Raw genomic sequence first — 68,760 nt, 5'->3', positions numbered from 1 at the left:
ACGATGGAGGCCCCTGCCATACGTCTAAACGGACTCTCAAACATGGTTGAAGGAGAAGATGCATTTTTGGTCGAAAGATTTATGCCCGCCAAGCGGTCCTGAATTAAGGGGGGACTTCGGTATTTTCGGGCCAAAAAAAGGCCCGTTTTTGACGATTTTTTGTGACGTTACCATTCAACTTCAATCTTTTAGGTAAATAGCATATTAATCTACATTTTTTGAAGAATATTTGGTATTGTTTTGAGCATCATTCATTGAGCAATGAATCCATGGCAGCACATTTTGGTAGGCGCGTCGTCGAAAAGGTACTTTTTACGGTGCCCATCGTAGCGACATGATGAGTCATTTGAAATATATAAAACGATATTCGTTAGAAAGATTATAAGTTTATCTAGGTAGTCCTGTTAAGTTTTTGTTGATATTCCTATTTTTCGATTTTTGGCAGATTATTGAAGTTGAAGAAGTGATGCTTTTTGCGATTCTGAACGAACTTTACAGATTTGTTTCAAAAAAAGTATCGACAATTTTTATGAAATCTCAACGGGGCTACCTGGCAAAAAGTGTACAGATGATGTGTTAAAAATTTTAAGTCAATCTGTCCAGTAGTTTTTACGGTACGATGGGCAACGACTTTGAAAACGTTGGTTCTGGAGAAACGCTCTTCAAAGTAGCACGCTGCATGGAGCCTTGAATGAAAATCGGATTTTCAAAAGTCTATAACTTTGTCAATTTTTCTTCGATTGACCCAAAACTTTTAAAAAATACTCTTGAAAAGGTCTGCATTCAGGGAAAAATGTTGAAAATATGTGACACAAAAAATAACTACCGAAGTCCCCCCTTAAACCAGTTGGGATATTCAATATGCGCGTTTGTTCGGCCTAAATCCTGTGAATAGTTACACCATACTGGCTGGCTCGCTTGCAATCGTTTATCAAATTAAGCTCCATAAATCGATACAATGGTACCTGATAGCATTACAAAGCGCTATGGCAGTGGACCAAAACAAACCGCAACATCGCCAGAAATGATTCGCAAAGTGAAGACCAGAATTCAACGTCCATAAAAAGGCCTCGCAAAAGATATGAAAATTTCGCTCGATCCTATGCAACGCATAATGAAAAATGAACTCAAGGATGAGCCTTACAACTTCCAAAAAGCACACCATGTTAAACCGCAGCATAACAAAGTTCGGTGCGAACGAGCAAAGGAGGAGTTGTTGCGCTTGCACGACACGTGGCGAATTTTCCAAACATTGTGTTCTCCGATGAGAAAATTATTCAAATTAATCAGTCCAATCAGTCTAATAACGATCGTGTTTACTTGACCGATGATTCATACTTGAATTTGAGCCTAAGTACGGCCAGTACTCGTAGCAATTTCCCATCGCAATTATTGGCTGTGACCGCTGATGGGCGCTCTTCAAACTGTTTTCACCGATCCTGCAGTCAAATTAAAAGCGACACGCTATCGATAATATGTCTCAGAAGGTGCTTTAGAGCCGTGGGCACGTAATCATTTCGGTCGCAGACCATGGACGTTCCTACAAGACTCGGAATCGTCTCATAAAGCTCGTGCGAAAGAAGAATGGTTAAAAAAAAATCATCAAACCTGACGCAAATCCGATGAACCATTCCGTCTGGTCCAAGTTAGAGAGCAAGGTGAGGACTAAAAAATAAGGCCCAGTATGGATGCGCTAATGTAATCGATTGTATGAGAACGAGCCAAAAAACCGAAAGATCACATTCGTGCAGCATCAATTTTTTTTGTCGGGGCCGTTAGAAGACTATAGTCGAGCCAAATGTGGCCACATCGTGCTAAAGCGAATAGTTGCTGCAAATTTAATTATTCTAAAACAATTTTGTCTTTGAAATCAATACGCAATCATTTCAAACTAAAAAGTTATTGTGTTTTGAATCGATAACACTTCATGTCAGTAATCCTGTAAGATGCCGAAGTTGTATGTTACCGAGGGCTGTTCACGAATTCGTAACCACTAGGAGAAATTAATTGACAAAGCAGGCCGACAACAATCCACCAATTTTTGTTTGTTTGTTGATGAACAATGAACCATAAGGGCCAATTTAGAATACTTTAAAACAGTAGTAAACCAACAAAAAAGTGACTTTAAAATTGCGTTAAAGGATTTTCTCACTGTTTTTTTTTTTGTGGTACACCCTATAGGGATCATCGGCCAGTTGTGGATAAATAAGGGATATTCATTTGCCTTACAAATGATACACACAAATGTAGACATGGACACACACATGGGCACACAGAAAATAAGTGACCTTCCAACCCAGCGCCCCCCCTCCGTGGCCTAGACGTACACGGTGGCGTTCGGTTCGTGGTCGGGCACGGTGTACCGCACCTGGTGCACCTCGAACTGCAGCACATCGTACCCGGGCGGTTGGGTACCGGGTGTCGGTTCCACCTCGACGATCTCCTCGTAGATGTTGGTGGTGTGGGCGGGTGCGTACGAGCAGCTCGGTTGGCACTCGATCGGTAGCTCGTACAGGAACGAGGTGCTCTTCTCCGTCATGGCCTCGTCCAGCTCATCGTCCCCGTCCCCATGGATACCCTGCGCCCCCAAACAGCACCAGTAGGCAACGCAGCAGGCTACGCAAGCCCCCCGGCAGCGACCACTTTGCAGCCGTGGTGCCTTATTACCCGCGGTGGCAGGAGCAGCGGTTGTCCGGTAGAAGGGAACATGCTGGGCACGCCGGTAACGATTGTACACCAGCAGGCAAACGTTCGACACGAGAAACCCGACAATCACCAGGACGATGATGGTGAGGGCGCGTACTGGCGGTTCGACCGGTACCGTGACCGTCACCTTGGGTCGCGCGTGCACCACAACGATCGCATCGTGGTCACCATGGTCGTCCTCGTCGACCGGCTCGGCGGCCGTCCCATTCTGCTCCGGATGGTCGTCGTCCGCAGGAGATGACAGCGTTGAGGCCGCTGGCGCCGGTTCGATCACCAGCAGCGTCGGTAGATTGCAGGGCAACCCGGACACACTCAGCAACCGATCGTCCCGGGCGTGCGTGTACTCGAACCGCTCGAACAGACCACTGTCCCGGAGCCACACGCAGTCCCACGGGTTCCGGTCGGCACGGATCGCAACCAGCCGCGGCCAATCACCGATATCGTAGTCCAGGCTCAGCAACCGGTTGTCCCGGATGTCGAGCCGCACGATCGACGAACCGACGTCACCGAACGCACCGGGGTGGATGTAGGTGATCCGGTTCGCGGACAGATCGACCGTCGCCAGGGTGGTGCTGCCGACCGCGAACAGCCCGGCCGGTATCTCGCCCAACGCGTTCTCGCTCAGCACCAGCAGCTGGAGCGAGGGCAAGTGGCTCAGCACGAGCGTCCGCTCGTCCAGTGCGTTCTGCGACAGGTTAAGGGTGATGAGGGCTGGCAGGTTCCGGACGGAGGCGTACCGTAGTGTGCAGTTGACTAGTGCAGCCTTCACGAGACCACTGGGGACGCCGGTGCCGGTGCCGGTGCCGGTGCCGGCGCTACTACCATCGATAACGATCGTCGACGCGGTCGGCGCACCACCGCCAGTGCGCACGTACACAAACTGGAGCCGCTGGAGCGCGGCCGGTAGGTGCTCGACGAGCGCCGTCAGGTTGGTGACCCGGCTGTCGACGAGTTTAAACGTTTCGAGCGCTTCGAGCGGGCCGATCGTAAAGTTAAGCGTACCGGACCCGTCGACGATGAGCTGTTCGAGCTGGGTGAGCTCACGCAACACACCGGCGTCCATCCGCTCGAACTGGCACCGGATGAACCGTAGCTCCTTGAGGGTGGCCAGCCCCTGGAAGCTGCCGGGGGTGAGAAGCCGGATCGACCCGTTGACCAGCTCGAGCCGGTCCAGACGGTGGAAGTGGGTGAAGGTGCTGGGCGGAACCGTGGCGAGACAGTAACCGTCGAGGGCGAGCAACCGGACGTTCTCGGGGTAGTGTAGGTAGCTGAGCCCCAGGCCGGCACCGTGCGCCGATCTGCCACCCATCCGGTACGACTGCACCTTGCGGAACATTTTGCGCGAGTACTCGGAGCTGGACGGTGGCTGGGTGCAGTTCAGCTCGACGCTAAACTCGGTGTCCAGCGAGCGGTAGTTCACGGTGATCGGTATCCGGCAGTCGGGCGGGGTGTTAGGCGGTTCCCAGGTCCGCTCCGCTGCTTCCGGCTCCACGGTGTCAGCCTGGTCGCAGTGCAGTAGCCAGCTGGCGTCGCTGCCACTGCCATCGTCACCGCCTCCCGTATCCTCCGGTGGTGATGGTTGATGGACGGCGCCTACCTTGTGCCGGATGCGTGGTGATAACAGCAGCAACAGCACGATCACTACCGCCACCGACGGTGTCGGTACGTAGCGCAACACTAGCCGGAGCACTAGCTTGAAAAGGGTCATCTTGACTGGGCGAAGGCACCGCACGGACTGAACTGGGTCCCCGATGACTGGACTGGCGATGCCGATTTCCAACGAAGGCCCAAATCGACCTCCCTCTCTCTCTCTCTCTCTCTCTCTCTCGATCGCTCTCTCTCTCTCGCTCTCTGCACTGCTGGAAGATGATCTTGTGTTTTATTTTTGCGCTCCCGCTTTGTTTACGTTTGCCAGTGCATGCGAGTACCCACTTCCAGGAGTCCCGGGTGACGGTGGACGGGGGGGGAGGGGGGGGGGGGGCGTCCGATCGATCGTGAATCGGACGAGCGCACGCACACGAGAGACACCCGATCGCATCTAGCACCTCGTATCCTATCCGCGATAATGGGGTCCTGGACTCACGCCAAGTTCCTGGTATTACGCTGCGGCCTAACCCCCCCCCCCCCCCCCCCTCCTTCTGGGCGCCAGCAGAGCATCCTGCCCTGGCCCTCGTGCCCGTATGGTTGCACTTTCGCGACAATAAAATGCGATCCCCCTGGCCAGCCCTCGCCGCAGCACCTCTCGCAAGCAAGTAAATGCGATCAAGGGGGGGGGGGGGGGAATGGCAAGCGCACTCGCAAAGGTATTTAATGGGCATTTTCATTTAAGTTGTTTAACTCCATTCGTTTTCATGGATGCTGGATGCTTTTGTAAAAAGTATTTAAGTAGCATTTTTCGGATCAATCTAAGAAAAACTGACAAAGATATTGATTCATGAATGCCCATGGTACCGTGAAAACTACTGGACTTGATCGATTTGAATTTTTTTTAACGCTTTATCCATCGAAAGAAGATCGATTTTTCTATTTCAAATAATCCAGTACGTGGCTACGATGGGCACCGGAAAAAGGGCCGGACCGTTTTTGAGCACACGCCTTTTTTTTACATTAGATTAGCATCTAGATGAAGTTTTTTAACAAATGTTTCCCAAAATACAATGACATTCAGGTATAGCGAAATAAAAATTGAATGGTTTCTTAAAAAAAAAAACAACCTCAAAAATGAGGCCTTTTTGGTCCGAATTAACCTTAGCCCCCCCTCTTAATAATTGTGACTCATTGCATTGTCAAACTCCTGTTGTTGTTATTGTTTGAAATAACTAAAATGCTTTATATATAGCGTAAAGAGGGGCAAGAGTGCGCACCAGTCATTTCTAGAAAACGGTAGCAGTGAAACCGTCAACACTGTACTTGTTTGAAAGGTTATGTAGTGGCTTGGTTCATACGTGTTTTTTTTCTTCTTTTGGATTGGATAAATAACAACGAAGAAATGCGGTATGTTGTAGTTTTTGCAAATTGCATATTATTGAAGGTTTTTTTCTGAAAACATTCTCTCATTTCGTCTGGATTTTCTTATGCCAAGTTACATATGCCACAAAGACTCCTTAATTCATGTAGAATCATATGGTGAAAATTTCATTCCGGAATACGGACTGATATTTTGGTATAGTACCATTTTTCTTAAGGGGGGACTTCGGTATTTTCGGACCAAAAAGAGGCCCGTTTTTGACGATTTTTTGACGAAGTAACCATTTAACTTTATTTTTTCAAATGAATGACATATCAATTAAGAACTTTTGAAGAACATTTGGTATTATTTTGAGCCACTTTCATGTACAAACTATTCCATGGCATCGAATTTTGGTAGGCGTGCCATCGCAAAGGTACTTTTTACGGTGCCCATCGTAGCGACATGACGGATCATTTGAACTATACAAATTGATACTCGTTAGAAAGATTATAAGTTTATCTAGGTAGCCCCGGAGAGTTTTTGTTGAATTTCCCAATTTTCGATTTTTGGCAGATTTTTAAAGTTGAAAAAGTGGTGCTTTTTGCGATTCTGCCACAAAAACGAGCTTTACATAATTGTTATAAAAAAAGTATCAACAATTCTAATGATATCTCAACGGGGCTACCTGGCAAAGACTGCACAGATTATGTATGAAAAATTTCGAATCGATCGGTTCAGTAGTTTTTACGGTACGATGGGCACCGACTTCGAAAACCTTGCTTTTTGGGAAACGCTCTTCAAAGTAGCGAGCTGTGCATGGAGCCTTGTATGAAACGCGGATTTTCAAAAATCTGTATCTTTGTCAGTTTTTCCTCGACTGATCCAAAACTTTTACACAATACTCTTGAAAGAATCAGCTTTCAGGAAAAAATGTTAAAAATATGTGTCCCAGAACAAAATTAAATACCAAAGTCCCCCCTTAAAACGGCACTATGGGGCAAGAGTGTTGTGGTTGTTCTTTTGTCGCAAAAACTGCCGAGAATGCTTTCAGAGTGTGTTGAATTGTGCCGATGAACTCGAAGATATTCAATGACAAGGATTTTGAACCAAGCGCAGTAACAGATATTCCCCAGAATCCTGTTTCGGTACCGAAACAAACTATCGAACCGAACCCCATCAGTTCCTGTGGGGGTTGGTTCACGAAAAACCGCTTGATTGATCCCACCGGATTGGACGACAACTGGTTGGTTAATCTTGACGAGCCTAGACGACTTTCTAAGCGCAAAAATCCTCAACAAAGAAGGAAGAAAGGCCTAAAGTCCGAGATAATAACAAGTAGTCAAAGGAAACAGAAATTGGAGAACAGAACAACTAACATCCAACAGAAGAAGGCGAAAACATCTGCAAAAGAAAGGAATTGAATTGAATTGTAATGGAGTATTGATTATTTTTGTTTATAAATAAATGAATGTCTTATGATATTAGTTTTTTTTATTAGAAAAAATGGATTTTTTTATGAAATAAATGAATGTGTTGTTCAATAACTGCTTATAGTTACTCTACTCTAATTTTGTTCCACAATTTTAAGCTACAGACCCATTCTTCCATTTGGTGCAGTTGTCGTTGGCATTGTTTGGCACCAAAATCCATGTGATTTGTTTGCCTTACCCTAGGCAAAATGGGCCCAGGCAAAATGAAAATTCCAAGCGGTTTGTGGCTAGGCGCCCACAACACCCCCACCCGCGGGGGGGGGGGGGGGGGGAGGGGCGACTTCTTTGCCAAGTAGAACCACAATGCATCCATTTGGCTGCATGCACGTTCGTGTAAGGAAAGCCCTGAAGTTTTCTGCCGAAACACGAGTTGGGCACAGTCCTTCCCCTTAACCTGAACCTAAAAACCGGACCGGGCCGGGCCGGGCCGGGCCGGCGCGCGATGCTGGTGGCTTTGTGGGAGCGACGCTACGACGCAGATCGACAGCTGGGTGTGACCTCATATGTTTGCAATTCGTGGGGACATAAAATTTTCTCCCACTGCACCCTTCACTCATAAACAAAATAGAGCATTGTGTACCTTAACCCCGGTCGGCCCTTTCGCCGGTCGCCATTGCCCATCGCCAGCCCCCCCGGGGGGGCGTACTGAGCGCGCGTGCACCTTCACGAGGGAGGGGTTGCCTCCTGCCCAGGGGCCTCCTGGCACTCCTCCTGGCCGCCCTGCTGCACACCTCGAATCGAACGTGACGTTTTACGCGAATTGTAGAATTTATAATTAGAAGATCTAGAATCTCCTAGAAGTAGAGCGTCGTGACGCAATGCAATGACACTCCACGCGTGGAATAGAGTGTGTACAATCCATGCACGCTGCAAGCAGCTCGCTACAGCTCGCTACGAAACTCGATTCGGTTCGATTTGATCTATCTCGAACTCATAGATTGCGTCTTTGCCTAGGATAAAGATCGAACCACTATCACTTACCTGCGTGGGCGTGCCGCCCAGTATCGCGGCATGTCCAAACCTGTCGTTCATGTGTTTACAGAAATACAAACACAAAGCACAGACACACATCCACATTGACTGACACCTGGTTGGTTAGTTTTGGGTTTCTTTTTTTTTTTTTTTTTTGTTTTTTTGTTTGTTTCTTTGTTTTGTTTGTTTTAGTGTTAACATTTATATGTTTTTCTTCCCCGCCACCCTCACCTCACCGCACTTTTCTGGTTTGTCTTTCTTGTTTTTTTTTTTGTTTTCGTTTGTTTTGTTCGTTCTTCTTCACGTCGGCCAGTTGGCGATCACGGATTCGGACTTGCGGGCAACTCGGTGCTCATGCCCAAAAAACGCACCCCAAACGCAATTTCGGCGGCCGGCAAAGTACAAGGAACCGCCACACAAACGGCTCACGGAAAATAACAAAAAAAAAAAAAAAAAAAAACGACCACAGAAACTTGCACCACCCTCATTTGGGGGAGGGGGGGGAACATGGGGATTGAAAGGTGTGGGTGGGCGTTTTAGGTTAGGGGGATGGCAATTGATGCTCCTGCAGGAAAAGGGTGCACCTTTTGAGGGAAGGAGGGGGGGGGGGGGTGGTATGTTTCTGAGCCGTCTCCTACATCTTTGTCTTTTTTTTGCCGATTTTCCGTGGCTAACTGTTTGCTTTCTTCAATTGCTACTCCTGCTGCCGCTGCTGTGCATATGTGTGCGTGCATGTACGCGCATGTGTGTGCAGCGTTTTTGCCGCAAAAAAAAGAAAGAAAAAAACTCCTCCACCTACATCAAGTAGCTTATTAGCGTTCAATTGCATAGTTTCCTTTTCTCTCTGTGCGCTATACTTATCCTAGAGGCGTCCTGTTCTTCCACTCTCTTCTCCCCCTCTTGGACTGCCCTAGAGTGTGCGTGTGTGTGTGTGTGAGTTTGTGTTGCTAATTTTGCATTTCTGCGTGCTAGCGTTTCGCCCATGCCTTGTTTCGCTTGTTCTGTGGCACTAGTAACGCCTACAGCAATATTTTGGATTTTTGTTTTTTTTTTATCATGGAATGTCTGTTGCACAGGTTTCAGTGTGTGTGTTCCGGGCTGTCTGGTCATCAGTGGTAGTGGTCTCTAATGTGTGTGATGCTGGATTTGGTTGATTTTTTTTCTGGAAGCACTCGCCTTGCCCCCCGGTTTTTTTTTTCAGTTTCATTCCCCATTGCGCGGCTTGCATTATTTGCCAGGACGTATTGCAACAGTAGTTGGGTGGTTGGTTGGTTGTGTTGTGGCTTTTTTTTCCCACTGGCTTCTCTTCTTTTTTCCTCGTTTCCGTTTACTGCACCTTTGCTTTAGGTTCAAAAACGGGTTTCCTTGTTCTTGTTTTGCTTTCGTGTTTCATTTTTTTGCGGCTTTTTGCTCGTCCCGCCCTTTCTGCTGCTTTTCAGTTAGTCCTACGGGACTTTTGAGACAGTAGAGCAACGGGAAGGGGCGCCTATTATCGCTCCATTGACCAATCTTTCGCGTGCTCCAAGCGTGCTGCTCCCTTTCCAGTGACTCCTGGGCTCTGGTGTCCCCTACGCACATTCCTGTTCCCCAGCCACCCCCTTTTCAACCTCTACTCCATTGTTAACATCGATAACAGAGTCTAGATGCCTATATGCAAACTATCAACAACCATAAAGCTAGAACGCGCCATAACCTAGAATATTGAGCAGCGGCGTTGTGGTGCGTGACATCAGCAGCAGCAGCAGCAGCAGCAGTTGTAGCAACAAGAAATCAATCGTCTCTCAGTAATCAATTGAGCAGTAAAACCGGTGTAAAGAGAAGGAAGGAAAAATGGGGAGGGGGAGGGGGCATCCAGTGATCGTGCTCAATCGTCTCGCTCGACCCGGGGACGCAACCTCATCGTTGTATCAGGTGCCTGCCGGCGACTGTGTTTTCATTCCGGGCGACAAATGGCCGCTCGATCGAGCCGGCGAGCCGACAAGCTGCCGCATGGGGGTGCATTCGATCTTGTTTGCGTGCCGCCATTGTACACAGGGCGCCTTCGATTGGCAATGATGATGACGATCACGATGATGATGATCATCATCATCCGTTGCACCGGTTAAGAGGGCGAAGACTATTTTCAGTTTTTACGAGCAAAACCGAGCGGACGGTGATGCATTCCGAACGCAGGAAGGGGGGAGGGGGTGCTGGGCACCGGCGCTGGCTGTGAATGACTCACTCCGGCAACCTTCCTCGGCTAAACGGCGAGCCGGAAACGCAATAGATCGGTCACGATCAGGAACAACAGATCACAAAGCGTCAACCACGGGGTAAAAAGGGGGAGCCTGAATAGGGTGGGTGTGCGTGTCTGTGTACAAACCTAACAACAACAACAACAACAACAACAGCAACAACAACAACATTTAGGATCGTTTGCTAACTTCCTGCTGCCCGCCGCCGTCTGCCGTCTGCCGCGTACCACAAACGCCGCGTGCCCCGCCATTTCTTGTAAAAGGATCTCCAAATATCGCCCTCCAAAAAACCCTGCACCCCACCCGTCTCTCCCCTGCGCTGCTACGATGCGATGTGCTACTACTACTGTTATGCCCCTTCTCCTCAACCCCCCCCCACAACTCAACTCACCGTAAGGAATGAGGGGAAACACGCGTCACGCCAAAAACCAACGCAAATTGACAATCCGTCAGCAGGAAGAGAAGGTGGTTAGGGAGCGGGGAAAAGGGCGGGTAATTGGGGCTGTTTGGGATCGCTGGGGAGGCGCTGACACCCTGCGAATCCAATAAAACTGAGCAACCATTTTAGTCCGCTATCCTTTTTTCCACGCTTTCTCTTCCGCTCTCTCTCTCTCTCTCTCTCTCTCTCTCTCTTTCGCGTAAAATTTGGCTGTTATCACCTGGTCTCTCCACATTCCGGACTAGCTTCCTGACCCTGCCCTTGTCCCTTGCTTGCTCCCTCTCCTCCTACTCTCCACCCTTTCTTCATTCCACCCCATCGCTCTCTCTCTCTCTCTCTTCTCAGGCATATGGCGGCGGGACTGAACACTGAATGAAACCGAAGTGGTACGAAAACGCGCGTACGTCGTTGTGAGCTGCTTACTCCTTCATGTCAGCCCTCTTGCTGCCTTCCTAAACAGTGCATTCCCGCACGCTCGTGTCAAGGTGTGCGTTTGTGTTTTGTGATTTGAGTGTTTTTTTTTTTTTTAGTTTTGTAGGGTGGTTTGCTTCTACTTTGGTTTCGTTCTCCGATACACACAATATGCCTGCCTTGCACACACAAAACATTTAACTTTTGTTAACCATTTTCATTTCATTTCACCGACCACCAAGCGCCTCCATTATGCTACTAATTTCACTAGATGCTTTACCATGCCTGCTTTATTAAAACAACTGTTAACGATTCCTCTTTGACCTTTTCCTTTTCCTGAAACATTTCTCCCTTTTTCCAACGCTCGGCTCGTTCCTCTTGACTTGGTGTAGTTTTAGTTAGTGGCTCTGTTGCTGCCGATGTTGCGCGTACCTTAAACAACCCTGCCGGGATGCTACGTGCTCTTAATTTGTGGGTGTGTTTGTATGTGTGTCCCCTGCATCGCCATCCTATGAATAAAATAATAATACTAAAAATAGTAATAATGTAATATAAAATCATCATCATCAGCATCACCATAAACAATAACATTGGCAATAAAGGTAATACTTTTTTATAGTAATAATGAATAGTAATAAACTTTTCAATCGTAACAACAATGACCATTGCCAACAAGGTGCACTAATACAACAGCTTTCCTTTCCTATTCTGCAAAACTTCCCCCCCCCCCCCCCAAACCGGATGGGCAACCCTGCCCTGGCCAACCAGCCTATGTCTCTCACTGTTAATAAATATAGAGCACTAAAATACAGAACCGCACATCTCACACACCACCACTTACTTCTTAGGAGTACACCTTTCACTCTCTCTCTCTCTCTCTCTCTCGCCTGCTTATGCTTGTGTTACTGTTTCTGTTGGATTTTTTTTTTGATTCTGGATTACAATTGTGTTTAAGTCCGATTCGTGTATGTCCTGTGCCTCACATTTATTCGCTACAGTTCATCGTGTTATAACTCGTAATAGTTCAATTGTTATTCCATTCCCATCGTTCTCGTTAGTAATAATATAGTTATTATTTTTGTTATTATTATTATTAATAATAATACGTTCATTACTATTATTAGTATTATTATTATTAGCATTAGTATTGTTATTATTATTAGTATTATTATTATTATTCCATTTTGTCTCTCAATGTTGCGTTAAATTGGGCTTCATCTGTCTGTCTGTCTGTCTATATGTCTGGTCTGGGCCTGTTTGGGCATTTATGATTCATCTTTTTTGTTTTAAAAAAACCTCTCGCGACACGTACACACACACACACAGGCACGCGCGCACACACACACACGCACGCACATATTTGACCAAGAGAGTGCTGCAAGCGTACGGGCACCGTTTACGGACACTCGCTTTCCCGCATCTATTATTCGCTCACTTTATAACTTTTTACTGTTTGCTGCGCACTGTTTGGCTACTTCTGTTTTCTCTTCTTCTGTTTCAGTTTTAGTTTGTTTTTTTTTTTTTTAAATTATTTATATTCTCCCTATATATTAACCCCATCATCACCCCCCATCATTCACTGTTACAATTAGGCCATTGTTTGTTTTTTTTTCCTTCTTTCTTCCTGCTCTGTCTATCTGTCACTTTTTCATTTGTTTAATCTTAAATACGTTCTATGCACAAGTGAAAAAGTGAGTATTCATGTGTTATTGGGTGTTGGATGTGTTTGTATCTGTGTTGTTTGTTTTTTTTCTTTCTTGCTCTTCGTTTTTCTACCATTATTTTAACCCAAATATCATCATCCCACCGAATCTCACTACGCTCTTTCCGCAATCCGCAAAAATCCTGTTTCTTGTTTACCATATTGGCTTCATCATCTTCGACTCGTGTATGGCTGGTTTGCGTTTACTTATTCGAAGGACTCTGCCTCCTACGTTTGTGTTTTCCGCTGTATCAATTGAAATCTTTCATTAATGCGCTCTCCTTCCGTCCGCCCCCCCTTTCCCTTCCCCCCGCTCTCTCACTCTCTCTCTCTTTCTCTCTCTCTCTCTCTCTCTCTCTCTCTCTCTCTCTCTCTCGCTCTCGCTCGCTTTCCCTCTCTTCTTTCCTCTGGTTTGCTTTATAATTCTTCTTTTTCTTATATTATTGTGTTTTATTATTCCCACACACAACACACACACACTCACATACACACTTCCAAAGACTGTTTAAGTTTACGTTTACAATTCTACCTTCTGTTTTGATGGTTTACTTGTTTTACTTGTTGGGTTGTTCGGTTGCTCGCCTAAACTGTATAACTGTGTGTATGTGCGTGTGTGGTTTTTTTTTTGTTTTGCAAACCAGTGTTTTTGGTTTCATCTTTGTTATTTTAATTTACGTTGCTTGAGAGTAAATGTTGCTTGTATTTTTTGTTTTTTTTTTTTGGTTTTTTTAGTAGACTGAGCTTCCATTACAGCCTGTCGCACGGCGCGCAGCGCGTTGCTTTCCCCGTTTATGTTTTATTTTAAATACTTGTTTCTACAAAGTTAACTGTTTTCGTTTTTTTTCACTGCGTTCATTAACATTTGCTCTTTCTCGCTCACGCTGTCTCTCTCTCAATATATCTCTCTCTCTTTTACCCACACACATAATCTTTCTCCTGCTAATGCTCTTATGCTGTGTTGCTTGGTGGCTGAACGGCCGTCCTTTGCCCCGGTCACTGGCCACACACACGTCCCCACAGAAAAAAATGTTGTTAACCAGTAAGATGCACATGGTATGTTTGTTAAAAAGAAAAAAGAATAACAACATCAAAGTATCCCATCCTCTGGCTTCTTCGCGCACGAGTATATGTATCTGTGTAGACGTTAGGGAGGCTTCGTACTTTGCTCGACCCCCGTGTATTACTTTGTATCCCCTGTCGTCGCTGCCTACGCGGATATACCAGGTGTATGCATATGAAACCGACCTTTTTGTTTTGTGTAAAAAAACGCTTTTTCTTGGAAAATGGCAAAAAAACCTATTCTCCAAAGTCAACGGCAATCGTTAGCTACACATTTCAACCTATATCTTTGGCCATTTTTGGATGCCTAACCTAAAAAACCGCCAATCGGTACCATTTTTTCAAAACCCATCCATTTTTGCAAATTTTCCCAGCGATGCAAATGAATGGTCATTTGATAGAGTGCATTCTGGTGAGTTAGCCGTGTCCTTGGCCGATATTCCGCGCGGAGACCGTGCGTTTTATCGAGCAAAATTGGTCGTTTTTATTATTTTTTTCGTCCACCGTAACCTTCAATACAAATTTGATGCAATTTGGTCGCCGATTTTTAAGATAGAGGCAAGAAACGAACGATGTCGGCGAATAGCACTTTTTTGAGAGCGTAACTTGCCTTTTTCATTACGATTGAAAATATTTGTTACAGTGTCAAGTTAGAAAAATTGCACACCGATTATGTTTAACGGATGCCTAATGAACAAAATAAAACGCTTAGACACTGACCTAAGGGCTCCATTTGGCGTAGATATAGCTTTACAACGAAAAAGTCGGTTTCATATGCACCTGGTAGACGGTTACAAATGGAGCGGAAAGCGAAAGCTAAGAATAATAAGGAGGAAAGAGAGTAGGAGAGAAAGACAGAGAGAGAGAGAGAGAGAGAGAGAGAGAGAGGGAGAGAGAGAGACAAAGAAATTGACGGAATATGCTCCTGTTGTGTTTTGGAACGGATTACAAAAAACAAAAAACTAAAAGAAGAAAACTAAGCCGGCGAGGCCTCATTGCGAACGAGTAGTCGTTAAGTTGCTTCTGTGCGATTGCTGTCCGTTTCACATATTGATCACAAAAGTAACCGGATATGATACTACGCTCTCTCTCTCTCTCTCTCTCTCTCTCTCTTGCTCTGTCCCCTCATGCTTGCAGAACTAGAATATTGGTGCCGATCGATGATATGCCCACACTGCCGTGCTGGATGGAAGATGGGTGGTGGGTTTTTTTAAAGAGGGTGTATAATGATGAGTCGCTCCCGTAGCTCCATGATTTCCCCATCCGCGAAGGCCTGGGGGGGGGGGGGGGGGGAGTGAGGCCCAATAGGACGACGACCTGGATCCACTTCATCTTCCGCTGATTTGTGCGTTGTGCAAACCGATGGCGAGTATATTATGTGGGAGTAGACGACGCACGCCGACGGTGCCCTAAAACTGGAAGAGCGGGAAGCGGTGGGGGGGATGTAGGGGAAAACAATGCTGTCATGGACGGGCGGCATGGACCGTACTGGCCGCGTACACCTTACACCTTTGACTTCGCTCTAACCACGGGAAACCAGCTCCTAAAACATCTACACACGTTCTCTATGTATTGCGTTAGTCACATTTCGGTGTGCGTGATTCACTGCTGCTGTTGTTTTTTTTTTTTTTTATGGGGAGGGGGGCGGTGGGGGGTTTTACGGGCGTGTACTGCGGGGCTAATGGCAGCAGGCAACAAGCAGAAGAAGAAGAAGGTGCAACAATGCAATGAACAACGGGGGTGTTTAGTAGAAGACTATCCCGTATACTATGGCGACAGGGCCTTTGGTCCTGTTCCTGGCCTGGTTTCGCTCGCTAGGTGGTATCCTTTGCATTGGACATTCGTCCCCCCCCGCTACTCCCTCATTCCCCCCCCCCCCCGGGGACGAACATCTCACGGTGGTTTGGGGGTGGTGGTGATGATTACTAGGAGGTCACATAAACTAGCCCTCCTAAAACCCGGAATAACGGGACGCAGGTTTTGTATCTGTGTGCGTTAACGTGGGTGAAAGGGGGGGGGGGGGGGGGGGCTGGGGGAAAAACGTCAACCGCCATTGACTCCCGGTGGGGCTGTCTTCGTCTTCCACTTCGACGCTTGGTTGTTCCCCGGGCGTCCCGGGCGTGTACTCCAAGGGTACAGCTCCCGCACGAGGTGGAATCCATGGGAGCGACAGCGAGGGCAGAGGCAGGGGCAGTGTGGTGGTGCTGGACGCGTGACGTGAAGGGGCCGTGCCGCAGTCGCGTCGCGTCACCTTACAGTACCGTTTCCATCTCGGCGATCTCCGTTTTGTAGGACCACCGGTACAGATCCTGGGCGCTCCCACCGAGGCTAAGGTTCCCGAGTAGCTGGGGATGGGACCGTGGTCCAACGAGTGCCCCGCCACCGCCCCGCCCCGTACCCGGCCCGACGGTACCGGTGAGACCGATGATATCCCCGGTCGACGCCATCTTGAGCTGGGGCGGTTTGATGCCGTGGGCGTGCATCGCCTTCTCGAGCTGGGTGTTGCGCAACCGGGACATGTCGAGCTCGTGCTTCACCTTCCACAGGTGCGTATCGCAGATCGGATCGGTGCACCGGTGCCGGCGCAGTATCTCCGTCGCTTCGTACACCGCACCGCGGAACGTTAGCGATTTGCCCATGCTGAGCGAGATGAGGGCACAGCAACCGCCCCGGTCCTTCTTCGCCAGCCGCTTCCGGAAGTACTTGAAGTAGAGGTGCTCGAGGAGCAGCAAGAGCGCGGCGAGCAGGATGCCCGCCATCAGCAGCAAAAACGCCGACAGGAACTGTTCGAGGGCGAGCGGATCGGACGATTTGTGTTCCTGCTTGCCGGGCCGGCACGTCCCGGTCATCCAGAAGCGGCGCAACCGCTCCAGATCCCCGTTCGCCCGGAACTCGAGCAACCGCTTGTTGAACATGCCGACGTACTTGGAGTTGCGGCTGAACGCGAGCCCGTAACCGGTCATCGCGTACCACTGGCCGACCGTCAGCAGCCGGCAGTCCTCGTCCTGCTGCACCAGATAGTCGAGCACCGTGCCGTCGTAGATGAACGCGTCGAGCTGGCCGCTGAGCACCGCCGTCACACCGTCCGCCACGCTCGACCGGTTGTACTGCTTCATGTAGTAGTGCATCTCCTTGAAGTACTTCGAGATGGTTGAATCGGTGTGGCTCCACGGGATCGTACCGAACTTGATCGTCGGTTTGTGCGAGAACGGGTGGGAAAGGCGGGAATCGTCCAGCCCGGTAAACTCGTGGAACTCCTCCCGTGTGATCATGAACGCGGCCAGGTTAGCGGTGTAGATGGCCAGGAACACGACCGCAAACATGGCCCACACGTTCGTCATGAAGCGGGACGTGAAGCCGCGCGGTGAATCGACGTGCACGGCCGCCTGGAAGAGGACGGCCCACACCAGCCAGTACGTGCGGAACAGCGAGAACCGGTACGGTGTCGACTGGCCGTTCTGCAGGACCGTTTTCATGTCGTACCCGCTCGGTGACAGCCACTCGAACAGGAAGATCATAAAGGTGGCCGCCTGGATCGCAAAGATGCCCACCAACATCCACGACGCGGTATCGAACGGTTCGAGGAAGGCCGTCGGTGAGATGATACCGGTCCGCTTCGCTACCACGATCGCAATGCCGGTTTCCATGAACGGTTCACTAAAGTCGACCACCGCTTCCCGTTCCGCGTTGATCATCAGCGACGTCAGCACCATGTCCGTCTTCCGGTTGACCAGCTCGTGGATCAGCCCGTTCCACTTGCCATTCTCCAGCGTGCCCCACTTGCCGTCCTCCACCCGGACCAGCTCGTACGTGAAGCCGAGCTCCTCGGCGAACTTCTCGAGCAGATCGATACAGAACCCACTGCAGCACTGGTAGAACGAACCGTTCTTGTGCGCCTGCCCCATATCGATGTCCGTCATCTCGTGGTCGGCCGCCACCCGGCACAGGACGCCCCGGTCCATCAGGCACTTGCCGCTGATCGGATCGGCCGGCGACAGGTTAATGTACGGTGCCTCCTCCAGGAACGTGATCTTCAGGTGAAACTTCTCCGGCACCCCCTGCGGCGGTGTGTGCGAGTTGCCCGGCCACGCAATGTCGCGGATGTCCAGCTTCTGCTGCTGCCACGACTTCCACACACCGATCTCCTCCCACACCAGCCCCTTGCTGTTGACGCTCGGCCGTAGGTTCATGATTTTCAGCTCGGCCGACTTCAGGTCACCGTCGGCGGTAAACTCGACGTTCGGTTTGTTCGACTCACTCTCCAGCGACACGTTGCGCAGATACTTGAAGAACACCTCGCCACTGTCCCACCGCCCCCTGCCCTGATCCTCGCACGACAGCTGGTGCGTATCGAGCCGGCGGCCCGTATTCCGCGCATCGTTCAGGTAGTACTCGACACCGTACGCGTACACCCGGATGGCGGTGGCGATTTCGTTCACCAGCGCGCCGGACGACGTGTCGAAGTGCACGCCGAGCATACCGACCGGGAACTGGGGGTGCGTCTGGGTGTTCTCGATCACACTCTGCGTCACCACCCACACGTAGTTTTCGCCCGTAATCTGGAGCTCTTCGGCCGCGTGCAGTATCTCGATCGCTTCGCTCTTGGTGCAGTACAGCAGCATTACGCGGGCTTCGCTGTTGACCAGCTCCAGCAGATCGCTCGGGCGCGTCACGATGATTGAGTTCAGGATGGTAAACTTGAAGTGATCCTGTCGGGATGTTTTTTGGGGGCGAGAGCGAGAGAGAGAGAGAGAGAGAGAGGGGAATATGTGAGTATTACAAGAATATTATCTGCAATTTTTTTGAAAATCAATCGAAGACAAAGAAGAATGACCTTTTTTAATTAACTATTGAAGTGTGTTCCCGAAAAACCAACGTTTGCAAATGTCGGCTACGTCGACTCGTCGATTTTCTACAGAAAATGTTGATAAATTTTTTAAAATAATTGTGTAACCATCGATTTCTTAAGTGAAATCGTGAAAAACAACACTTGTTCAACATTCAAATGGAAAATGCAACAAAAACTCGACGAGATAGTAAGTTTATCTGTTTACCTGTGTCACGAAAGTAAGATGACTGGGTACGATTCTCGTTTTTTTTTTTGTAGGCTGTCAGTACTGTGATTGACATCCGTGCCAAGTTTTACGTCGAAATAATGATTAGTATTTGAGAGATATGATTTTTTTTTTCTGTGAGGTACTAGAAGCGAATTCTTCGTTTTTTGGTATTTCAAAATTTATTGAGCAAAGAATTTGCAAAAAATTTGATTTGCGAATAGGGTAACGAATGATGCAGGAAAGCCTTTGATATCAATGCTAAGTCCAAAAAAAAAATGTTAACAAGTGGTCCAAAAACTTCCAGGAAGGTCAGGAACTTGTTGAAGACGAAGAAAGTCCATGCAGCTCACGTTAAAAAAACCAAAAACATTTGCTGTTGGAAAACCGTCGATTAACAACTAGAACCCTCGTTGATGATATTGCCATACTTAAATAATTCGTTTATTACATTTTGAAAAATGTTTTGGGCCTCAAACGCATCAGAACGCGACTGGTACCAGCGACTACCGTTGGTTTATCGTGACTGTTTCATCAAAAGCTCCAGTCATACCGCTCCAAAACCATCGCTTTTGCCTGATTTAGCATCGTGTGACATCTGGCTATTAAAAACGTAAAAAAAAACTCCTCCGGGGACACTGTTTTGACGCGATAAAGCCGATTCTAGCCGCTGCGAGGAAGGAGCTGAAGGCCATCTGTAAAGTCGAATTTTCCAAGTGTTTCCAAAACTGAAAAATCCGTTGGCGCATGTGCATTACATCGAGGAGGGATTACTTTGAAGGGGATGAAATTGATTTGGAGGAAAAAAAAACAGGAATTTTAAAAAAATCGAAATTCATTCATTTCGTTACACAGTAGTATAATCTATCAAAAAGAATCAATCGAGAATTGAAATCGATTTGTATGTTTCAAATAATCCACTACGTTTGTTATGATGGGTACCGGAAAAAATACCTTTTCGAGGACATGCCTGTCTAAATATGTTGCCAGGGATAAAGTTTTTAACAAATCTTCCCCAAAATACACCCAAATATTGTTGAAAAATTGTAGTTTGCTTTGACATTGAAGTAGAAAAATAATGTTGAATAGTTTTTTCACGAAGTCATAAAAAATTAGCCCAAATTAACCTTAGCCCCCCCCCGCCCCCCCTTCAACCTTCGGACCAAGGTGGACCGCAGCTAACCACAACAGTCCCTGTGTGCAACATCGGAACAAAAGAACACGTAGACAGCGGCCTTGGGCGTGGACCAGAGGTCCTTACCAGTGGCACCACCCACAACAACCATCCGCCACCCCCATGTACCAAGAAGGTTAACACAATCGACCATGAGTAATTCGATGACCGATGAGTCAAACCGCCAGGATAATAAATCAAAGCTACTCCTCCTGAACCTCCCCCCCCCCCCCCCCCCCTGCAGCCTCTTTTATGGTCTGGCGTGGTACTCGAGTGTGCTCGCGGCAACCACTCCAGAGAAGGGCCACCGCAGCGACAGCAGCAAATGGAACCACATTGCCCAGTCCCCCACCACCCCCCCCCCCTCCCCACCCCTCAGACGGTCAAAAAAATCACCAAACAATGCGTGCAGCCCTCGACCACCTTGGGCGAGTGCAAGTGGCCCTCGGAGCGGAGTGGCGCTGCTTGACCGACGGCGACGGCGACGGCGACGGTGGAGTACAAATATTTTCCCCGCCCGAAACTCGCTACTTGACGGAACCGCGCGCACCTATACGCCCTGGCGCTATTATCATTGATCGGCGACGGCGACGGCCGGCCTTCTTATCTCGTTCGCCATTTAGCCCGCCAAATGACCGACGACTGGGGGATGGGACCACCCCCCTTGGCTTGTTAACTTTGGCCTTGAGCAAAGTGTGCAAGTCATTTCCCTGTTTTCGGGGGGGGACCACGAGAGCATCCTCGTTATGGCAGATGAGGATCATAATATTAGTGATCGATGCTAATGAGTTTATGTAAAGTGGCGTGTGTTCGTGGTGTCTGCCTTATCGAGCCAGCTGCCATGCCAGCCGCAGCGCGCCGCACTCAATTTTACAGCAACCATAAAGCAGCAACCATATCAATATGGTGCCAGAGGGCGGCCAATCGAGTAGCTGCCTCTCCCCTGCAACAACTACAACTGCTACTAAAATTACTAATACTACTACTACTCACCATGGCGGCCACCTGCTCCCGAACTGCCTGCACGAAGTCATCGTGGCCGGCGATCTGTGAGGTCACGACCGAGAACTGGTGCCATTTGTAGCGCTCCAGTATACTGAGCATGGCGGCGCTCTGCAGGTAAACGAAAGGGAGAAAATCGAAGAAATAAAAAGGTAGAAGCAGAAGACGCAGAGGAAGATGGGCAGGTGGACAGGTGGATACGATTCACATGAGGGTATGTGGTGTGGTGCACAGTAGTATTTGTTACCTGGTGTTCGATGCTGGGCGCGAGCTGTAGCTGCAGCGCCGACTGGGACGCCCTCCGTTCGAGGCCCGAGTTGTCGGCATTCCACGAGATCACCGGGATGCCGAGGTAGCCGGCGAGCTGCAGAAAGTATTGGGCCGAGGCGGTACTCCGCCCGTACGACTCGTAGTTCATCATGTACAGGATGGCAGTTACGTTCACGTGCAGGAACTCCTTGCACAGCGTGTTCAGGATGGCTACACACAGCAGCGCGTGAGAGAGAGAGAGAGAGAGAGAGAGAAAGGGAGAGAGAGAGAGCGAGGTTTAAATAGCAATTATGAACTGGCTATGAGTAGACAATGATGCCTTCCTGGCTTGATGATGAAGAGTCCTTGGATCCCTAGCCCATGGGTTTGAGAAGATGGTTTCCCAGTGCGAGTCCCGGTGCAAATGGGCGAAACCCGGTGTATCGATCTGCAGCCCCCACATCCCCCCCCCCCTCTCCCCTAACGGGCTTCATCAGCAGAATAGTGCCCTGTTCATCATCTTTCGCGTCTACCCTTCCGGAGTGCCCGGATGCCGAGCAGCTAGTGTTAAGATACTCGAGCAGCAGCAGCAGCCTACTACACTGAGACAAGTTTCTTTAGCCGCACCCACAATTTTCAGCTATCTTCCAAAGCGTTTTATTTATTCAACTTCTGGTTTTGATCATTTGTCAATATGTAGCGAATTAAAAATAAAATCTGAGATTTTTTTTTAAGGCTAAATAGTTAGTTTGCTTTTCCGAACCGCCCAATGACTTGAAAAATCGTTGGAGTTTTTAATTTTGGTTAATTTTTTTTATAAATTTTGGGTACATATCTACCCTCGCTGCTAAAACTGCTACATTATGCTCATTTATGCTGCTGTATTGTTTTTAGCTGCCTTAAGGGGGGACTTCGGTATTTAATTTTTATTTGTGACACATGTGTTTAACATTTTTCCCTGAAAGCTGATCCTGTCAAGAGTATTGGGTAAAAGTTTTGGATCAATCGAGGAAAAACTGGCAAAGATACAGATTTTTGAAAATCCGCGTTTCATACAAGGCTCCATGCAGAGCTCGCTACTTTGAAGAGCGTTTCCTAAAAAGCAACGTTTTCAAAGTCGGTACCCATCGTACCGTAAAAACTACTGGGCCGATCGATTTGAAATTTTTTACACATAATCTGTACAGTCTTTGCCAGGTCACCTCGTCAAGATATCATTAAAATTGCTGATACTTTTTGTTAAACAAATCTGCAAAGTTCGTTTTCTATGGCAGAATCTCAAAAAGCATCACTTTTCATCAACTTCAAAAATCTGCCAAAAATCGAAAAATTGGAATATCAACAAAAACTCTCCGGGGCTACCTAGATAAACTTATAATCTTTCTAACGAATATCGATTTGTATTTTTCTGATGACCCGTCACGCAGCTACGATGGGCACCAGAAAAAGTATCTTTTCGAAGATACGACTGCCTTAATTTGATGGCATGGATTAATTTTGCAATGAATGTTGCTCAAAACAAATTAAAATATTCTTCAAAAGTTGTAGATTAATATGCCATTTACTTGAAAAAATACAGTTGAATGGTTACGTCACAAAACATCGTTAAAAGCGGGCCTTTTTTTGGCCCGAAAATACCGAAGTCCCCCCTTAATACATCTGTTTAAGATTCTTTTAAGGATTTCTAATGGATTTAGGGCTACACAACGTGCTGATCATTCTCAAAAAAATGATTTTGCAGGTATTCAACCATGGTTTGGTTAGAGATCTGAAGTTTTTTTGTTAATGAAAAACATTTTTGAGAGATCACTCAACTCGAAACCCTATCAGACACGATCATGGAACATGTATCTATTATTTGAGACCATCTTAGAAAGCATAGGTGTCAAATTGAGCTGCTCACTTAACAAAACACCAGTCAAACCATTGGAGATTCTCGTCGAAAATCTCGAGAGGAGAAATTACTCTGTCCTTGGCGTAAATTTCTTCAGTTGCCTGCGAAATCATCAGGACTGTCATTTTTTAACATTTCATATCATAAAAGATCACCTACAGAAGAAAGAATGAAGGGAAAAACAAGCCATCAAAATATCCAAGATTTCTTGCGTTGTAGAACTTAACAATGCACGATCGTGCTGAACCTCCTGACATGCCATGTTAAGATTTGCCAATTTCAGACGGTTCTGTGGGTGCATTGAAGTTAAATTTGAATGAATCATTTGAATACGAGACCATCCCTGGGTCGCAAACTGGGCGACCAAGAAGGAAAAAGGTCTCCGGTTGCGATTTAGTTGAAAATGACCAAAGTTTCACAATATTTTGTTTGTTCCGAATCGTAATAATTGTTTCTCGCAGCATTCATTGCACAGTTGCATCTTTTTGAAGGTCCTTTTGTTCGATTTATTTGATCTTGTTGTTCCACACCACAACGCACTACAAAACACCCCCAACAAACTATTTGTCAAAAATAACAAAATATTTGTCACTGTCTTCCAAAATTTGTCTCAAAGACTATTGTCAAAGATCTGATGCTTTTTGCTTCAACACATTGCAGAAAAACCATCTGAAGGAATAAAAAACTCTTTGTGCGGCTATAGAAACCTGTCTCAATGTACTAGTCGATAGGGTTAACTCCCTACATCGAGAGCACTGCAGGTAAGAGAGATGAAGGGGGATGGCGTGGTAACGCGCGGAGGGGAGAGGAGGAGGAAGAGGAGGGGAGGGGGGGGGGGGTACAACTGCAGCAGCAGAGCACCGAGCGAGTGGCAATGGAGTGCAGATAAACTCCCGGAAATGAGGCAATCATTGGCGGAAATAGGGAGGCTTGCTGCAAGGGAGGGCCGCTATTGCCGCTACCCTTACCCAATGGTCCCACTTGCAGGATGCAGGGTTTTGAGTGGTGAGTGGTGAGTGAGTCAATTACCTGTGGGGCTGGGCGTTAACGACATCATGTCGAAATGGATGTTGGACGTCTGGAACTCGTGGTCCTTCAGGAAGGTGAGCTTGGAGCCGCGCCCCTTCTGCAGCCCCTGCACCGCCGAGTTGATCGAGCGTAGGTACTCGCGCCGACCGAAGTTGGTGTGCGGCACCAGCAGCCCAATGTTAAGCTGGTGTTCGGCCGGTGAACCCCCGCGGCCCCCACCCAGCGTGTTCAGGTGTCCGGTGTGGCTGGTTCCGGTGCCACCACCACCGCTTCCACCACCACCACCACCACCACCGCTGGCACTACTACCGGGGCCGGAGAAGCGGCCACCACCGGTGGCTGTGTGGAGACCGCGACCGAGTCCACTGGATTGGCCCCCGTGGCCACTCCCGCTACTGTTCCCGCCCGTACCGGTGGTTCCTCCCGCGTTGCCTGCTGCCTGCTGGTTGACGACGGTCGCCTGCTGGTTCGCTGCCGCTGCTGCTGCCGCTGCAGCCGCCGCCGCAGCCGCCGCAGCCGCCGCCGCCGCCTCCTTCTCGGCGGCCCGGTTCCCCCCGAGGCTGATGCCGGAACCGGTGCGCCCCACCGACGAGCTTTTGTAGCTCTTCGACTCGACCAGCGGTGGCACCGGGTGGCAAAGCAGCACCGCCAGCAGGACGGCGAGCAGCGCACGGGACGGGGACGTTGCGTGCGGTCGAACCATTGCGCGCTACTGTGTGTGTGTGTTTTGGTTATTTTTTTCTTTTTTTTCTTCTTTTCTTCGTTTCTTTTTCTTTTCCTTTTCCTTTTCCGTTGTTATTGTTGCTGCTCGTGCTCGTCTCACTCTTTCACACTCTTTCACTTTCACTCGTTCACTGTCGCGCGCGCTCGATCCCCGTTTTGCTAAGTGAGTGCGCGTTGCGCGCCACGCACCCCCTTTCTCGCTGCTCCTTGCTGCTGCTGCTGCTGCTGCTGCTCGATCCTAGCGACACTAGCTCCTTCCGCTCATCGCTCGACCGTGCTCGGTTTGGCACACTTGTGCCTCGCTGGAAACAACGCTTGCTCCTCCTGGCTTGAGCCTGTTCTGTTGTTCTGTTGTTGGCTGGGTGTCCGCCAGTTTCTGTCACAGCGGTGGCCGCTGCCGACCATCAATCCTTGATTGTCAGCGTCGCGTCGAACAGCGACTGGTGTGTGGTGTGTCCGGCTGTTCTACTTCAGTGCTACACCTGTGGATGCGCCCTTCCGTTTACCGTACCGCTGGTGACGTTACGAGTCATGCCGCCATCTTGTGACCAGTAGGCCCAGGAGCAACCGTTTCTATTGACAGCCAGTCAGACGACGACGACGACGACGGAAGTATCAGCGGCAATGGGCGTATTTCCTGTTTGCCGGGTTCAGCCGGCACAGAATGGCGGAAGAAGTGGGCGGGTGGGGCGGAAGTGTCGCTCCCAAAAAAAAAAAAAAACCCCCCGCGCTGCCAACCTACCGCTGCCAACGATGCCAGGCGCCAAGGGCCATCGCCGCGCCGCTGTTGCGCGATTTACTAGATGCCGAGTGATGCCGAATTTTCCGCTTTTGGATTTTTGGTGGTGAGGTTACGGGCTTGGGCAACCGGTGGTGTGGATGTGGTTTAACCGGGTTGGTTATGCATATGCAGGTGGGCCACACACAGACACACTCACGCGCACGCGCACACACGCCTCAGCTCAGCATTTGGCACTACCAGAAATCCGCTCGCACTAGGAATACCACTTTGTACACACAATTGTTCGCGCGCTTATACACTGCTACTGTTTCGGTTCGTGTTCCTGCCGCTACTTAGGCCTCCGGGGTGTTCTTCCGGTTGTTCTGGGACACGCTCGCCCACTAGCGCCACTTCCTGTGAGCCGAATCGAGCTCGTTCGAGCTCGTCTGTCTATTGTAATAAGCTTGCAACCACTTGCAATGCACTCTATCTGCGGTCTGGCTATTGTTCCGTAAGTTTGCCCTGCTGCTGCTGCTGCTGCTGCTGCTGCTGCTCCTGCTGCCCCTGCTAACGAAACATGACATTGGGGGGTTTTTGGTCGGTTCCCAGGTTGGCTCAGGTGATTTCAGCTCCTTCCTCCTTCATGCTTTCTCTTCCCTATGCCTCCCACGGTTTCCGCTATGGCGGGGTGCATGGGGACAAATGGTGAAGCAATCTTCACCCGATTTCCTGGCCTATTTCCGGGCTGGAAATCAGCCAGCCAGCCAGGGGTAAGTCGTGCTCGTGCTCGTGCTGCTACACCCAGCGAAATTAAAATATCACCACCCAGTGTTTTTTCCTTATAAAACAACGAATAATTAAGTTTCAATCAAATGCGCTCTGCTACATGTGCTCAAAACTGTTACGGATTAAACTAGCATGAGTTTGTTTTGTTTGGTTTAGCCGGTTTTTGGAAAATCCTGGAAAACTAAAAAAAGGGTGCAAAATAAAAAAAAGCACCACTTATGATTTTCACCAAACATCCATCTGTGTTTCTCAAAATTCATCATGGTTTTGGCATTTGTTCATGAACTAACCGGTTTCAATTAAACAGCTGATTGCAATTAAATGCGATTGCAGCAATTAAACCAATGTTTCGAGACAACAAAAAAATCAAAGTTCCAAGCGTTAGATGACTGATTTGCTCTCAGTACTCCAGAACTCGACATTTCAGCAGGTTTTCACAACATAATACACTTTATGTAGCTTAGTTAGTTTGTGTCCTCCCAGTCTTTTGAGTAACTCCAAGTGCTCACTACCTGCCAGCATTTGTTGTACGTGCACGTGTAGTCACTGTCAGATCTAATGATTTCACTGCTAATTGCACGTACTTAGTCCTGAAAACCAAAACATAGTTCTTTAAAATGAGTGAAAAAAGTAAAATTAACCTGAGGTGGTGGCCTATTTTTATTTCGCACGGTTTTTTTTTAAATTAAAAATTGAGTTAAAATGTTCATACTTTAAAAAAAAATATCCCATATAGCAGTTCAAAACATCGATCGTGAGCTCACGGATAAAAATAACATAGAGACATGGCATTGTTTCTAAGATTGTTGGAAAAATAATGCCGAAAAACATGGTGGTGCTATTTTAGTTTCGCGCAGTGTACCTAGCTCGAGGCGTACGGCCGGCGGTCAGTCACCAGCCACCAAGGCACAAGGGGACCACCGCACCGAGCAACCAAACCGCAAAAAAAAAAAAGCGAACGAAACAATCCAACGGATGTGTGTTGTGAAGCTGTTGCTGTTGTTGCTGTTGTTGTCGGTAATTGGGAGGAAAGCAATAGGGCCGGACCCTTGTTGTCAGCGATGCCGATTGTTTTTCATTTGTCTAGTACGAATCTGATTCGCAGCATCTTGCAGCAAAAAGTGAACCCTGATGTGGTGGTGGGTGGTGCGAAGCATGGTTGACGTTACGCGCTTGCTAATCAGCGGGAATTGTAGAAGCAGCATCGCTCTAGGTTAGAAAGGAAGAAGCCCCCCCCCCCCCCTATCACGCCTGTTCTACGCACGGCACGGGGACCAGGGCCAGCGCCCGTGGCGATGCAAACAATATGAGCGTAATAAGCAGAGAGCAGTAGTAGCGCCCACCTCCCCAAACAAAAAGAAAAAAGAAAAAAAAGGAAAACAACATCCAAGCCGCACACACCAAGGTGGTGCTATGTAACTTGATTAACTAGCAGGAGGCAGCACGGGGTGGGAGGAGGCACGTATTAAGCGATGATAATCGATGACGGTTTAACCACCACCCAGCCCTGGCGCTGCTGCCTAGCCCAGCCTCTCTCTCTCTCTCTCTCTCTCTCTCTCTCTCTCTCTCTCTCTCTCTTCCGAGGTTCCCTTTGAGGTACCGCGGTACTACTGCTGGACCGAAACTCCTTTTGCGAGGATGTAGTTCGTTTGCACCAAAAGAATCTGGTGATGATGATGATGATGGCGATGATGGTGATGGTGGTTAATGGAGGCTGCTGCTGCTGCTGCAAGAAGTCCTTGTGCTACATCGTCCTCTGGCTGTTGTTGGGGTGTGGCGGAGAGGGCGCGACCTCGTCGACGGCCCGCTCGTGCGTTACGTCAGTACCGCCCCCCCCCCCCCCCCGGTGTTGGCCGGATGGCGACGCATGTCCACCCAGTGGCCCCCGGGGGCCCCGCCTCGATGGCCACTTGCTTTGACTTCACCTCTCACCTTCTCACTACCAGCCCTCCCTACCCTTCGTGGTAGCTCATTGCACACTTTTTTCGCGGCAAAGCTGAAAACGCACACACACACACACACAGGCACACACGCACACACGGAACACACCCAGTTCTGAGAAGCGAAGGAAGCACTCTCCCGCGCGGGGAACACGCGGACACCCTGGAGCAGGGATCAACCCCTTTTTTGCTTGAAGAGGAAGGAAGCAGCATCCAGGGAGGGAGAGAAGGGAATTTCCCCCTACATCCCCCCACCCCCTTTGGTATGCGCACTGGTTGCTGGATGCTGGAGCTGTAGAGTTTGATCGTTGCCTCCTGATCGGGCACGGGCACGGGTTTTTTTTTTGTTTTTTTTTTTTTGTTGGGGCGGCACCCTGCCCTGAGTTGTGATGGGGTGGGGTGTTCCATTATTTGTAAAAAAAAACGAAAGTCCCATTATTCCAATCCGTACGACACAATCACAAACACACACACACACATAAACACGTGAAATGGCGGAACAAGCGGACCCGTTCAGGGCGTCCACACCCTTCGCTAGGGGTTGCTAGGTCGCGTAACACTATTGGCGGGATTTACACACATATCCGCGGGCACACGGTCCGCGGTCTACGAGTGCGGACGATCCCGGGAGTGCGGGTCTCAACTAGTGTGATGGCACCTTGCAACCAACAACAACAACAACAACAACAACAACGGTAAAGACGACAACAAATAATAACAACAGGCAAGAAGGGCCCCCTTCTAGGGTCTCTGCGGGCTTCTGCGGGCTGGGCGGGGGAGGTGTGGGGAAGGGTGATTGACGAAGCCAATGGCGCTACTGGGGACTGGCTATGGAAAAAAAAACGGGTACGGGTACGGGTACGGGCTACTGCCTAGCGCTGGTGGTGGTGCTGCTGCTGCTGCTGCTGCTGCTACTACTTGATTGGTGGTGTGGCGCCCTCCCTCCCCCCCGCTCCCCGTAGAAGGCGCTGGCGCTTGCGGGCCTCTACCAACCGACACACACGCGTGTCCCCGTGTGCGAACCCACTGGCGGACTGACGCGGCACACTTGCTGCGAGCCCAACACGGCCAACACGGCCATCGCGCCTCGCTCGAGATCACTCGTGTTCTCGTGTACAGTCGTCGTCGTCGTCGTCGTCGTCGTATGCGCCTAGGCTTGACCGCTCCCTAACATTTCGCTCCCCTCCCCCCGCCCCCGGTCGCCCCACTGTACCACCCTTTGTATCCTTCGGCTTCGGCCGCCCAGCATCCCCACGATGCCAACCAACTAACTAACTTCTTCTGCTGCGCGCATAAGATGTCGTCGGTATTTTTTTTTTGTTGCATTTTTTTTTTTCTATCCCGGCATGAGGAACATCGGTGTGTGTGGCGTGTGCGCACGCGTTGCGCACCCTCGGAGCAGGATGCTGGATGCTGGATGCTGGATGGAAGATAAGACGGGAGAGCCCGAAAGGACGCATGCACTCGGTACCAGTACCACATTCCGATGTAGTTCGCGAACGAATGCTCCACACCCTTCGGAGCACGAGCACCCCGGGGAGAGCGGGGGGCAAGCGAGAGAATCGCCTCGGCTGGTGGCTGCGCACTGTTGGCCAACCGAAAGGCATCGGGGATCTGTGGTGGGGCACTGGCCTATACCACTGGCACTGTCGGCTGATAAGTGACCCGCTGGCGTGTAGTGCCACACAAGCTCTCTCCCTCGCTCCATTTTTCGTATCCCGGGACGAAATTCCAACCCGATTCCACGGTACCCAGAGGTCACGTACGGGAAGAGCAGCTGCAGCGGCGGCAGTAGGTCAAAGGAAGGACTACTTGGCGTTCTTGGCCGTGAATCGCGGCCTTCTCCGGCAGCGGCAAAATAGAGTCAGCCCCCCTCCCGTTCCCACCCCGGTTCCGAAAAACCGCGCAAACCGCAAAACATTTCAAACGTGGAGCTTCAACCGCCAGCATGCTACGTTTGCGACGGCGTACGAAAGCGGCCTTCGGGTGTCCACGGGCACCGCTAGAGAAGAAAGCGTCCAGCCATCCAGGAGGAGAACTGCACTGCTTCCTTCACTACAACTACTACGTCCGTGTTCATATTTGTTTAAAACGCAATGCTCATGGCGCGTGCAAGTGCCATCAACATTGAGTATGAACATTATGAGAGAGAAAAAAAAAACGGGAAAACGATTACTACACAGTACTGCCTGGCTGCTTGATAATTTCGAATAAGATATCACGCGCCATCAAAACACCGCTGATTTCTTCCCTTTTCGTTTTTTTTTTACCGTAGGAAACCGTGGGACACCGTGAGAGTGGTGTGAATTATCATTATTTATTCATTTGTGGGCTTTTTTCCTGGTGCCACTGTGTACCGTTCGTTTTGCGAGCTATATATCATATGCCGTACAGTCTACTCCTTAACCTTAATGTTGATCGAAACCGTTTCAATCGCTTTGGAGATGAAGGTAATAAAGTGTAGGATGTAAAACAAAAAATTAAAAAAAAAAAAAAGAAAACTGAAATCCCTTTTCCCCCCGGGTCGGCGGTCACGCTTTGAACAGGTCTTTGTAACCCTTGCCTCCTCCTGATCCTCCTACTAATCTCCTCCCACGGTCACGCTCCCCCCACCACGGGCTTCTATCGCGTCGGTTGACTATCGCTGCGCTGTTTGCTGTACTGTACCAGCAGATCGCCGATCTGCTTTTTCGAGGCGATCCGTATGCACCGTTGCCGGTTACCGTGCGGTTCGGGGCAGTTCAGCTTGGCAAAGCGATCCCCTTGCGGATCGGTAGCGAGGAAGTTGCGAATACCGCTACCGAGCCGCAGGTTCGGCTCGATCGCTCGCAGCACATGTAAATCCGTGCCGGCCTGGAGAAACAGCTGGACGATGTTGGTCAGTGAGCCGCCATCGCCTTGACCGGTACCGTTGGTGCCGAGCAGGCTCACAATGTCCCGATCGCTCCGCACGATCGGAAGCCGGCCCTCGAGCTCCTTGCGCACCGCCACGTAGTCGTTGCTGTAGAACGACACGACATCGTAGTTGTGGCGATCGAAGTACCCGATGCCCTGGCCGACGTCGCAGTTTTCGCACGGTTTGCACAGGCCGGTCCACTCGCACGGGTACATCGTGAAGCCGATCGGGCTGAACACCTGGAAGCCCTGGATCGTGTTCATGCGCACGCGGTTCAGGAAGTCCGGCCGGAAGGTGGCGGCGTTCGAGCACACCAGCACCAGGCTCTCGAGGCCGATCTTGCGCAGCGCCAGGTCGACGGCGGCGAACGCCAAACGCCCGTGGGCCCCGTACAGCGAGCTGTAGTAGCGATGGTTGTCGTCGAACGGGGCGCTCAGCTCCGGTGGTAACCGGATCGATACCCACGCAACCCGGGAGCCGTCCTGCTTGTGCTTCTCCGTCACCGCCAGCGCTATGTTCTTCAGTGGCAGAAACACGTCCTCGTCGCCCTTGCTCGGTGTGTCCAGCCGGTAGAAGAAGATCAGCATGAGGAACGTGTTGTCCTGGCTGTCCATGCACGTCCGCTCGTAGCTCTCGAGAAACTGCTCCGTTTCCTGCACCTGCTGCTCGAGGACGGGCAGCAGGATGGCGACCCGCGTGCTCTCGGTGACGTACGGCGAAGGGACAATCTCGATCAGGCTGATCGGTTTGATCACCTCGAAGCTGCGCGTCCGCATTCGCTTCCGTCGGCGATCGTAAAAGGTGAGCAGCAACCGGTACTCCATGCCGCGCACCGCATCGAACCGCTTGTACGCCGAGTGCAAACCACGGTACTCGTCGTCGGGCTGATTGCGCCCGGCCTCCGTGATCGTTTTGTTCAGCACGTTCCGGATGTCCTCCTCGTCGACCACCGACAGCCGGCGCACGTTCTCCTCCGTGTTGCGCATGAAGATGTGCGTCAGGTTGAGCGCCGTCCACTTGATGATATCGTGGCGTGACTCGGGCGGGCTCGTTCGTGGCACACCGAGCGGCCAGCGCACCTCGAGCACCTCGTTCGACAGCGCCCCGCCCGCTATCTGGAGTGCTTCCTCCTGCACCTGCCGCTTGCGCTCGTTGTTGGTCTCGAGGTGCACGCGCGAAAAGTACGCATGCAGCAGGTAGAAATCGTCGGCGGCGGTCACAGGAAAGACGGTCGACGCACCGTTGAACGAGGGTTCCTTCGCGATCAGGTGGAAATCGCGGTAGATTTTGAAGCTACTCAACCGGTAGCTGCTCACCGGAACGCCCTGCCACCGGTCATGGCAACCGTTGAGCTTGGCCGAGTACCGCACGCACTTGCCGATGTTGTTGCTGTGATCATCGCCCAGCGCGTTGCGCACGCACCAGTCCAGGTTGGCGCGCACCTTCCGGATCACGCCACTGCTCAGGATGATGCCGGCGTTCAGGTCACAGTACCGGCCGGTGCTGCCGGTGCCGGGCGATTCGTCGTCAGTGCCTTGCCCCTCGACCGGCCCGCCAACACCCTCGGCGGCGGTGTCGGCCAGGGGCCGTCCCATGTACACGTCCATCGTGACGCTCAGGTGCTCGAGCCGGTTACGCAGCATGCGCGCATTCACGTATGTCGTATCGGTCACGAGCAGAAAGTAGTCGTACTCATCCAGATAGTTGTCGGCGAGGAACTTGAGCATGTGGAAGGGTCGCAGGTTTTCGCGCGTGTCCGTGAAACCGACGATGTTTTTCAGCTGAAAGTTGGACTTCATGCTCTCGGCGTGGATGAAGAACTTAATCTTGTTGACCAGGTGGGCCGCGGTACGGTTGATTGCGGTCGCCAAGCTGTCGATGTTCTCCGTCGTCGTCAGCACGCCCAGGAACAGCTTCTCCCGGATGCCCAGCTCGGTGTAGTAGTACCGGGGACGCACAATGTTCTTCACCACCTTCTTGGCGATCATCGGTTTCTGCTCTAGGTTGAGCTGCGGTTCAAACTCGGCCCCATGGCCGTCCACCAGCCCGTTCAGCTTGTTGGTGTGCTCGGTCACTTCCGGGCACTCCGTCACCGACTCGGTATAGTCTTGGGGTGAGTAGTAGCTGAACAGGAACCCGCAGATGAAACCAAGCAGCAGGCAATGGTTGCGGCCTAGATTGAACTTTACACCCATGGTTACCCGGTCGACCCGTGCTCATACCGCTCTGTGACACCCGGGCCCACAAACCAATGTCGCGCCAACAGTGGAAGAGAAATGTTCCGGCAGTGTTCGAGCGATACCAAAACCGGGTTCAAAAAAGGGTGAACCGAATGCGAAAAGCGCCGACCCTGCGGCTGGCAAAACAATTAAAAAAAAACCCGCACACACACACATGCCACACGAAGCGTGACACTTGGCTTAAAGCAAAGTGTTTTAAAGGGCAACCAAAACAGTCGTTCAGAAGGCTTCAGTATCTGTCAAATTGTTGGCGACTGCACCGGTTTTCTTAACAAGCCGGCGACAAACGCGGCGTAAACACAGTGCTGTGATGCACAACAGTTTACGCTTCGTGGGGCAGGTACAAAACACGCGTACAAGTTTATACTGCAATGGCAAACGTTTCCCGGGTTTTTGGCAGCAGAAATCATAAATCGACGAGGTAAGGAGGATTTCTGAATATCGTTTTCCAACGTTTCAAATTGTTGTTGTATGTATTGTAGCGATTGTAGAACTTTCTTCTCTTCCTATTGCTGTGTTACATGTGGGTGCTTGGTTTTGGGTGGCTCCGCGGACCTATCAACTTTTAGGCATAAGCATGACAGAGTTTACGCTAAAGTTTACGTTTCGTCTGTCCGTCCGGCTGTACACTTTGGGCGCCACTGCGCTCGATGATGCGCCTTGTGCTAACAGGAAACCGTCCGGAGGCCATTCCGGAAGGGATTTCACACCGATCACACGCTGGTTGTGTCAGTGTCAATTGCTGCAATCTCTTCTTCTGTTTCTTCTGTTGTTGTTCTGTGTTTTGGGCGGAATCCAATGGTTTTTGTTTTTCTCACCAAAACCGGCACTTTCACCACTGGCTATAAGAATCTAAAGTAAAATCGGTAAATCTGCCCTGGCATCCCCTACCGGTCCGGGATGGGCGTATTTCGAAATACTTTTCGTGTACAACGGGTGAAACACTAGCCCTTCCCCCGATTGTCAAAGTGTTTCAACATGTTTTGTGCTCTTTTCTTCTATAGAAACATCAAGGTTTGTTATGATGATGCGATGATTTCAGCTGGTCTTTTACAGCAAAGTCACTTTGAGTGGAGGTGCACACGGCCGACGAGCGGGCACGGGCGAGATATCGGCCATCAGCACCAGCAACAATAACAAGACAGATTCCAACGGTATCGGTAGGGCGACACAGGGCACAGGGGACAAGACAGATAAGATAAGCGCGTGTGTGTAGCACCAACAATCGCGGGTAATCCATCACCGGTAAAGTGGAAGGTAAGTCCCCCTCCCCGACCACGCATTACACCCAAGTGGGCACTTGGCGGATGCTATCTAGATCGGGACTGTGCAACCGGCCGTACGTTCAGTCGTAGCTAGGGGCACCGTGCGAACCAACCGGACGACGACGGTATCCGTTTTCAACAACCTCCAAGCACCTGCGCTCTCTTCTTTTCCATTCCAGTAACGCACCGCACCGAGCATGAAGCCTACCGGCGAGGTGCTGCCCGGGTTGCGGCAACTGATGGCGAACCTGCCGAACAATCTGGGTGCGATTGCTGCCTACATCATCCCGTCGACGGACGCCCACCAAAGCGAGTACCTGGCGGCGAGGGATGAGCGGCGTGCCTTCGTGTCCGGTTTCGACGGGAGTGCCGGCACGGCGGTCGTGACCGAGCGCGAGGCACTGCTGTGGACGGACGGGCGGTACTACCAGCAGGCAGCCAAGCAGCTGGACAGCAACTGGACGCTGATGAAGGAGGGCCTCCCGAGCACGCCCTCGATCGATGCGTGGCTGGCCAAGATCCTGAAGCCGGGTTCGCGCGTGGGCGTCGACGCTAATCTCATCACCACGGCCGCCTGGAACCCGCTCCAAACGTCCCTCAAAACGGCCGGGTGCAGCCTGCTCGCCGTCGAGCCGAACCTGATCGATCTGCTGTGGCGGGAGCAACCGGCCGTTCCACACAATCCACTGCTGCCGCTCGGCACCACCTTCGTCGGGTGCACGGTGGCAGAGAAGCTGGCCAGCGTTCGCACGAAGCTGGCGGAGAAGCGGGCCACGGTGCTGCTGGTGAGCGCGCTCGACGAGATCGCCTGGCTGCTGAACCTGCGTGGCACCGACATCGATTACAATCCCGTCTTCTTTGCGTACGTGATCGTGACGCCGGAGCAGCTGCACCTGTTCATCGATCCGGTCCAGATCGTGCCGCCCGTGTTGGAGCACTTCGGTGCGAACGGCGTCGAGGTGCAGGTGCACCCGTACGGCGCGGTGCACACGGTGCTGAAGCGGCTCGCCGAGGCGTGCACACAGCTCGTGTGGATTAGCTCCGGCTCGAGCTACGCCCTTACCGCGCTGATACCGGAGGAGAAACGCTTCCACGACATCACGCCCATCCAGCTGATGAAGGCGGTCAAGAACGAGACGGAGGCGCAGGGTATGCGCGACTGTCACCGGCGGGACGGGGTCGCTCTGTGTCAGTACTTTGCGTGGCTCGAGCGGACACTCGCGTCCGGCGGCACGGTCGACGAGATCAGCGGTGCGACGCAACTGGAGCGCTTCCGAGCCGGGCAGCAGCACTACCAGGGCCTCAGCTTCACCACGATCAGCGCATCCGGACCGAATGGTTCGATCATCCATTATCATCCGCTGCCCGAAACGAACCGGCCCATCACCAATCGCGAGCTGTACCTGTGCGATTCCGGTGCCCAGTATCTGTGCGTATGAATGGCCGTACGCCACGCCACGCCACGTCGCCCGACTCCAGGCAAGACGGGTCCTAATAATCTTCCTCTCAATATTCACCTCTCGTTGTGGTACATAGCGACGGCACGACGGATGTAACGCGCACGATGCACTTTGGCACACCGACGGCCGAGGAGATCCGGGCGTTCACGTACGTGCTCAAGGGCCAGATCGCGCTCGGGACGGCCATCTTTCCGCGCAAGGTGAAGGGCCAGTTTCTCGACACGATCGCACGGAAGGCCCTGTGGGATATCGGGCTCGACTATGGGCACGGAACCGGCCACGGCATCGGCCATTTCCTCAACGTGCACGAGGGACCGATGGGCATCGGCATCCGGCTGATGCCGAACGATCCCGGGCTCGAAGAGAACATGTTCCTGTCGAACGGTAAGTACGACATGCCCTTTTGTTGGTCGTCTGTTATCGAAGCTTCCACTAATTCGTTCGTGGTGGGGGGTTTTTGTTTTCCGGTTTTTTAGAACCGGGCTACTACAAGGATGGCCAATTCGGCATTCGGATCGAAGACATCGTGCAGGTGATTACGGCGAACGTTGGCACCAACTTCGATGGGCGCGGTGCGCTCACCTTCAGCACCATCACCATGTGCCCGATCCAGACTAAGCTGATCGACGTCACCCTGCTAACGCCGGCTGAACGGCAGCACATCAACGGCTACCACGAGTGCGTCCGCAACGAGCTGTTACCGTTGTTGCGTGAGGCAAACGATGCGGAAACGATCGCATGGCTCGAGCGCGAAACTGCACCGATCTAGTAGGAGCGAGTTGAAGGGTGAAGCCTCTCTGTGACCAATCCCGATCCTTTTCTAACCCTCATCGGTCCCACCAGAACTACATCGAATTGGTTCTGGTGTATGCGTGCACGCATTGTTCATACCCGTGTAAAAAGGCACACACGAAAAAAAAAAAACCAAACAACTTTCGTTCGTTTTGTTTCGCGCATTGGCATGTTTTGTATTCTTTATTGAAAAAAAAAATGAATTAGTGTCAAAAATTCTAAAAATTGTGTAGTAAAACCGGCAAATAGAAAATAATCTTTTGGAGTAATATACGAAAACTCGGGGAAAACATGCAATTGATATCAATATTTTTACGAACGAACCGATGAGGGTAAATTGCTAGCTTCCGCACTGACAGCCGGCTTTTGCGGTACTCAGTGAGAGGGGATCGACAGTGGGGATTTTACCGGTCGCCAATGCATCGGCGCTGTTTTTTTTCTTTACATTCTTTCTTTCCTTCTTTAGTCCTGCATTCATAAACTCCGCTCGTAGGCCACAGCATTTGAGTGTTTGGGTACTGATGCCCGAAACGGAAACCGTGCCGCACAAGCCTCTACTAGGACAAATAAAATGGCCTTTACACTCTAGGCATTGCGTAACGTGTTACTGAAAGAGATATCTTTTATCCATGGAGATCATCGTCACTTTATAACATTTCTTGGGACGCCGGAACGGTGAGTGCGAGCGTCATGAGGACATTGGGGACATCAGTTCGATCATGTCCTTCATTGACAGAGTATCTCGTTCCTCCATCCATCCCTCTCCTCTCCCATCAACACACAAACGATCGTTTTATAGGCTGTTGGTTGTTGCAGTATCGATTTATTCCTTTATCTTGGTCGTCCACGCCTAGATGTCCTGCTACTCTTCCACGCTTGCGTCGCTCTCCCTCTCTTTCTCTTTTTCTTTTATCCTTTCATCTCGCTCGCTCTCTCTCTCTCTCTCTCTCTCTCTCTCTCTCTTTCTCTCTATCTATCTCGTTTTTTTTTAATAATATAAAGCTGCCCCATGTGTGCACTGAAGCAAAAAACGAAAAAAAACAAAGCTCTGCGCTCTAGGGTAAATGCGAACATCCTTTGCGCCGCGCCTAGTACGTTCGGAGAAGCATTATAGCTTACATAAAGGGGAGAAGGGGCGGGTAAGGTGGGATGGGCTGGGGTGGTTTGTTTTATGAGAGGCTCATGATGAGGTGCTGTTGATGGTAGCATGTGTGTGTGTGTTTATGTGTGTATGTATGTATGTGGGTGTTGGAGTGTGTACCGTTTTGCAACACTTTGCACGTGAGTTCAGAATTATTGTTGTTTTTTTTTTCTTTTGTTTTCGCTGAAGTGCATATCCGTCGCGGACGCGCAGGCGTTTATGGTACACCGAAAACAAAAGCACGCCGCTGCACTTTGCGCCTTTATTCATCTTGTGGTGATGATCGTTAAGATTAATCATTATAGTAGTAGTAATAGTAGTAGTAGTAGTAGTAGTAGTAGTAGTAGTAGTAGTAGAAGTAGATATATGAATGATGCTGCTGTCAACTGCCAGCTGCTAGTAGCTTGCCTTAAGATCCTAGTACTTCCTTTCTTTCCCTTTTTTCCCTCTCGCGCGAGCGCGCGCGCCCTCCTTTACTCTCCTCCTTCTTTTATCTCTCTCTCTCTCTCTCTCTCTCTCTCGCTCTCTCTCTCTCTCGCTCTCTCTCTCTAGCTGCACAAGTGTTTGAAAATAAATACGTGTCCTTATCGTACTAGAGGGTTTGCCCCGTTCATACGGGGTAGAAGTTAGTAATGATAAAAAAAAATAATAAATTCAAACCTATACGCCTAAGATGTACACTAGCTGATACATTACATGGTTTTATGGTTTTGTGAATGTCTATGTATATGCATACATCTATATAAATACGGCTAGATGTATTCACATGCATAACCATACGCACAGTACAGTGATTGTGTTTTACTGCACAACACTGATGCAAAAAAAAAGGGTATGCAATTATGCAGTTCATTAACAGTAGGTATAAATATTGTTTTCTCTCTAATACATTCTGTCGTACCGCGCGCACTCACTCAGTCAACCGAACCGAGCACACCACCACCTCCTACCACCATCACCTTCTTCCGCATATTTGTAGTGCCCCTTACACCCCCCTGAGCTGATCTGACTAACTGATCGTCGCGGGCCACTAAAGTCGCTGGCCACTAAAAACAACAAAGAAAGAAAACACCAAAAAACTGGATCCTCTTCCGGCGGCCCAAACCAAACGCACATATCTCTCTCTCTCTCTCTCTCTCTTCTCAAACACGGCCACTCACACAACGGGGAAAGCAATGGTAACGCAATGGCCGAAGCAAGGGGGGGGGGGGGATGCATTAAGGTCGGGATAGCTAACATTTAAAGCGCCTTTAAACCCTCCGACAGGCCTGACTACTGGGTTGCGAACAGCTTGAAGCAACGCAAAAGCGAATAATACAAAGACCAGCCTGCTCGCCCGGTGGCCAGTACGCTTTCGCTGTTGCTACTTTAAAGGGGGGGGGGGGGGGGGGATTATTCCATCGGTGAAGGTGGTGCCGTGCAACATTGCTTTGCTGTCGCTGCTTCTGCTCTCGTCAATCCGCTCTCTAAGCCAAGCCAAGCGGACGGAGCCCCTGTAACTGGGTGGGGGTGGTAGCGAGAAGAGGAATTTTGTGTGGATGCTGTGAGGGGGGGGGGGTTGGTTGGTTGTTCGCGGAGCACTCTCTCTCTCTCTCTCTCTCTCTGGGTTTTGTTTTTCCTTCCTTCCTTCCTTTTCATTTTGTTGTCGTTGGTGCCATGTTCACAATGTTCACAACATACAACTCGCTGCAGCTGCTGCTGCTTGGCATGGCAGGCAAATGGAGCCGAAAGGGTGTGGTGGTGCTTGCTAATACGAATTAAGAAGAGACTGCTGCTCCCCGCAGAAAAGGGAGCGATACAAATAGGTTGGTTAGGGAGGGGGGGACGGGGACGGGGCAGCATTTTTGATCTGATTGAAAGTGATGAGTGCCTCCTGCTGCAGGAAGTGGAAAACTGGGAGGTGGTATAGGAGGAACAAAGGAGTAAAGGGGGGGGGGGCTCAACTAAAGCCATATGGCACAAGGGTGTCCACACACACCCACACACATACATATGCACACACACACACACACACACACATACACACACGCACGTAAGCACGAACGCCCTGTAACTAGCCGTCGTCCTCGTCGTCGCTCACGTCACGTTCCGTTCAACTCTTGGCGTTCGCTTGCTGCTCCTTGGTCTGCTGCCGCTTCCGGTGATGGCGAGTCGGTCGGCACGGACAACACTCATCAACTGGCTGCTGCTGCTGTTGCTGCTGTTGCAAACCGGTACGCTTGGAGCTTTGTGGTCGCGGGCACGGTGGTCGTGTGCCGCATCGCTTTCGGTTGCAGTTCAGTTGACCATCCTGAGACGAAGAAAAGTGAAGAGGTACGTTCGTTAGGGAAACTCGCTTTGAAGGGGCCGGGGGGGGGGGGGGTGGGGGGAACCCGGCGATACGTACCTTGCAGCGGCACTTGATGCACTTCTCCTCGCCGTGCGTCGCCAGTATCGGATGGTACTCCTGGCCGTTCTCGTAGATCTGGTCCTCGTAGCGGCAGCCACCGGCTGCCAGGATCGCCTGCGGTGACCGGAGCGTCCCGACCGAACTGCCCGCCTCATCGTGCAGCTCGTCCTTGTTTCCTGTTACCTTGGCGCCACCGTTCAGACCCTGCGGCTTCTTGGGGCTCTTGGGCTCCTTCACCTGGACCGCGATAATAACGTTGCTGTTTAGTCCTCTGTTCCAGTCACGCAGTAAAGAAGGTGGGATGGGGATGGGGTCTTACCTGTGGGCACACCTTGCAGCAGGCTGCCTTGTCGGGCCGGTACGCGACCTTATCGCTGCAGGCCAACGGTGGACAGGTGGCGCGCGCACAATTCACCTGCAGTGACTTGGGATCGCACGAGCAGACGGTGCACACCTCGAACCCGCTCGGGTGCAGATACGGATGCCAGCTGGAACCGGCCATATGGAACTCTTCGCCGAGCATGCAGCCACGCGGTTGCTGAAGCAACTGCTCACTACTGCTGCTACTACTACTGCTACTGCTACTGCTGCTACTGCTGCCATTGATGCCACTTGCCAGTACATCGGCCTGGTCCGGGGAGAAGTTCGTCGATGATCGGGAAACTGTCGGAGGGGAAAGAAACAAAAAAAAAAACCGAAGGTTAGAGTCTTATAGAAAGCCCTTGGCGGCTGTGTAAGGGTTGCTTACCGTTGCACGAAGGGCAGCAGTCGCCGCGCCGCTGGATTATGTCCTCGTTGCGGCACCGCAACGGTGGGCAGCGGATCGGATCGCACTTGATGCGGCGCGCATCGCACGAGCACATGGTGCAGCTGTCGATGGTGCTGCGCCACGTTTCGCCATCGTCGTAGAAGCGGTTCGCGTGGTAGCACTTGTTGTGGTCGACCGCCACCGTCCCGGTCGGTAGATCGTTGGCCAGGAACGGATAGTTGTGCTGCTGGACGTCGTTGTCGTGCGCGAGGATGGAGGGTCCGGCCCCCGCCGACACCGCCCCACCACCGACACCGCCACCGCCACCAAACCCTTGGGCACCGCCGGGGATGGTGCAGTGGTGCGGGACCCGTGTCACCGTGCGTACCTTCGAGCGGAGCAGCGGCTCGCTGGTGACGTTCGTGCGCACCTCCAGGTAGATGACGCTCGTCTCGAGCTTGGCCAGCTCGCGGGCCGGCAGCTCGAGCGCAAACCCTTCCAGCTGGTTGCCGGCGAAATCCTCCAGCAACCGGCGGCTCACCGGCGCGTTCGGTGCTTCCAGTGGCAGCTCCTCCAGGTACAGCTGCAGCGGGTGCAGTGCCGACGGTATGCCGGCGAGCGACAGATCGTAGTGCAGGTTACACTCGTTATCGACCGCCATCCAGGCGAGCCCGAGGGCGTGGCCACCGTGGGCGGCCGGTTCCCCGTTGGCGGCATCCGGGCGCTGCAACAGAATGGGGGCCCCGGTATCGCGTGCATCGGCCACGTGCCGCGTCACGAACTTGCCGTGCAGCAGCGTGAGATTCTGTTCGTTCGCGACACTCATCGTCATCTCACCGGCGTACAGGGGCTCCAGCAGGCGGGGTCCCATCCGTTCGATTGTGCCACCGAGCAGGAGATCGGAGGTCGCGCCACCATCATGGTGACCTCCCCCTCCCCGGTGGTGTACGGTCAGTGTTTCGATTTCCGGCTTCCGCTTGGCGCTATCGTCGAGCAGGGTGATGATCGGACCACCACCACCACCAGTAGTGCCACCAGTAGTGCCACCGCCGGCGGCCAGCTGGTGTGTCTGGACGTGGTAGACGAGGGCACCGTCCCGGTTCAGGTACATCCAGGCGAGCCCGGTCGCATCGGTCCGCAGCTCGGCACCGTGCGGTGTCAGGAGGGTTTGGAAGATTTCGCACGCCACCCGCGACCGCACCGGTCCGTGTAGCCGGAGCGCCTCCGGATTACGGCGCGACTCCACCGTGAGCGCTAGTTTGCCGCGCGTCAGCAGCCGCAAATCGTTCACCGACACCGGCGACGACAGTTCGATCACGTTCAGCTCGTGCGACGGTTTCCGGACACGCTGCACATCCTCCAGGATCAGCTGGCGGCGATCGGTTGTCTCGAGGCGCACCACCAGCGGTACATCCATCACGTCGTCCGGTGCAAACAGCCCATTCAGCACGATCGTCAGGTGGATCGACGAGGTGACGCCACTGCTCGTCGACACGATGGCCGTCCCACCTGCGCCCACCATCGACGGCTGGTCACCGTCGGCCGGGGTGGCCGGTTCCAGCAGTGCACTGAACAGTTCGTGCGAAAGTGCCGGATACTTGGCGACCGGGCCGGCGATGGCCAGCTCGGTGGCGGGTGCCGTTTGTGATCGATTGTCGCCCCACAGCAGCACCACGCTCACGAGTTCGTCACGGAGCAGCCGGCGGTACTCGCGCGGTACCCGGCGCCACACGCCACACACCTTACCGGTCGTGTTCTGGTAGACGCTGAAGCGGCCCGCATCGGCCGCGATCGCCAGCGTGTGCTCCTCGAGGATGTTACCGTTCGCGTGCACGAACTGGATGGCACGGGGCCGCCCGGCCCGCTCCGACACGTAAAAGCTGTAGTAGAGGTTCTTCTTGTGGAACGAGAACCGCCCGGTCGCGATCACGTTCTGCGGGTTGGCCGTGTCGTACTGGGCGTCATCGTCGCCGCGCCGTTGTAACAGCATCACCGTCGTGCGCCCGGTTAACAGGGCGGCGAAATCTGTACAGAGAGAGAGAGAGAGAGAGAGAGAGGGCGAAACGAAATTATTTAGCATCATTCTCTTGTCCTGACCAGGAGTCATCCAGTCCAGGGGAGCTACGATACTTACGCTTGCTGCGTTCCTCCTCTTCCGGCATAGTTGCCTGGGGAAGATGATCCTGCGGTACATCCGGGCCTAGAGAGAGAGAGAGAGAAGAGAAGAGAGAGAGGGGGAAAAATAGAATTAAACTCAGGGTATATCATGTTTATTATGCTGTGGTTAGGTGGGAAGTTGTTTGCGTCACACACATACGCATAAACATACACAGAGAGAGAGGCTGAGCTGGTTGTTTCTCCCCGGCAAGCGTGCTGGTTCAACGGCACCACCGACCAGTGGCGCCGACGATGGCGACGATGCGCCCTTATCGATGATGACCATTATACCCTACCCAGCCTACGAGTGTTGGGCACACACACGCTGGAGGACTGGACTGGATTTGCCACCCCATCGCACCCACCCAGGAGGAGGATCACACACTAGCCAACTCGCTAAGCCCTTTATGCTGGTTCGCGAACCGGTGGTGGCGGTTGTGCGGAGCGAGATAGCCCGTGTAGCCGCGGGGGTGGAAGATAGGGGGCCCGGGGGTGCATTAAGAGGGGGGGGGGGGGACTTCAGTATTTATTTTTTTTTTGACACATATTTTTAAAATTTTCCCTCAATGCTGATCCTTTCGCGAGTATTGTGTAAAAGTTTTGGATCATTCGAAGCAAAACTGACAAAGATACAGATTTTTGAAAATCCACGATTCATACAAGGCTCCTCGCTACTTTGAAGAGCGTTTCCCGAAAACCAACGCTTTCAAAGTTACTACTGGACCGATCGATTTGAAATTTTTAACACATAATCTGTACACTTTTTGCCAGGTAGCCCCGTCGAGATTTCATGAAAATTGTAGATACTTTTTTTTAAACAAATCTGTAAAGTTCGCTTTTTTTTGGCAGAATCGCAAAAAGCATCACTTTTTCAAATTCAAAAATCTGCCAAAAATCGAAAAATAGGAAAATTTACAAAAACTCGACGGGGCTACCGAGAAAAACTTGTAATCTTTCTAACGAATATCGATTTGTCGATTTCAAATGACCCGTCAGGTCGCTACGATGGGCACCGGGAAAAAGTACCTTTTCGACGACACGGCCTACCAAAAATTGGATGCCACGGATTAATTTTTCAACGAATGTTGCTCAACACAATACCAAATGTTCTTCAAAAGATGCAGTTTAATATGCCGTGCACTTGAAAGAATAAAAGTTGAAGAATGGTTGGCGTCACAAAAAACCGTCAAAAACGGCCCTTTTTTTTTTTGGGACCCCAAAAAAACCGAAGTCCCCCCCCCCCCTTAAGGGCAGCCGCCCTCTCGCTTGGATGTTTTGGAAGCCAAAAACAGGCAACCCCTGCACCCCTCGGGGCGGGGGCGGGGAGGGGCCGGCAGCGTTCGCGGGGTTTTGCTGTCACTTTATCTGCTTATCTGCGCGAAACGAGAGCCAAGCGCCAAGTAAGGGAGAGTCGGTGCGCTGCCGTCAATGCTCTGCTGGTGTGCTGGCTGTACGTGGTGGCGGCTACTAACTAGACTCCCGAGGTTCACTGTCGACTACCATCACCACCACCACCACCACCACCACCACCAGCAGCAGCAGCAGCCCAACACAGCCAGTTGTACGTCGCACGTTATCGCAACACCCCCCCCACCCGGTCCTTGCGTGTCGGGCGTGTGTGTCGCCGTGAAGTCGTGAAGGTTGACGGCGAACGGAAGGGGAGGAGGGGAGGTTTGAGGAAAAGGGGTCAGGGGAAAAGGATCGGCTCCAAGGATCGTCCGCGATCGATCGGAAAACTCGATCAACAGTAGCCCCGGAAGGGGGAGCGAAGAGGGAAAAACTAGGGCGGGGGAGGGTCTCGATCGAAGGGGATTGACTTCCCGGCGGCGGTGGTTTAACAACACAAACAGACCCCGGGCCGGACGTTGGCCGAGCTTTGGCGCCGGAGCGCCAACTTTATTGCACCCCCCCCCCCCCCCCGCCCCCTCCTTACTTCCTTGAACACCCTCCGCCCACCCCGTGATGGAGTGCGTCACACACACGCGCACGCACGCACGCACGCACGCACGCACGCACCAGCCACCATGTGCCAAAATGATAAGCGGCGGTGGTCAACACAACAACCGTCCGTCAACAACCGAGCCAGCCAGCCAGCCAGCCAGCCATCATCATCATCAACCACACCTCGCAAGCTCGCTTTGTCCTCCCCTCCACGGTTTCTCCTCCACCCTAAATTACGATCCTCCACGGTGACGGCTGAGGCGCCAAGAACGGCCGCTGGGGCATCGGGAATGCCGCGCCGTGTCGTGCCGCGAGCGATTATGGACGGTGGCGGCAGGCGGCAGGCGGCGCAACAACAAATCGGTCGAGGTCACGATGACGACGACGGCGACAACGACGGCGACAACGACGGTGGCGCCATCGCGAGCGAGCGCGCGTACGCTACACACGCGTACTCTCTCTCTCTCTCTCTCGCGCGCGCGCGCGCGCTCGTTTGCTGCACGATCCGTCCTTCTCCCCCTCGTGAGCCCACCCAAGGCTGGGCAGGTTGGGCCCTACCGGCCGGCTGATTACATAAGCAGTGGGTTCGCCAAAAAGGCGGAAGAGCTCGGTAGACGTGTGTTGTTATCACACCACAATGTCTCAATCCTCCCCGCATTTCCCGCACCCTTCCCGCGGGGGTGGGTTGTGAAGCGTAACATGCGTAACCTGTCCGGCTGTCTCTCTCTCTCTCTCTCTCTAGCACACCCCCTTCGCGATCCTGGCGCTGATCGCTGGATCCTGCGTTCTTAACAGATCTGTTGTTGGTGCTGTTGTTGTTGTGTTTTTTTTTTCTTTACTCGAAATTGTCTCTCTCTCGATCTCTCGCTCTCTCTCTCTCTCGATCTCTCGCTCTTTACATCGCTCTGCGCGATATGCGTGGCCGTCGCCGCCTTGCGCCACCGTCTACTGCGCTGAGTGGCGCCTCCGAAAACACCTTGCGCCTTCAACAAACGAACAAGCGACGACGATGATAACGTTGCCGATTCGCAAAAACACGCACAAGAGAGAGAGAGAGAGAGAGATGACGACAGAGGTAAGCGATCTGATTGTGTATCAGTACGGGTTTTTCGTGCGCCCGCCCGCCCGTGTGTGTGCGTTTCGGGACACCAAAAGAGCATCTGGCGCGATCGAGTTAACAGCGAGCCGAAAGAAAGGTGACCACCACCGACCACCGACGATGCTGCGAGCTGGTGGTGGCCCAAATTCCGCTTCCGCGCCTCGCAGAGCGATAGATATCGAGGCGCCACCCAACAACCCAACCAGCAGCAGCAGCAGCAACCACACCGAAAGCACACCGATACAGCACCGCGATGACGTAGGCTGCCGCCGACCGGCAATTGGGGCTTGCTTGATTGGGCTCTCTCTCTTCGTGTTCCCCTCCCCCCGAAAGCGCGGACCTTTGGCGCCTGCTGGACCGACGCGACGTTGCATTTCGTTTGCGTTCTGTTTCGGCTGTTTGTTTTTGCACCGCGCTCGCTTGGTGCTGATGAGCTGTCGATCGATTTCTCACTTCTCGTCGTCGTCTCACTCGCGCGCGGCTCATCTCAAGCTCACATCTCATCACACTCTCAATCAATCAATCAATCAATCAATCCAAAAACACAGGCCTGCAAGTGTGCCTTATGGTTGGAGGGAGAAAACACACAAAAACAAAAAAACAAAAAAAAACGGACGGTGAAGGAGAACCGGTGCCGGTTGGTTACTTACTTTGCGGGTCTCCCGGGCAGGACTTGCAGCATCTTCCCGGCAGCAGGATCGGATCGTCGCAGGTCGGTTTCGGGCACTCGTTCTTGATGTTCCGGCACTGTACCCGGCCGACGACGCGGCGCTTCTTCTGGAACTGAACGAGAGCGATTAATTAGTGTTTGTGTTGCAGGACGTGGACGGGCACGGGGCGGAACTTACCGGAACACATTCGCACATGATGCAGTACATCACGCCGAACGGGGGGCCCAGATCGGCGAACCAGGTCGTATGCAGCTCGCGTATCGTCTTGCCAAACTGACACTCTGTTGTCGGTTTTGCGGGGGCGCGAAGAGAAAGCCGAGAGAAGAGAAGAAGATGATGTTAATATGGAGGAAATTATGAATCAAAATGAAATGCAGCAAACGAAGAAAAGAAAGACGACGCGCGTTGCACGCCCACAACCCCACCGTACACGCTACAAGATGGCGCGAGCCCGTGCGCCACTAAAACATCACCCGGAGGGTAGGACGGGTGGACCCGGGAGGGAGGGGGGGGGGCGGCGTGAGAGATCCATGAAAATGAAACCAGAGCTCACGAAGGACCGACCGATCGACGGGCACACAAAGGAGTGAAAGGCGAGAGGGTGTCGTGGAAGAGACGGTGGGGGGGGGGGGGGGGATGAAGTGGGGAAGAAGCCAGTAACACACCCACGCACCTCACACACGGCGCGCGCGGGGTTGAAGGATTGCGTTGGTTGCTGCGGTGGGGTTGCATTAGAAAACGAATAAATAGTGAAAAGGCAAAAATGGCAAATCAAACCAGGAGAAATACAAACAAGAAAGCACACCAGAGAGGGAGAGAGAGAGATAAAAAAAAAAGAGAGAGAGAGAGAGAGAAAGAGAGAAGAAGTTGAAGGAAAGAATGAAAAGGAAAGAATGAAAAAAAAAATAAACCAAAGTGGCAGCAGCAAAAATAAAGTAGAAAAAAAGGGGGGGGGGGAGGGTAACAAAAGGACATAAAATGTAGCAACAGACAACAGACAGGCATACACGAACGCACGTTCGGCAAAAGGGGGGACAGGGAGTGGGGTTGATGGGGGTGGTCGGTAGACGATAATAAAAAAGAAAAAAGAGAGAGAGAGAGAGAGACAGAGAGAGAGAGAGAGAGAAAAAAACGAAAGAACAACAACCGTAAAGCCAATAGCCAAACCGACCAAACCGATTAGTTAACAACTGGCGCCACCAATTTGGTCTCTGAGCCCCCTTCTGAGTGCTGCTGCTGATGCCCCGAAGGTGGTTGGTGCTCGGGGGGGGGGTTGGGCGCGCTACAGAGCGCTTGTGTGTTTTTTTTTTTGTTTTTGCACTCGGATCGCTCGGACGCCCGGGACGGCCAGCTCCGGGGGGGGGGTGGCTTCGCTCGTTCGTTCGTTCGTTCGTGCCCGTTTCTCGCTTTACGCCTGCGATGTGATGTGTGCGTATGTGCGTGTGCGTGCGCACAGTGGTGGCGGCGGCGGCGCGAAAGAGGCTTTTAAAAAGGAGTTTATGACGCGCGGGTTGTATAACTGGATTTTTTTTTCGGCCCTCCACCATCACCCCCCCCCCCCCCGCCCCCCTCTTGGCTCTTGGCTTTTTCTTCCACCCTCTCGGAGCGGAGCGATTTGGCTGCGCCTTTGGCTGCGAACAGGAACAGAGTCCGCGCCGTCGCTTCCGGCTGTCGATCACCACCACCACCCCCTCCCCAGCCGTAAGTGGGTGGGTGTGTGTGGGGTTATGTGGGAACTGATTGAACGGTTTTGCTGCGAGCGGCGGCGGCGGCGGCGGCGTGGGTGTGAAGAAGCGATCAGATCGCCACCAAATCGCACCGCTATGGACCACCACCATGGATAAGGGAGGGGGTGGTGGTGGTGGTGGTGCGCTCCGTTATGCAAGAGCAAGACAAAAACAAAAAAAAAAGGAGTCGAGAACCGAGCTAAAATTGCGCATCCCAACAATCGCCCCCCCCCCCCCCCCCCCAAAATGAGGGACCCGTTCCCGTTCCCCCTGTCCTGCTTTTCCACGCCCTTCGAGGAAGCGCGGGGGAGGGTTTTTTTTTCTCTCTCGTCACGTCACGCAACACATACACACGTGCAGGAGGAGGAGGACGGCAGGCAATACGGCCACTCGGTCAGCTGCATCTCCCTAAACCCCCTCCCTCGGTGATGATGATGTAACCACTCACCCCTCCGATGTTTTTGGGGGGGGGGGGGGGGGTTGCCACCCCCGTTACCGAATGGGGGCGACACGCGGTCCGCGGAGGTTGGTGAAGGTGTGGTAAGTAGATGAATGGTTTTCAATTTCAGCTTCCGGTACGTGTGTATGTCTTTTATTCGCTCTCTTTTTTTTTCATCTCTCTCTCTCTCTCTCTCTCTCTATTTTTTTTTGTCTTCATACGCCGCCGCCACCCCGGTTCGGTTCGCTGCTCACGGAGAGTGTCAGAGATCAAGGTCAATGGCGAAGTCGCGTGACGCAGCAGCAGCAGCAGCATCCCCCAGGCCACCCCACTAATCCACAAGAAGGGTCCAAAATCACACACACACAGACACACACAGACAGACGTGCACGCACACCCGGGGGCCGCGTGTGTTTGCGTCGGTGGCGCCAAAGGTGGTGGCGCCGTATCGGACATGTTCTCGCCAGAGCCAAAAAAAACAAAAAAAAAAAAAAGCTCCCCGCAACAACCCCCCAACCGGGTGGAGAATGAGGAGGGTTGCGCGTCACTGCCGCGCGCCCGCGTCAACCGCAAAAACCGGAAACGGTAGTTAGGTCGTCGGTTTTCGCACACAGACACCGCACACCGAAAACCACCCCCTCTCCCCCGCCCTGGCAAAGTCGGGGGTTTGAGTGCGTCGTTTGCGTTTCTCAAGTTTCTCGCTTTCCATGATTCAACCGGGCCCCAGGCCGGGCCCCAGGCCGGGCCTAGCTACTTGCTTCATTCATCAGGCACCATCCACCCCCCCACAGCGCGCGCGCGCGCGCTGCACCCCTACCCTCACACGAATCTGTCAACGCAGACAGAGCACGACCGCACTCTTTCGAGATGACGACAACGCGGCGCGCCGGCGAGACATTCCTGTGAACACACACCACGGGGCACCCCCCCCCCCCCCCCACTCCCCCTCCCCCGAGATGGCGAGAAACAATGGCGGCCCTTCCCGGGGTGACGAACGTGACGAAACGGGACACCCCGTGCCAACCCCCCCGCTTCCCCTTCCCCGTGGCACAAGTTGCCAATTGATGCGGCCCACACCCCACCCCGATGATCCAATTCCAACTTCTAATCGATGCCGCGACGCGAACGCCAAGAACGCCAAAGCCAACGCTCTTCAGAAGGTTCCGGCTCCAGCAAGTCTCAAGTGGCATGGTGACGAGCGACGGCAACCAAGAGTCGACACCAATCTCTCTCGCTCTCTCCTTTTCTTTTTTTCTCTCTTTTATTCCCGATCTAGATCGAGAGAGAGAGAGAGAGAGAGAGAGAGTGTGATGATCGTTCTGAGGTGCCAGAGAGGAGGATCGAGGGTGCCCCTGCTGCTGATGGCCCCCCGCTTTGCCCCTTTGACCCCCGCCCCCCCCCCCCCCCTCCTGGCCATTGTTGGTCGCTGGCGGAGGCGAAGATCGAACAGAAGGCAACGAGGTGGTACGAGAGAGAGAGAGAGAGAGGCTGAGTCAGCGCATCGCCGCCATCGCAGCTCAATTCGGAAAGGGGGGATGGTTTTGGGGAGGGAAGGGAGAGCAGAAGAGGAAGGCATGCAGTCGCCCCGCAATTAATTGACTCGCATAGCGCATTTCGCATTCCCGTAACACGCCCACACATCGGGGGCACCTTTCCACCAGGGAGCATCATTGGCCCAAATGGGGGGTGGTTTTTTTTTGTGCTCAACAAATGGCCCCGAAGGGGTGGGGGGGGGGGGGGGAGGGGAGGAATGAATTCACTCACAGACCACACACCACGTCGCAAGATAACCAGAACGATAATCGATCGATAGCAGCATCCAATCCTGAATGTGAGGGGGGGGGGGGGGGGGGGAATGGGGTGACCGAGGGATGTTCATGGCATCCTCCCTCCTTCATCTGGTACCTCATTTTCCACACCAAACCCCTGCTGCTTGTTGTTGTGCTGCGGGAGGGTGTCACCCACCCACAGCTGACGGTCATATATCATGGGGCACCCCCTCCCCCCGTCTGGGGGCCTCTTTTCGATCCTTTTGGCGAACAAATCCCCACTCCCCCCGCAGGTCCCACCGGGCTGGCACACATCGTCCATCCGACAGAACACACCCACACCGCCGGAGAGCAAGAAGTTTCCAACACAACCCTCATCCCCCCACCCCCCCGCACCGCAGGAGGTTAATTAGGTGGCGAAATGGGAGGGATCGAGCGAGCGAGCGAGCGGCCGATTTTATGCCAACCAATGACCCCCCCCCCCCCCCCCCCCCGCGGCCCCTTCCTCTTTGGTGTTTGTGGATGCGTAGGGTGCATTACGCCGCGATCTGCGCTCGCGTCCCCTCCTCCACCCCGCACCACGAGAACCGTGACGGGGTTTAGGTGTTCTAGAAACACATGGCGGGGGGGGGGGGGGAGTGCGGTATGTAGGGGATGGTCCTCCCTCTGCCGGCTCTGGAATGACTCGCGGGGGGGGTACGTTTGCGCCGCCAGCATGTCTAGCCGGCGCACACCGTCCGACGATCCATCAGCAGCAGCGGCGAAGACCGGTGCCAGATCTGGTTCGAGCCAACCCCCCCCGCCAACCCCCTAGAAGGAACGGGGAGGGGTTGGATGATGATGTCGGTCGATCGCGGGCGCGCGCGCGCGCGCACACTCATCGGCAAACATCACAGAGAGAGAGAGAGAGAGAGAGGCAGCGACCAAACATTGTGCCTATCAGCGACCCCCTGTGTGGCCTGTTCATCCCCCTTCATCCCCTCCACCCTTTATATCACCCGCCGCTAGTTGGAGAAACGAGATTACAATATTTGGATGAGGCCATGGGATCGGAGGGGATGGGGCGGGGACGGGGTGTTCACACCTTCGTAAACGGCGATGGTTGTAGTTGAGAACTTTTTCCCCCCCAAACATCCCCTGCACATCCCTTGTTCCCCTTGTTCTGTTTTCCTGTATCTCGCCGGCAAAAGAAGAAGAAAAAGCAAAAAATAAAATAAAAAAAAAGGTGTTGGATGTGCCGGCCGGCTGGCCGCCCATCATAAATCAAGACTTTCTCCTGCGGCCGACCAATCACAAACAGGGTGGACAGACCGGAAGGGGAGGGAGTGGTGGTAGTGAGGTCGTTGACAGTTCAGTAAACATAATCGCGCGGTGCATCATCATCATCGCCGCCGTCGCCGCCGCGGCATTGCGTTTTGTTTACGTTTCGGGCAATCAACCACCACCAAAAACCCACCCCACCCCACCCCCGGGGGAGTACCCAAAAGGAAGCCGAACATTCCCCGGGAATTACTGGCTGGCGCGTCTGGGGTGGCAGCCAGCCAGCCAGCCAGCCAGGAACGCGTGAGACACACTGTCTACGGTCTCGTAACGCACCACCGCGCGTCGTTGGTGTCACGGGGTAAAGTAGGAAGGAAGTGGGGAGAGTGGAGTGGACGCTTCTTGGAAGCCTTGGAGGGCGTTGCGTTGCATTGCGATGCATTCTCAGTTCCTCAACCCTCCCCATTCACCCCTTAACCCATACTAAGGGAAGAGAGCGCGGGTTGATCAAACCGAAAGATCTTAAAAACCGTCTCTCGCTCGCTCGCTCGCTCTCTCACTGGTGCTAAAAGAAAAAAAAAAAAAGAAGGGGACACAAACCGAAATCGAAAAGTGACCGATTCCGCCTCCTGGTTCCGTGTCCGACGGCCAACAACCGATAACGAGGACCACTACCGACCGACCCATCGAACGCGAAAAGACACGAACGAGACAACAACAACAAAAAAAAAACGAGAGAATCTCCTCCGACCACAATTGCCCCCCCCCCCCCCCCTCCCCAAATCACCCTATGACGCCGCAGAACGTGCAACAATGCGTATGAAAAGCGGGCTGCGCGACACAACGGGCCCCCCTTCAACCCCCTTCCCCCCCACCCTAAATCATCGGTATGCAGCAGTACCTACGGCACCGGGTGATGACGGGGACCACCCTCCCCCCCGTCCCGCGCCCGCCTCCGCACCCCTTGCCCGGGGTGGTGGTGGTGGATCGAGGTGAGTCGCGAGCGCAAGCCGTTCCTCCTCCTGAGCTGCATACTGAAAAGTGCGCAAAACCGCGAACCGCATTTCGTGCGCGTGCTGAAGGGGGTTTTACGTTCTAGCGCCCTCTCACTCACTCGAGAGAGAGAGAGAGAGAAGCAGGACGCATGCATTAAGTGGCCCGAACGATCGCTCGGGGCACCAGACGAGAGGCTTGCCCTAGCGCGGGCAACACGAGAGACGCAGGATCAATGGAATGGCGCCAAGCAGCAGTCTCAGCCGGAGAACAGCTGATCCGCGAGCTCTATATCCCAGTCTTGGGGTCCTGGGTGATAGAGGTGGCGCCTCGACAGGGGGGGGGGGGGAGGGGGAGCATCAATCAGCAAACAAGAATGAGCTAGGGGTTGAGATGGGGGGGATGACGAGAGAGGGTGGCGACACCATCGTAGACAGCGCAACAGGGGCGCGCCGCCGCGTAATAGCCAGCCCAATTGCGATGTGGTGTGGAGCGCGCCCATTCTACCCACCCACCCACCCACCCACCCGCTCATCCACCCATCGACCTCACTCCAAATTATCATCCCCCTTCGCACACACACTCGGCGGCGAGGACGATGTCTTAAAGTAAAAAAGAAAAAAAAAAGAATGTGTGAAACAAAAAAAAACACAAAAAAGAGGAGCAACAAACAAAAAAGGAAAAACAGAAAAGAACGGGTGCAGAAAAAGAAGGGGGAGGGGGGGAGGAGGGTGGCGGACCGGGGGGGGGGGGGGGGGGCTGGGGCCGCGACAGCCGGCGACAGGCGGAGCACGCGTCGACGACTTCTCGCCTATAAATAGTCGCGTCACTTACAGCGTCTGTCTGTCTTCTTCGTTCCCTCTCTCGCTCTCTCTCTCTCTCTCTGTCTCTCTCTCTCTTTCGCGGGGTGTGTGTAGATCCGTGCATCCCTGCAAACCCCCGCACCCCAATCCCCTTCCACCCCCAGCGCTGCTGTTAAAAAACTTGCGTAAGGACGAGGAGCCGCCGCCGTCGCCGCCGCCGCCGCCGCCGAGGCGTTGAAGGTGGTGAGCAGGTGAAAAATGGTTTTCGCTGGTCCACTGACTGGGATGGGACGGGGATGAGGACCCTACCCTACATACACTCGAGCGACAAACTAGGAGCAGCAGCAACAACATCAACAATGGCACTGCGTACGCGGTACGCGTTGCGTCAACCGTGGGCGCTGCAGCGCAGCGCGTACTTGTCCATAAAGGGTGTCCGTCCACGCACCCCCTGCACTTCATCAACCCCCCCCCCCCCCTCGGGGTTCTGGAGGGGTGTGCACCTACCATCTCCCTCCTCGATCGTCGTCATCGCCGCCGTGAGAAACGAGAAGCAGGCTGAGTGAGTGGCGCGCGCGCTCGGGCGCGCGCCACATTCCTCAGGCCGGCTAGGAGGGGTGAGAGGGTGAGAAAACGGAAGGGTCATTGACCCCGCGGGCGGGTGGCAAAATGTGTGCGAATGTGTTTCCGAGCCCCGAGGACCCGAGGACAGCAAAAGCGAGCGAATGATGGCGCGTCCGATACCGATCCGATCCGATCCGATCCGGTGACCGGGGTTTCCCGGGGGGGTTGCGGGGGTTGGCTGTGATAAGCCACCGAATCCATGGTGTCAAATGCGCTGCGCAGACCCCGCAGTCTCGGCACGACTAAACACCGCCAACCGAACAACCGAACCACTGCTGACACCACTCTGACGTCATGAATTGGGGTATCGCGTCGGTGTCCAGTTACCCCCGCGTTACGGGCGTCCTGGTGCGTCCGTTTTCTTGCTGACCCAGACCGCCCCGTGGGACCGCGCACTGCGTAGTTGCAATCTAGGCCCGGGGAATGAATCGCACCAACACCGCACCAACCGCACTGCACCGCACCGGACCCGGAGGGGCGGTAAGGGGGTGCGTGCGCACAGGATGCACATCCGGTCTCCGCATCCCGTGAGCACCAACACACCAGGAGGTCTCTCTCTCTCTCTCTCTGTGTGCGTGGAGAATGCGTGAGAATGAATTAATTTGAGGTCCTGCCCGGGGTCCCGGGTCCCGGGGATTGAGCGGGGATCGCGAGACACCAAGGGATGGCGAGGGGGCTCTCTGTGAAGGGACGCCGACCTTCCTTCCCTTTGTTGCCGTGATTGCACCCCCTGTGATGACACACACAGAGACACACCAGAGGCACACCTGGATTCCGGTGGCTGATTCTAGGTTCCCCCGCACCCCCCCCCCCCCCCCCTCGGACACCCTCCCTTCACACAGGGGTTGTGCGCCTCTCTACCTCTCTTGTCTGTATGTCCCCGTTCCCTTTGGAATTTGGAAATTCCAGAATGAATTTGTTGCTCTCTCGTTTTCTCGCTCTGGACGTGCGCGTGATCGTGAGATAGAATCGTGTTCTGTGTGTCGTGCCAGTGTGTGTGTGCCTGTGTGGTCTGCTTGCTTGCCTGGCTGCCTGGCTGTCTGCCTGGCTGTCTGAACGTGCTGCTGCTGCTGCTGCTGCTGCCGGTAGGTAACCAGCAGGTAGAGGATCGCGCACCGGACCGGGTCCTCTTTCGTCCTTCGTTTTCCCCGAAGGACTTACACCGCAGCCGCCCGTGGGCCGAAAAAAAAAAGTAATAAGCCTAAACGTGTCAAAAGTGGGACGGCGCAGTTTGCCTTGGGTTAGGAACTATACCCCGCGCGCCCCGTCGCCCGGGTGCTTATCGTGCCCTCCTACATCAAAAAAAAAGGAAGAAAAAAAGCCAGGGCCAGGGACCCTTTTGTCACCGCCTGCGCATGCCGCCGCGAGGGCCGATGACAAATGGGGTTCACGGAGGAGAGGGGGAGGCGGGGGGTGCATGGGGAAGGAAGGAAGAACAGGGGCCCCGGGGGCCCCAGGAGCACACCTAGAGACTCGGGGGTGTGGTGGTTTCGGGTTTGCGGGACGTGCCGTACCCGTCCCGTGGACATCATCGGACGGACATCCGACACACCACGGTGCGGTCGTTGTTTTTCCTTTTCTGTTTTGGCCCGGAACACGGCACGGCGACTCTCATTCACTCCCATTCGCTCTCCCGTATCTATTTCCAGCGATCTTCTTCGGTTCTTCGGCGCGCGCGCGCGCCTGCCTCTATAATCCCCATGAAGGCCCCGACTTCATCCCCATATCAAAGGATCTCTCCCAACTTTGCGCTGTGTGCCGTGCAGTTTTGTTTGCAGTTGCGGCGGTGCGGCAGAGTGCGGCCACCAACCAACCAACCAACCAACCCGTGTCCCCGACTTCCGTTTCGCCGTTTTCTTTTTTTTCTTCCAGACCTCTTCAAAAGTGCAGTAGAAGAAGCGGATAAAAGACAAACAAAACCGAAGCAACATAAAGGACGCACGCAAAAGCGGCAGCGTCACGTCCCCGCACTAATTACGCATTTACGTGGCCTGTAGAGCTCTGCCACCGCCTACTTCGCCGTCCACTGCTTCGTCTATTCCTTCGTCTATTCCCTTTCCATTCGACGGGGGAAACTAGCGCTGAGCTAAGGAGCCTGAGCCTGATCCTGATCCTGCCTGCCTCCTGCCCGGTCTAGCAGCCACGGTGGAACTAGGGTTTGCCCAAGATCGGAAAGAAGCTGCTCGAAATACTGCATACTACCAATACTGCGACTTCTAAATCGTATACTAGCACACACTAGCACACGGAGGAGGCCTCGGCGAACCTCTTTTTTTTTGGGGTGGGGGGCGGGAAGGTGATGCGGAGGCTCGATCCTCACGCCGGTCGTCTGGGCGTGCAATATTGTTGCACGCGCGTCGTGGCACCACCACCACCACCGCGATCATACGACCTTCCCCGCTAGTCCCCTAGTGGCACTCTAGCTATATGCACAGGACACATGACACGACGGTACCTCCCCCCGCTCGCCCGTCGGGGGGCGAAAATAGATGTCTCGTGATCGGCAGCTGACGGCTGCCAGCCAGCCCTAGTCAGGCCCACGTCTAGGTACACACCCATCACCCGAACCCGCGTGTTGGTGCGCCCCGTTGTGCGATGGATTGTGGGGATCTCCTCTGCGACTCAGCGTCCTACTGGGTCCTGCTGGGTCCTATCTTCGCTGGACTATACATACAGACTACTAAAGAAGGGTTAGGGGCCTACCTGCGGGCCTGTTGCGGCGCGTTCCTTCGTCCTCGATCAGCAGCGGATGGCGGCGGGCGGCGGCCACGGAACGGGGCCCACTGGTGCCGATCAGCAGCAGCAACGTCACCGTCAGCGTCAACCAGCACCACCACCACCCCACCACGCACGCTGCCGGGGCGATAAATTTAGCCATTGTTTTCTACGTAGAACGTGTACGTCGTCGTCGTCGTCGTCGCAGTCGAACCGGCACACTATCACACCTCGATCTGATCTCTCGTGGTGGCTGCTTCTTCTTCTTCTTCTTCAACTACTGCTGCTGCTACTGCTTCTGCTGCTACCACTTCTGATCACTTACGCCGGGGGTCTCCTCCTTTCGCGAGAGGGGTGGGGGGGGAGGACCTCCTTCTTCTTCCTTCTCCTCACGCGCCCTCTCCTCGAGTGTCCTCTTAGGCGCACGCAACAACACTCGGCACTGGGCACTGGGCACTGGGCACTGGGCACTGGCTGGTGCCCCTTGGGGGAGAGGCAGGATCTGCACTTTCGCACTTCACTAGGACCCCGGCGCTGGGAGCGCTAGAGGGCTGCTGATTGATGGCGCGGGCACTTGGCGCGTTCGCTCATTGGACCGATTGGAACGGAACGGTAGATGGTGGTAAGGTGGGTCAACTCACACACACACACACTCACAAAGCACTACACTAGACTAGGAGCAGGACAGCGCACAGCACACCGCCGACCGGGACGTCCGAGGACCCCGAACGTCGTATTTGATTGTTGTGCGCCGGTTTGAACGGTGGGGCGGCCCCTTTTTGCCAGGCCGGTTGATTGGCAGAGAAGTCACTCGCCAGTAGCCAGCGAGCGGCACGAGTCCTGCTGCTGCTGCTGCTGCTGCTACTGTTACTGTCCGTATCCGGATGGGTTCACTCACTCACTTGCTGCTGCTGCTGCTGCTACTGTTGATACTGGATCCACCACCGGTGTGTCTGTCGCTCTGTCAGGAATTGGAGAACGAATACCGGGCTATGCAGTTGTAGCTTAAGTGACTCTGACTTCTGTTTTAGGGGGCGGGGGGTGGCCACAACACGAGCTCGTACCTAACTCGTCGAACTCGAACGCTCGAATCTTGGTGGATCTTTGATCTTTCTGTTTCCTTCTGCGCTCCTCACTTCGGTACACTACTAACTCGGCTCGGACTGTTATTAGGGACTCCTCAATCTCTCTGTTTCCTGTACGCAACAAACGGCTAGCGAGCAACCTTGCACCCTCCGCACTCGGCAGCTACTCACGAACGTCTGAACGGTTCTGGGAACGGAACGGAGGACTATGCCGTGTCTTATATCGTTTTCGACGTTTAATATCGTTTTCTGCCTGCGAATGCCGGAGGATCTTCTCTCGCTTAACCGTGCGCCCGTGCCCGTCCGCTCTTTCTCTCTCTCTCTCTCTCTCTCTCTCGGCTCTCCGCACCGGGTCAGACCTAGGCGGGATGGTAATTGCGCGCACACAACTCGTTGATTCTCTCTCTCTCTCTCTCTCGCTCGCTCGCTCTCTCTCTCTTCTGCTCACTTATTCGCTCACACGATCGCTCTCACTCGTTCGCTCGCCTCTCTCGCACACGCTCCAATAAGAGTGCGTATCCATACTTGGCAAACAAACACACTCGCGCGCACAAATCCATACTGTTTAAGAGAGAGAGAGAGAGAATGAGAGAGAGAGAGAGAGTGAGAGAGAGAGATGCAGCAGCAGCGGATTCGCGGACGCGATCGGCGCTTGGCCCTGCGCTGTGCTGCGCTGCGAAAATCGATCGCGATCAAAGGATCCTACCCCCCCCCCCGGGAAGGGTGCGGTAGCCCCTTTTCATCCCCTTTGGCCGGGACACCCGGGAGTCGCGTTGGTTCGAGATCGAGGCTAGGATACGCGATCGCGTTATGCGTTGCTGGATGCGCTACCTACCCGGCACCCCCGTTCTGGTTGATCGCGATTGGCGCGACCACCACCACCACCAATCACCACCAGCACCAGCACCGCCGCCGCCACCGAATGTCCTTGCGTTTCCTACGCTTCCGGGCCCGGGTCGTTGTTTTCGTTGCTGTTGTTGTTGTTGTTGTTGTTGTTGTATTCGTTGTCGTCTTTCTCCCTCGCTGCCGTCCGGGGATCGTCGCCGGGTGTACCGTCGGATCTTCCTCTTCTGCTGCTGCTGCTGCTGCTGCTGCTGCACACTGCTGGAGCTGGACTGAGTCTAGCGCTGGTGCCGTCCGGACCGGGTCCCTGCTGCTACCGGCTGGTCCCGGGAGTCCTGGGAAGCGTTCGATTCGAGCGTCGTTGTCGTCGTTGTCGTTATGCAGCACTGCTAGCCGACCACTGCTGGCTATGCTGGGTGTCCGGGTGTGTTTCGAAGGGAACCGGGAAGGGAGGGGTGAATAGCCAGGAGAAGAAGAAGAAGAAGAAGAAGAAGAAGAAGAAGAAGAAGAAAAAAGCAGGGAAGAGAAGGGGATGAATTAATTTCTAGAGTAATCAGTCACAGCACACCAGTGGCACACGGTTCTCTCTGATCCCTGTTTTCCAGCTCGGGCCCCCCCCCCCTCCCCCCTCCCCGATTGGCCTGCCAGTGCAGAATGTGCGCTGCAGGACCTGCCCCGGGGTACAGGGGCGACCAACCTCTGGGGTGCAGGGACCTGACCTGCATCAACCCCCGAGTTGCCCGAGATCGTCGGTCGCGCGGTCTACCCCGGGGGTCGAACTGTCACTTCCGCCGGCTTCTTCAGCCGATGGAGCTGAGCGTGGACTCCACACCTCACACCTTTCGCTCTCTCTCTCTCTCTCTCTTTCCGTCCGTCGTCTCTTTCTTTGCCACACAAACCCCCCCCCCCCATCCTCTCAATCACAGACACAAACATACAGATTCTAGAGAGAAACAGAGAGAGAGAGAGAGAGAGAGGGCCGAGGGGGGGATGTAGTTGGAATGAGATTTTTCACACTTTTGACAGCCAGCGCTCTGCGCACGGATGTGGCGTGCCGCTCTGCTGCTGCTGGTGGCTGTTGCCGCGCGCATCATCATCGTCGCACGGCTTTGACATCGCGCTGTCTGCGGCCGCTCTGCATTCCAACCATCTCTGTCCCGTCCCGTCCGCCAGTGTGTGTGTTTGTATCTGGGAGGATCTGACAGGGGAGAGGGGAGAGGGAGGGGAGGTTGTGCGCACTCGTGTTTGATTGATTTGAGCCAGCCCTTTTATCGTCCTCCTTCTTCTTCTTCTTCTTCTCCTTCTCTTGCTGCTGCTGCTGCTGCTGCTGCTGCTGCTCCATCGCATGGTGTGCGTGCTTAGTGGTGCGCTACATGACATTCTGACTCGCCCGCATTCCAACCTGCATCCCGCTGCCTTGGCCCTCTGCTCTCTCCCCGTTCATTACCTACCACGCGGGGTTTAAGCGGTTTGGCGTTAGACTTACAGCGCCAAATCGCACCACACGAGACTGTGCGCGCTTGGTGTTTGGTTTGGTATGTCTGGGGGGGGGGGTCAGAGTCGCTCGTGGTTCGTGCGGTGATGATGATGAAGGTGGTGGTTTTGGAAGGAGGGGGTGTATTGCACCCAGTGACCACCAAAAAAATGCGGCAGTACCGTACGCTAAGCCTTCTCCAAAAAAGCACACGCCAAGGAGCACACGGTTTCCACTCTCTATCCCCTTGCTTCCTTGCTCGCGTCGCGGAAGGGCGAATGGGCGAAGGCGCCCCACTTGCACTTGCCGGTTCGCTGGTCTAGGTTACCTCTCCCCGCAGAAAAAAAAGAAAAAAAAAAGAAAAGAACCGTTCGTCCTTTCGATCCTCTCGCGCAACACAAACACACACACCGACAGAGAGATGGAAGGGACGGAACGGTTGGTGATCAAACACACAGATACAGGGAAGGTGTATCCCGCGTGTTCACGGCGCTTCTTCACGCCGCCGCCGCCGAAAACAACACCTTCTGGTTCGCGCTCAGCACACTTCACACCAGGGGGTGGTATGGCGGCGATGGCGACGACGAAACTTGCCCTCCCACTCACACAAACACGCACGCGTCGGCTGCTGCTGCGACGCTCGCCGCTAGGAGTGCGTGCGTCGAAGCCAAAAGACGGCAAGCGGCTGAGCGGCTGAGCGACGACTTCTGCTGCTGCTGCTGCTGTTGTTGTTGATGCTGCAGCGCGTTGCGGTGACGACCGCAGCGCCGCAGCGCCAAAGTGGTTTGCAAGTGGTGCGAGATGGCTCTCTGCCGGCCGGTCCAATCCGCTCTCACTCTCTCTCTCTCTCTCTCGCGCGCGAACGGCGCGTTGCACACACTCCAAACTGCGGGGGTGCGCGCACACTTCAGATCGTACATGACAAGAGGGGTTGTGGTGTGTGGTGAAGGGGTTAAACGGGGTGGCAGCAAAGGGACGAAAAAAGGGGCTGGTGGTGGTGGTGGCCGAGGTGCAACGCGAAACCACCAGCAGCAGCAGCAGCAGCAGCAGCAGCAACAGCAAAAATGGCGAAAAAAGAGGCGCGCGCGCGCGCGCGCGCCCCTGCCGTGATGATGATGATGACGACGCCTCAATCGCGCTGCGATTCCGGGGGGGGGGGGGGGGGGGGGATGAGATAGTGTGCTGTGACGAGTGTATATGTGTGTATACGTCTCTCGGTGGGGCTTGCTCGCGCGCGCGTACGCACCCGGCCACACTACACTCTGCGCCGCGCGCGCTGTTCTCTCACCCTTTGCTCTGGTCTGCTGCTCTGCTGGCCCCCGGTTTGCTCTGAAAGGTTCTGCTGCTGCTGCTGCTGCACACACAACACACAACCGTTCTCGGGGACGGACCGTGCACGCTTGACAAAAAGTGCGCGCCACTGTGTGCAAACCCTCACACACTCTCGCGCGCTCGCAAAAGGGGAAATCGAAGCACCACCACCGCCGCCGCCGCCGCCGCGCGCAAGTGTCTTCGACAACCCCCTCGACGAGACCAGGACGGCCGGAGGTAAGTGCGGGGGGACTATTGCTCCTCCATCCGCCCTCCTTGGTCGGTCCGAGACGGACCGCACGCAGGACCAGCAGCAGCAGCAGCAGCAGCAGCAGCAGCAGCAACGGAGCACACACAGAGTGACAGGCCAGCGTCGCCGGCAGTCTCTCGCGCGAGAGCATCAGAATACGACGCGCTGCGCCGGTTTGAGCGGATTGAGCGTGTGCGAGAGAGCGAGGGAGAGATCTCCACCGTTTTCTTCACCCCTTCACCCCCGGGGGTGGATGGTGCGAACCGCCCTGCTGTGAGTCGAAGGCCTAGACAGCCCCAAAACCGACACACCGAGAGAGCGAGAGAGCGAGAGAGAGAGCGAGAGAGAGAGAGAGAGAGAGAGATTGCGACTGAGAGAGTGAGGGGTTTTTTTTTTGTTGGCGCGCGCGCTCTCGTTCCTGCAAAAATCCTCCGCCGCACCCCGGTCCGGGCTCCCTTCAAAAACACCCCTTTTTTTTTGCAACCACCCTCCCCGCACACACACGTTCACTTCCGTTCTCTCTCTCTCTCTCGCTCGCTCGCGTTGTCTCGGCTCCGCGGCACCGTGCCCGCTAGTGATTGTGTGGGGAGGGGGATGAAGGGGATGGCGGTGGGGGGCACTTGCGCCCCAATCGAGAACGAGAAGCGGGCGCGAGATGCAGATGAGCGTGATCGCCTGCTGTGCGAGTATCAATCGAGAGTGAGTGAGGGTTCGCTATCTCGCTGCTGCTGCACCGATGCGCAGCGCAGCGTTCGGATGCTGGGGATGAACACACCCCTAAGGCTTTGCAAAAAAAAAAAAAAAAAAATAATTAAATAACAATAACAACACGACGCACAGACATACGCGATCCAATGTTCTGCTTGGGACCGCCACTGGTTTGGTCTGGTTTTCTGAAAGGATACTGTCCGCCCCCGCCCCCGCCCCCCCCACCCCTACTCGGCCTCGGGGATCAGGCTGACTGACTGACTTACTTAGCGGGAAAAAAAAAAAACCAGCTACGCACCTGGACGCAGATCGCAAATCATTCGCGTTGCCCGAATGCAACTTCCCTTGTGGCCCGGCCCGCGGCTGCAGTGCGCGCCTGGGTATGCTGGCAGGGTCCGGGGGTTCGATGTTTGGGTCCTCGGTCCTCCAGCGGGAGGGACTGACTGTGTGTGTTACTGGGACGATGTTATGATGTTGTACGTTGGGACGAACTGCTTGCCACTGGGCCACTGCTGGCCGACCCGTTTGGCCACCACGTTGCGGGGTGCACTACTACCACACACCAAACTACGCCACCCAAGGCCCCCCTTTCGCCGACGCCTTCGCGCAGTCTTCCGGCACGCTGCACGCTGTTTTGGGCCCGAACAAGGGGTTCGTTGTTTCGTGCTCTCTCTCTCTCTCTCTCTGTGTGGACCGTTTTTTCGATTGCGTTTGTTTCGATCTCTCGTTCGTTTCGTTTCGTTTTTGTCTGTTTGTCTGTTTGTTTTTGTTTGTGTTTTTTTTGTTGTTGTTGTTCTTGTTTTGTGTTTAGGTCGCCAGGCCCCGTAGGACCCGTATCTGTTCTTCTCCTTCTTCGTTCTGCTGTTACTGCACTGTTGTTTGTCGCGTCACGTCGGTGATGGCGACGACGACGACGACGACGGTGGCACTAAAAACTCCGTAACTTAAAACCACTGCCGGAGAGGACAAGCGGAGGAGAAGGGGCAGGTTGTGAGCGGCTTTAGAAACTGCGGCTGCTCCTGGTTCCTCCAGTAGCCAGCACACTCCCCCTCTGTTAACCCTTTAACCACAAAAAACGCAGCAACCACTCGGTGTGTCAGATGATAAAAGGGGTTGGGGAGGGGGAGGGGACTGTTGGGGACTCCAGTGGCGCCCACTTCGATTCCATTCAATTCAGTCCCCATCTAGTCCCCGCGTGTGTTTGTGCTCGAGCGCGCGCGCGCGCGCGCGCGTTGAGCATTCATCGATCGATCGTCAATTGAGCGTAACTAGCGCCGTGCACTTCCGCCGTGGTGGCCAATGAAGGATGATGTAAGGGGGGGGAGGGGGGGGGATACCAGTGGGAAATGGCGTGCCGCTGGGCTCTTCCTCTTCCTGGCATCCTCACCCTGATCTCCCCGCCCCACCCCGCGCTGCTAACCGCACACAGACACAGGCGTACACACTCTCTGGCACTCTGGCAACCCTTGGTGCACTTTGCTCCCCCATGATCCCCACGCACAGAAAGAGAGAGAGAGAGAGAGAGAGAGAGAGAGAGAGAGAGAGAGAGAGAGAGAGAGAGAGAGAGAGAGAGAGAGACAGAAGAACAAACAGTGCGACAGTTTCTAGTCATTAGATTCTAGTGTGTGATTCTCTCTCTCTCTCTCTCTCTCTCTCTCTCTCTCTCTCTCTTCCTCGGTGATCACGCAAGTCGTAAGTCCTCAATGGCCGAATTTTGGGGGGCGGTTGGTTTGAGCCGCAAATCTTTCGTTCACCTTACACCACCCACCGCCTCCCCCCCATCATCCATACACACGGGCGCACGCACAAACGCAAGCCGCTTCGATAGTTTGGCGAACAATTATTTAACAAACAATTGAACACCCCGCCTGAACACTCGACACACGCGTGGATATCCGATATCCGACCGACCTTTGGCACTTTCTCTCTCTCTCTCTCTCTCTCTCTCTCTCCCTCTCTCTCTCTCTTGCTCTCTCTCTCTCTGGATAGCGACAATTACACGCCGACGACGACCACGACGACAATGGTTGCGCACGGTTCTGCCGGACGGTCGGTAGCTACTGACCGATGCGTGGCCCGATCCCTTGGGGCGTCGCACATGCGGGTGCGTCTGCCCCCAGCCAAGGGGTGGTGAGGGTGCCGATCGGTGCGCGTGCGATCTTCAAGAGATCGCGCACCAAACCAACTGACCGACGGACCGACCGACCGAAGTGATACCGAAAGACCAAAGACCGGGCGCGAGGTCATGTCTACCGCCCCGCGCCCGAACACGCACCCCCCCCCCCCCCCCCCCCCTCGACACCCACCCGCCCGGTGATCCTATCAGTAGTATCTTCCACTCCGCATACCCCGCTCATTTCATCCTCTATCTGTGTCTCTCCTTCTCTCTCTCTCTCTCTCTCTCTCTCTCTCTTCTCTCTCTATGCGTTTCGCTGTCGGTGTCTGTGCGGTTTGCTAGAGGCAGCTAGCAGGGGATGACACTTTTGGCAACAGCACGTCTCTATCCGCACTCCCCCTTTAAGCACTCCCCCTTTAAGGTGCCGAGGATAGCAACATTTATTTTCATTTTTGTTGATCGAACAACACACGCACGCACGCACGCACGCACATGGCGTGATGGCAGCCAAAAAGCGAGCAGGAAAAGACCATTTCTCATCATTTTAAATGCGCCTCGCTTTCTTCTCGTCCGACATCTTGGTGGCTTGGTCCAACGACGAGGGGGGGGGGGGGGAAGGGGGGGGGGGGGGGGGGGCGGTCGATCGAATCCAGTAGTTCCAGGAGCAGAAGGAAAGGGCACTCTTTCCGGATAGTTCGTTTCGTTTTTACACATCAAAATCACCTTTCGAACGCCTTTTCGTCTTCCGTCTAACTTGCAACATTTTTTGTTGTGTAAAGGAATGCTGGATGGTAAATCGTCCCACCGCTACACTACCGTTGGCTTGGTTGACGGCACACTCGTTGCAAATCATTTCAAATAATCGCAATCGAAAGCTTTGGCGTTTTTAATGGGTGGGGGCTTCGGTGTTTAATTTTGTTGCGTGACACATGCTTTTAACATTTTTCCCCTGAAAGCTGATCCTTTAAAGAGTATTGTGTAAAAGTTTTGAATCAATCGAGGAAAAACTGACAATGATACAGATTTTTGAAAATCCGCGTTTCATACAAGGCTCCATGCAGAGCTCGCCACTTTGAAGAGCGTTTCCCGAAAACCAACGCTTTCAAAGTTACTACTGGACCGATCGTTTTGCAATTTTTAAACACATAATCTGTACCCTTTTTGCCAGGCAGTCCCGTCGAGATTGCAGAAAAATTGTTTATACTTTTTTTAAAACAATTATATAAAACTCGTTTTTATTTGCAAAATTGCAAAAAACATCACTTTTTCAACTTTAAAAATCTGCCAGAAATCGAAAAATAGGAATATCAACATAAACTCTCCGGAACTACCTAGATAAACTTATAATCTTTCAAACGAGTATCGATTTGTATTTTTCTGATGACCCGTCACGCAGCTACGATGGGCACCGTATAAAGTATCTTTTCCCAGACGCACCTTCATAAATTAGATGCCATGGATAAAGTTTCTCATAAATCTTCCCCAAAAATAGAACTAAATAGTCTTCAAAAGTTGTAGTTTATTATGCCGTTCACTTCACATATTTAAGTAGAATGGTTGCGTCACAAAAAATCGTCAAATATTATCCTTATTTTGGCCAGGAATTACCGAAGCCCCCCTTTAATTGGCGAACAAGCCGAGCAATCGATTTTTACTCCCTTCCAATTGATTCCAGTCTTTTACCATTTAGAATTTTGGTTTATAGTGAGCCAAAAGCCTGCTTTGAGCTACATGTTAGAGCAACAGCCACGCTGCTGCTTTACGTCGCCCTCCGGTGCAACCGAACACACCTCCTCCCAATTCTGACCTCCCAATGCTGGTAAGTTCTGAAGGATAATTATGCCCCAAAAATTTCATTCATGGTGATTGTGATTTATTTGTAAAGGCACCATTCGACTTATTTTTGTTTTTTTTTTTTTGCAAGTGAATGTCATGTTGAACAGCAAGTTTTCGAGAATATGTGGTTATTTTTGTTTGGGTAAGATTTATGGACCCGTGGCATCCAATACAGGGGTGGATGTTTGCAAAGCTGTACTTTTTTTTCCGGTGTGCATCGTAGCCGTAGTGGTGGATGATTTGAAATACACAAATTGACATTCATTTGCCAGATAATAAGTTTATCCAGGTAGCCGGGGGGCTTTGCACGTGAAATGGTTTTGGGCAACGCACATCAAAGGCGCGAATGCTCAGAAAACCGATACCGTTGTCAGTTTTGCTGCGATTGATCCACAAAGCTTTTGCCACAATACTGTTGAAAGGTTGGGCATTCATGAAAAATTGTAAAGAAAAAATAACCAGAACGTTTTGGGTAGTGGTTCAAGGTTGCGAGATTTTTAAATACGATAGTGTCATTTTTTCCCAGATAGTGTCAGTGTTTTCTACAACTTTTAGTTAGTTACGTTACTTTATAGAGGACATTTCCCGGGGCTCCACCCGTGCCCCCCTCTCCAATCACCCACAAAAAGGGGCGCGATCGTATCGTAGCACAGGACATAGCGTAGCGGAGCGGAGCAGCGCTTTCTGTTGGGCTCTGGGTAGTGGCGAGGATCCGGGAAATCCTGCAATAAAGGCGATGGCCAGCCCGAACCAAAAGGGGCCCGAACACACCCACACACGCGCACCAACCGGTAGCAATTGGGACAATGCAAATAGGACGGTTTTTGTATGTAAATCGCGGGAAAAAACCAACAACCGTCGATGGCGGTTGTTTGCGAGCCGTATGGAAGGGTTTGCAGGTGGTGCTGCTCTCTCTCTCTCTCTCTCTCTCCCCTTTCCTTCTTATCCTTTGCTTTTTCTTCTTCTTCTTCTTCTATTTCTACCTTTTACCGAGTAGCGAGCACAGTAGCGCCGTAGATCCGTAGAGGGTTCGTTCGCGGGTACGCCGGCACCAAGCCCCGTGCCCCGGGGTCCCCGACTTCTTCTATACCCCCCCCCCCCCCCCCCCCCCCCCCCCCCCCCCCAAAATGCCGGTTCGTAATCTTCGTGAGTCTCGTGAGCTTTCCTCAAGGTCACGCCACGCTCCCAGCGTCCCGGAGTGAGTTTTTGGTGTCAATACCGGGTGTTTTTTTTTTGTGTGTGTTATTGTTTGGACAACGCAACGCAACCGTTGCGACGCATGGCGACGCAGGTCATGTGGCCGGTGAGAGGTGAGGTCTTTGGGACCGTAGGTAGCCCAGGCGGCCTGCCTGCCCCGGGTTGCCGGGCCGTGGTAGTTCCGGGATTTCCCCCGCACGGAGCACGGGCAGCGGCTGCCTTGCCATGCGGCACTGCCTACCTAGAATGATCTCCCTCCCTCCCTCCCTCCCTTCC

At 53.1% G+C, this 68,760-nt stretch overlaps 5 protein-coding genes across 18 annotated transcripts in view; 1 reads left to right on the top strand and 4 right to left on the bottom strand.

Moving 5' to 3' along the window:
• The window catches only part of LOC126570350 (uncharacterized), a 6,250-nt gene extending 1,836 nt beyond the window's left edge, over positions 1–4,414 (bottom strand). The window contains exon 1 of the mRNA XM_050228052.1: positions 1–4,414. This exon is cut by the window's left edge and continues 1,523 nt beyond it. Coding sequence (XP_050084009.1) covers positions 2,318–4,414 — 2,097 coding nt within the window. The 3' untranslated portion in view covers positions 1–2,317.
• Positions 4,415–16,028: 11,614 nt separating this feature from the next.
• LOC126570263 (glutamate receptor ionotropic, NMDA 2B) lies at positions 16,029–25,809 on the bottom strand. Its single transcript, XM_050227885.1, has 4 exons — positions 24,366–25,809; positions 21,441–21,673; positions 21,185–21,304; positions 16,029–18,672 (listed from the first exon to the last, which is right to left on the bottom strand). Exons 1-4 carry the CDS (start codon positions 25,066–25,068, stop codon positions 16,216–16,218), a joined length of 3,513 nt encoding a protein of 1,170 aa, XP_050083842.1. The 5' UTR covers positions 25,069–25,809; the 3' UTR covers positions 16,029–16,215.
• A 5,024-nt stretch (positions 25,810–30,833) lies between these two features.
• Positions 30,834–33,782, bottom strand: LOC126570341 (chondroitin sulfate synthase 2). The gene has a single exon (XM_050228039.1). It carries the CDS (start codon positions 33,624–33,626, stop codon positions 31,158–31,160), a length of 2,469 nt encoding a protein of 822 aa, XP_050083996.1. The 5' UTR covers positions 33,627–33,782; the 3' UTR covers positions 30,834–31,157.
• A 924-nt stretch (positions 33,783–34,706) lies between these two features.
• Positions 34,707–37,776, top strand: LOC126570354 (xaa-Pro aminopeptidase ApepP). 2 transcript variants are annotated; one of them, XM_050228074.1, is made up of 4 exons: positions 34,707–34,928; positions 35,116–36,365; positions 36,473–36,780; positions 36,873–37,776. In XM_050228074.1, the coding sequence occupies exons 2-4, from the start codon at positions 35,134–35,136 to the stop codon at positions 37,163–37,165; spliced, it is 1,833 nt and encodes a 610-aa protein (XP_050084031.1). In that variant the 5' UTR covers positions 34,707–34,928; positions 35,116–35,133; the 3' UTR covers positions 37,166–37,776. The 2 variants fall into 2 exon arrangements, with proteins under 2 accessions (XP_050084031.1, XP_050084024.1); XM_050228067.1 differs by lacking the exon at positions 34,707–34,928 and having other exon boundaries at positions 35,009–36,365.
• Positions 37,777–38,244: 468 nt separating this feature from the next.
• LOC126570281 (dorsal-ventral patterning protein Sog) lies at positions 38,245–65,461 on the bottom strand. 13 transcript variants are annotated; one of them, XM_050227964.1, is made up of 12 exons: positions 65,247–65,317; positions 63,634–64,288; positions 59,585–59,999; positions 58,567–58,625; positions 57,653–58,513; positions 47,512–47,615; positions 47,314–47,446; positions 43,601–43,666; positions 41,467–43,491; positions 41,038–41,381; positions 40,716–40,955; positions 38,245–40,619 (listed from the first exon to the last, which is right to left on the bottom strand). In XM_050227964.1, the coding sequence occupies exons 5-12, from the start codon at positions 57,825–57,827 to the stop codon at positions 40,422–40,424; spliced, it is 3,285 nt and encodes a 1,094-aa protein (XP_050083921.1). In that variant the 5' UTR covers positions 57,828–58,513; positions 58,567–58,625; positions 59,585–59,999; positions 63,634–64,288; positions 65,247–65,317; the 3' UTR covers positions 38,245–40,421. The 13 variants fall into 13 exon arrangements, with proteins under 13 accessions (XP_050083921.1, XP_050083894.1, XP_050083886.1 ...); XM_050227937.1 differs by lacking the exon at positions 65,247–65,317 and adding an exon at positions 65,401–65,461 and having other exon boundaries at positions 57,653–58,625; XM_050227929.1 differs by lacking the exon at positions 65,247–65,317 and adding an exon at positions 65,335–65,356 and having other exon boundaries at positions 57,653–58,625.
• Between the last annotated feature and the right edge of the window lie 3,299 nt (positions 65,462–68,760).

This window comes from Anopheles aquasalis, chromosome X (assembly GCF_943734665.1).
Source record: "Anopheles aquasalis chromosome X, idAnoAquaMG_Q_19, whole genome shotgun sequence".
NCBI lineage: Eukaryota > Metazoa > Arthropoda > Insecta > Diptera > Culicidae > Anopheles > Anopheles aquasalis.
The sequence above is the reverse complement of the archived record's forward strand: the minus strand, read 5'-3'. Positions and strand labels throughout refer to the sequence as shown.

What these genes read in the sequence shown, in the direction of transcription:
- LOC126570263 (XM_050227885.1), bottom strand. Translation starts at nt 25,068, where the DNA reads ATGGTTCGACCGCACGCAACGTCCCCGTCCCGTGCGCTGCTCGCCGTC. An exon ending in GTTAACGCCCAGCCCCACAG is followed by an intron (nt 21,674 to 24,365) that starts GTAATTGACTCA and finishes TGCTGTGTGTAG; the next exon opens with CCATCCTGAACACGCTGTGC. An exon ending in CGCCCAGCATCGAACACCAG is followed by an intron (nt 21,305 to 21,440) that starts GTAACAAATACT and finishes GTTTACCTGCAG; the next exon opens with AGCGCCGCCATGCTCAGTAT.
- LOC126570341 (XM_050228039.1), bottom strand. Translation starts at nt 33,626, where the DNA reads ATGGGTGTAAAGTTCAATCTAGGCCGCAACCATTGCCTGCTGCTTGGT.
- LOC126570354 (XM_050228074.1), top strand. Translation starts at nt 35,134, where the DNA reads ATGAAGCCTACCGGCGAGGTGCTGCCCGGGTTGCGGCAACTGATGGCG. An exon ending in GATTCCGGTGCCCAGTATCT is followed by an intron (nt 36,366 to 36,472) that starts GTGCGTATGAAT and finishes TGTGGTACATAG; the next exon opens with CGACGGCACGACGGATGTAA. An exon ending in GAACATGTTCCTGTCGAACG is followed by an intron (nt 36,781 to 36,872) that starts GTAAGTACGACA and finishes CCGGTTTTTTAG; the next exon opens with AACCGGGCTACTACAAGGAT.
- LOC126570281 (XM_050227937.1), bottom strand. Translation starts at nt 57,827, where the DNA reads ATGGCTAAATTTATCGCCCCGGCAGCGTGCGTGGTGGGGTGGTGGTGG. An exon ending in CTGCTGCCCTTCGTGCAACG is followed by an intron (nt 41,382 to 41,466) that starts GTAAGCAACCCT and finishes CCCCTCCGACAG; the next exon opens with TTTCCCGATCATCGACGAAC. An exon ending in GCTGCAAGGTGTGCCCACAG is followed by an intron (nt 40,956 to 41,037) that starts GTAAGACCCCAT and finishes ATCGCGGTCCAG; the next exon opens with GTGAAGGAGCCCAAGAGCCC.